The sequence below is a fragment of the Arachis hypogaea genome, chromosome 19 (genome assembly GCF_003086295.3).
Source record: "Arachis hypogaea cultivar Tifrunner chromosome 19, arahy.Tifrunner.gnm2.J5K5, whole genome shotgun sequence".
Taxonomy (NCBI): domain Eukaryota; kingdom Viridiplantae; phylum Streptophyta; class Magnoliopsida; order Fabales; family Fabaceae; genus Arachis; species Arachis hypogaea.
Window position 1 is genome coordinate 131,503,477 of NC_092054.1, and position 72,089 is coordinate 131,575,565.

Sequence of the window (72,089 nt, forward strand, 5' to 3'; positions counted from 1 at the left end):
AACAAATAATTAAGTCTTAATTTAGTTAAATGCCTTGGGTTTCCCAAGCCCATGGGTTATTACTTATTAAGGGGACAAGAATCTTGCATGTAGCAGCCTAGAAAACCCCTTTTATATATTTTTGACACTCCCTTTGCGAGTGGACAATGGAGTTCCACGTATCCAATCCTTAAAAGGCTGCTATAACAAACAGGTGAATTCTAGCCTACGCCTCTTTAGATGAGGTGATTGGCAACGCCCCTTACCTGCTGACACAGGTTTCTTGGTTTTTGTTGCTTCGTGGTTTGACCTATGTAGATTACATTCATTTTATTTTGGCCACTGTAGTTATTAATAATTATAGAAATTTCTCGAGTAAGATCAAGTTTTTGGATTTCTTGGATTGGTCTTGTCTACTAAAGGGCGGCCAGTTAATAAATTTAGAAACCTATTTTTAATCTCATAAATATTCATCCATTAAAAATGGAGTTTTTGTATAAAGAAAAGATTCATATATAGTTGTTTTTTACTCGTTTTTCTTATTAACTTCGATAAATAATGTCAAAATCAGCTTATATTTCATTCGAAGAACAGAAACAATAATTTCTCTTTTAAAAAAGTGAGTTCGACAAAATTTATTTAATCAATGCTTTTATTGGATTGATAGATTGCAAAACTTCAATCAACGTACTTAAAACAAACAAACTTAAAAATAATATGAACGTAAGAAATAGCTGAAATCGACAATAGAATTAGAAGTAATAAAAAGTAAAAAATAAAAAATAAAAAAATGTAAATAATAAAGAAATTGTAATAAAATAACGACAAAGGAAATAAGAACAGCTAAAAAGAAATGAAGAAAATAATAGAAAAGTGATGACATTCAACACTTATATGTCACATGCACAAGCATTCTATTTTTCTGTGTGTCAGTGTGACTGAAAATTTTTTGCAGAATTTTGGTGTGGCTTAAAACGGGTTAGAATGCATCTTTGTGTTAATTTCAACCTTTTTATTTATAGAGAAAATTCTCGACAGTTATCCCTTTTTTCTCCCACATTCTTCCTTTAACTTGTTCCCCAAAGTTTGCACCATGTTCTCCACTTAGTCTGAGAACCAAGTAAAAATCTTGGTGCGCTAGTCAAAGTAATTGCTAGTCAACCTTTTTTCTAACATTGTCTATCTCTGACTTCGACTCTCCTTGATCTTCACGCCCTATACGATCAACCTAGTTCACAATCTCGACTTATTCCAGTCGAGGAACCCATTTTTACTACTAATAAATTGCCTCTTAAAATTTTTTTATTTTGTTGAAAAATACAAATTTTATATGTTTGGGGTTATGTGCTTGGCACATGTCATTTTAAATTTTAAAAAGATATTTTAGTTATACCATGCTAGAGTTATGCTTTTTTTCGAGATACGTAACGTTCCCTTAGATTTTCAATGAGTCATTTTGAATATAAATGCCTTTACAATTATTCCTTCTCTAATTTCAAAAAATTCTATCTCTCTTCTCCAAGCGACGATGCACCCATGGCTTCTCAACCCGTTCTTTATTAGAGTACTACACCAGCCATGACTGGTGCTTCTTCTTCCTCAACGACTATGGCTACTATCTCTGCCGTAGTGGTTGCCTCGATGGCTCCTACTTTTGCAACAGTGACTGTTGCACCTCCAATGGCGTCTGCAACTGCCGCTTCGTCATCTTCTCTTCCACCAGTCACTGTTACTACTGCTGCTCCTTCTCATTCTCTCGAAGAAGATGACGATGTAGCAATTATTCTTCCTCCCTAATTAATAACGGAAGTGGCTGAGTTTTACAATGATGATGGGACTTTGAGGGCCACAAATTTAAATGTTGAGACCTCTGATCTTTGGCGCAGTTAAGTATTCCTTTCATTCTCAATAAATGGGGTATTGCATTCTTTCCTAGGTCCGATAGCTACTCCAGAACTAATCAAGTCTATTTTTCCATTCCTTCCATCACCCTCAGAGCATTTATCACTGATTTTCTGTAAAAATGTTAATACCTCATATTTTGCTGGTCGCGTTTTCAGAACTGCTCCCCTTAGATATTTGAGTTTTTACTATTCGGACTGGATGTCTCGACTTGCACCAGTGTATAAAACCTGCTTTGAAATTAGTCACTTTTGACCTTTCCTATACAACTCCTTTACTAGGGATCACTCTATACTTTTGGTATCTTGCTACCAAAAATTTTCATTTTTCATGCGGAATGATGGGGTCCCACTTTAATAGAAATTTTGACTTTGGCCGGCTTGCCGACTGATGGCGAGTTTGTTTCATGGTCGACCGACTATCCAAAAGATAACTTTGATATCAACTTCGAGTCTAATTTCATCTCAAGTTTTATTCAAAACAATATGGATTCTGAAGGGAACCCTGCTTCCGATAGTGAACATGTAGCCTTTCTCCTCCTTTGACTCAATTCTTTTGTGTTTTTGTTCGAAGTCGGTCTAAATTCAGAAAAGCATCTACTTGTCCCTGACCATTATGCTTCACCATTAGAAACTCATTGATCTCCCTACCATGATTCTGAGTCAATTATATGAAGCCATTTCTTTGATTGTCGATGAAATTCGTCAAGGAGACTCCTCGATCAATCCATTTGATCCTCTTTGGATTGTCAATCTGTGGTTAAAAGCTATTCTTAAACCTCAATTCACAGTTTCTTCAACTGAGCTTCCTAGCACTCCTATTAATGGTATTCGTCTTTCTCAACTTTACTGGACAAAATAAAAAACTATGTCTTCTATAGGTATTTTTCAACACTTCCTCTCTGTTCTTTTTGATATCAAAGAAGACCACAATGTCTCATACTTTTCTAATCCTTTTTTCCTTTTGACCTAGTGCCGTTCTACACCTAAATTTCTTCACTTCTCCTTAGCCAACAAACTAAGTAATAGTCGATGATTTGTGGGTTAGGATGTTAACTCCTCAAATTTTTTCTGTCAGACTGATGACAAGTCATCTTAGCCTAGTTTCACTAGTCTTTTTTCTTTGTTTTCATTTAGTTTTATGCACTTTCTTAAGCCACAAGTAAGCCAATTGGGTGGAATTTCATGTTTCCTTAGATTCAATCAACTATGGATGAATTGATGCATTTTCATGAGTTTTATACCATAATTGCTTATATGACAAGAAAAAGAATAACTCTCATGATTAGAGCATAGCTTTGATGCAATTGTTGGTTGATGATAGGTAGAAGAAAGCTTGGAAGAAGGTTAAGGAAAAGGGTGATAGCAAGAGGCAAGAGGAAGGACTCACGTTTGAGCCAAAGTTTGCCTCAAACTTGGGCTCAAACGTGAGGAAGAGTGCAACCACACCCTGGAGAAGAGCCAACGTTGGCTGAAGAAGGAGCAAGGGAGGGCAACGTTTGCGCCAACGTTTGCCTCAAACGTGAGGTCAAACGTTGGCGCCAAAGAGAAGAGAAAGAGCACTCCTGGGCATGGCAACGTTTGAGCCAACGTTTGCCTCAAACGTGAGGTCAAACGTTGGCCACATATTAGCAAGGAGAAGCACCCCTGGAGCAAACCAACGTTTGCGCCAACGTTTGCCTCAAACGTAAGGTCAAACATTGGCGCCATAAAAGCAAGGAAGAGCACCTCTGTTTGATGCATTGAGTGAGCCACGTTTGCGCCAACGTTTGCCTCAAACGTTGGGCCAAACGTTGGCCAAAGGAGTAGCATGGGGGAACCACGTTTGAGCTCACGTTTGACCTCAAACGTTGGCTCAAACGTGGAAGACAGCAACTTGGCCGAGCTGCATAATGTCACACAAGGGACGTTTGAGTCAACGTTTGCCTCAAACGTTGACTCAAACGTGAATGGTTCATGGCCCGGTTCACTAATGGATTTCTTCCCAACACCAAGAGCAATCAACGGAGGCTACTATCAACCCAATTCCATCAAGGCTAAAGGCCCAATTCAAGGCTTAATGATCATTTGAAGAAAGTGTATAAATAGCTTAGGATTTGAAGTTTTAGAGAGCTTTTTTTCTTTTAGAGTTTTCTTTAAGAGTTTTCATAGTATTCACAGTAGAGAACTTTTGGATTTTGAGCTATTTGGAGATTTAGAGTCTTGGGTGTTGAAGAATTGAGGAAATTCTGTCTCAATCTCACCTTGAGATCTCTTTTTGTTTCTTTCACTGCACCATTGGAGAATTGAGATTTGAATCCAAGTTTTCTTCTGTTTTGATTTTAATCTCTTGCAATTGAATTCTAAATTTGGATCTAAGAAGGCAGTGAGATCTAGACTTGGTTATCTAGTCTCTTGAGTCCTGAGATCTACATCTTTCAATTTCAATTTCCTTGTTACATTGCTACACCAAGTTTATTTTCATTTGCATTTAAGATCCGGTTCGATTAGATCCATCTTCTACGTTTCTGTTTGTTGAGATTTACTGTTCTCTTGTTTAATTTTTGCAATCCCACATCCCTAATCCATTTACAATTCAAGCCATTTACATTTCTTGCATTCTAAGATTCTGCAATTTACATTTCTTGCATTCTAAGATTCTGTAATTTACATTTCTTGCGTTCTAAGTTTCTGCCATTTAATTTCTTGTTCTTTAAGATTCAGCACTTTTATTTTCTGTTCTCTTTAATTTCCTGCAATTTACCCCTCTCCCTTTACTTTTCATGCAATTTAATTTCTGTTAATCACAAATCACTCAACCAACTCTTGATTTGCTTGACTAAATCAACCACGAAACTAAAATTGCTCAATCCTTCAATCCCTGTGGGATCGACCTCACTCATGTGAGTTATTATTACTTGATGCGACCCGGTACACTTGCCGGTGAGTTTTGTGTCGGATCGTTTTCCGCACATCAAGTTTTTGGCGCCGTTACCGGGGATTGATTAGATTGACAATGATTAAGTGAAGTGGAGATCTAGATCTAGCATTTTTATTTTCTGTTTCTCTAACTTTGGACTAACTCACTAACTGTTTGAATTTTTGCTTAAGCTAACTAAAACTTCATTCTGGCAATAGATTGAAGTTATCCTGGTTTCTCTGGCTTTGTGTGATTCTTATGCTTTTGCTTGTTGAATATAAAAGAGAAGCAATTTTCTTTTATTAATCTCTCAAGCCTATCAATTGTTTGATACATTGTGTCAGCTAATTTTCTGATCACATTTTGGGCATGAATATATTCAATCTTCATTTGGACAGTTTGTGATTGTGCAGATCATGGAGGGGAACTCAACGAATTCTAGTAAGCAGGGGAGTAATATCCCCACCTTAGATGACAAGCAACCACTCATCACCATGAACGATATTGCTCAGTGGTTTGAAGCTTTCCCACAAGGAAACATTATAGGATGGGAAGAACTAATGAGTGAACTCCTAGCCAAGCTGAAACCACCTCAGGGAATTGTTAAACCAGAAACAGGAGTGCAACCATTCGCACAAGAGAAGGAAATTGAAGGTATTCGCGCAATCATGGCCCAAAGCGAGCAGATACATCAACAGCTTAAGCAACAATTGGAGCTGGTTAACAGAAAAATAGAGGAACTACAACATGCTGTGGTAAATGCACAGAACTCACCTCAAAATCCCCATTGTTAGAATCAACTTGAAAAAGGTTCTAGAGTAATTAACTTTGAGCAACAAAGTTATGAGCGATCACACTCTCCAGACAGCTCCTCAAGCATGTTCCAACGTAGGACTCAGAATGATGTGTACAACCCACCCTGGAGAACTCAATCCAACTGGAGGGGGTTTAAAAACCTAAATCAAAAACCAAGGGACTTCAACTGCAACAACTCCAACTTCAAAAACCAACATAAAAACCACCCCCACAACAACAATCATCACACACCATCCCAATACACACACTTCCAACCCCGTCCTACCTCACCACTCGCCCAAAATGACTCTCATCAACCATCACAGTTGACACAACTACAACCAATTCCAAACTCTCAAAGACTCTATGTTCTAGAAATGATGATGGAGAGGTTCATGAAAGTTCAAGAAATGATAACAATAGAACAGGAAGAAATAAGGAAAAATCAAGAGATGATAAGCAGGAACCAAGAGGCTACACTCAGAAGAGTTGAAAGGCAAATGGAACAACTGGTTCAAAACCTTGCTGAATTGGGCGAGAGAGAGGCAAATATATCCCTAAGGGCCACTGAAGATGACCCAAAGAACAGTGAAAAAGCTGCTGGGTTGAAAGGGAAAGCAGTTAGGGAAGAAGGTGAGAAGGCTATGGAAAAGGAAATAATCATCAAAGAAAGATACCACAGGGGAATTCCACAAAAAGAAACAGAGGAAAGGAAGCCCATAGTGAGAGGAGGAAACCAAAGGCAACAGAAACCTCAACTTCCATGATCCGAGGATGAAAGATGTCAAGCTAGTGACAATAAAAGAGCGCTTGTTGGGAGGCAACCCAACCGGAGGTAACTTTCTTTTCATAACTATTTCAATAAAAAGGTTAATTAGTTTTATCTATATTGAGAGAAGCTAAGTTTGGTGTTTCACACCAAAACAATCTAAGGGAGAATGAAGGATTCTAAGTTTGGTGTTCCACCAAAATCCCATCATAAAACACATTCTCATTTTCTGCATCATGCTAGCTTCAAGCATTTGGATAAACTAGTTAACTATTTTGCTGTTTCCTAGTTTTCAGTTTTACTACTTTTAGCAAAGAAAAAGAGTTTCACATCTGGTTAGTTTGATGAACAAGAACCATTGGCAAGGTACTAAGTTTGGTGTTCCCACACCAAAGTAAGTACAAAGGCCCACAAATAAATCGTGCATGCTAACCATTGTTTCTAAGTGCTTGGGGAACAAGCAACTTTCAATATCACTGCAGAATATCATACAAACTCTTGGGAAGATTTAGCATCATCAATCAAAGAGATGAAAGAGGAATGTGAAGACCAGCAATGATGATGAGGAAGAGGACAGCAAGTAAACTCCAAAAGGTTGTATTATTCATTATTAGATATTGCTGTGATTGAAAGTTATATTATACCCCTATCTGCCCTTCTGTCTAGTATAGTTTTTCTGCAAATCAATAATCAAGATGCTTGATCATTTACAACACTATACTCTCCAAAACTTGTTTGCACTCAATATTTCAAAAAAAAAATGCATTACATGAAAGTTCTTTGAAAAGAAGGATTGAGGAATTAAACCATTTTGAGGCAAGCAAAAGATTAGGAGAAGTGGTGGTTCTAGTTGTACGATTATGCATTGAGGTTGCATGCTTATGAAAACTTGCATGGGAGCTCATAGGCAGGACATAGAGTTCAAAGAAGTATTGTGGAGATTCTCAAACATTTATTGATCCAAGAAGCAGTGACCAAAAGAAAATAAAGAAGACATCAAAACAAAAAGAACATAGCCCAAGGCTCTGAGCATCAATTACTAGGCAAAAAAGAAGAAAGAAACAAGAACTCAAAGAGTTGTTATCCTAGTAAATGCTTGTGGTCGAACTGTGTCAAAGAGAGAGGCTTGAGCAAGTAAATCCTAAAGGGTGCTTCAACACCTAATACCTTAAAACCAATTGGTTTAGGAGTATTGATTGAAAGCTTATCTAAAGAGCCGCTTTGAGACATGACACTTAGAGTCAAGGCCAAAGCACAGAAACGATAAGCTGCTTCAAGGTGATTACCTATAGAGAGATCTCTATGATATTATTTGGATGAAAGTTCTAAGACCTAAGACTCCCAAGATGTAGGGACTAGTAAGCATTGAAGCCCTTGCATGAGCACATAATTTAGAGTTCACCCCACTGTCACTTAATCACTTCACTCACAGGATAGTACATGTAATTCTTCAAATCCATTCTAATTGAAAGGACCTTTTAGCATAATTCTTTTCTTGCTTGGGGACAAGCAAGTTTTAAGTTTGGTGTTGTGATGACAAGTCATCTTAGCCTAGTTTCACTAGTCTTTTTCCTTTGTTTTCATTTAGTTTTATGCACTTTCTTAAGCCACAAGTAAGCCAATTGGGTGGAATTTCATGTTTCCTTAGATTCAATCAACTATGGATGAATTGATGCATTTTCATGAGTTTTATACCATAATTGCTTATATGACAAGAAAAAGAATAACTCTCATGATTAGAGCATAGCTTTGATGCAATTGTTGGTTGATGATAGGTAGAAGAAAGCTTGGAAGAAGGTTGAGGAAAAGGGTGATAGCAAGAGGCAAGAGGAAGGACTCACGTTTGAGCCAAAGTTTGCCTCAAACTTGGGCTCAAACGTGAGGAAGAGTGCAACCACACCCTGGAGAAGAGCCAACGTAGGCTGAAGAAGGAGCAAGGGAGGGCAACGTTTGCGCCAACATTTGCCTCAAACGTGAGGTCAAACGTTGGCGCCAAAGAGAAGAGAAAGAGAACTCCTGGGCATGGCAACGTTTGAGCCAACGTTTGCCTCAAACGTGAGGTCAAACGTTGGCCACATATTAGCAAGGAGAAGCACCCCTGGAGCAAACCAACGTTTGCGCCAACGTTTGCCTCAAACGTGAGGTCAAACGTTGGCGCCATAAAAGCAAGGAAAAGCACCTCTGTTTGATGCATTGAGTGAGCCACGTTTGCGCCAACGTTTGCCTCAAACGTTGGGCCAAACGTTGGCCAAAGGAGTAGCATGGGGGAACCACGTTTGAGCTCACGTTTGACCTCAAACGTTGGCTCAAACGTGGAAGACAGCAACTTGGCCGAGCTGCATAATGTCACACAAGGGACATTTGAGTCAACGTTTGCCTCAAACGTTGACTCAAACGTGAATGGTTCATGGCCCGGTTCACTAATGAATTTCTTCCCAACACCAAGAGCAATCAACGGAGGCTACTATCAACCCAATTCCATCAAGGCTAAAGGCCCAATTCAAGGCTTAATGATCATTTGAAGAAAGTGTATAAATAGCTTAGGATTTGAAGTTTTAGAGAGCTTTTTTTCTTTTAGAGTTTTCTTTAAGAGTTTTCATAGTATTCACAGTAGAGAACTTTTGGGTTTTGAGCTATTTGGAGATTTAGAGTCTTGGGTGTTGAAGAATTGAGGAAATTCTGTCTCAATCTCACCTTGAGATCTCTTTTTGTTTCTTTCACTGCACCATTGGAGAATTGAGATTTGAATCCAAGTTTTCTTCTGTTTTGATTTTAATCTCTTGCAATTGAATTCTAAATTTGGATCTAAGAAGGCAGTGAGATCTAGACTTGGTTATCTAGTCTCTTGAGTCCTGAGATCTACATCTTTCAATTTCAATTTCCTTGTTACATTGCTACACCAAGTTTATTTTCATTTGCATTTAAGATCCGGTTCGATTAGATCCATCTTCTACGTTTCTGTTTGTTGAGATTTACTGTTCTCTTGTTTAATTTTTGCAATCCCACATCCCTGATCCATTTACAATTCAAGCCATTTATATTTCTTGCATTCTAAGATTCTGCAATTTACATTTCTTGCATTCTAAGATTCTGCAATTTACATTTCTTGCGTTCTAAGTTTCTTCCATTTAATTTCTTGTTCTTTAAGATTCAGCACTTTTATTTTCTGTTCTCTTTAATTTCCTGCAATTTACCCCTCTCCCTTTACTTTTCATGCAATTTAATTTCTGTTAATCACAAATCACTCAACCAACTCTTGATTTGCTTGACTAAATCAACCACTAAACTAAAATTGCTCAATCCTTCAATCCCTGTGGGATCGACCTCACTCATGTGAGTTATTATTACTTGATGCGACCCGGTACACTTGCCGGTGAGTTTTGTGTCGGATCGTTTTCCGCACATCACAGACTATCTCAAGAATCGACATAGACCCTTAAAAAAATTCACTATTACATATATGTATATATGTCAGCAGGTGAATATACTAACAAAATCATGTAATAATAGAAGCAATATAGAAAAATAATGGACAGTTTGAGAGTCAAGCTATTCTCCCAATGCGGCTACTAAATCTTCGTCAAACTCAATTTTATATACATAAAGTCAAGGAATAAAATCCGTTTGTTATACTCAAGAATTTTTTTTAAACAAAAAAATATAGGCAATAACAGCTAATACACCCAACAAATTTAGAAACTAGAAAGACGTGAATTTATTCTAAAGTTAATAAAACGGGCTAATCACAATGTATTTAGTCAAAGTTAATGAGGTACAAATATACCATTCTTAAAATTCTCTCGTAACAGCGGAAGAAACCACTTCCAATTGTCTTTCGTTTTTGCAGTAACAATTGCATAGACTATCAGATAGATGTGGTTGTTAGCATCTTATCCGATAGCCATCAACAGCTTCTCCCCGTAGTACCCTTTAAGAAACATCTCATTTAAGCATATAAAGGGTTGACATCCATCCAAAAAATCCTTCTTGCAAGTATCAAGACAGATATATATTCTCTTAAACAGATTATCCAAATCAGACATCAGTGTTTTTTCAATAATCACATTTGATCTAGGGATACATCTTAAAACCTTAAATCCATAGTCTCGAAACAATGAAGATTGTGCCTTTTCCGATCCCTCAATCCTCTTCCTTGTTTTGACTATATACTGGTAGATCTTTCTTTCATTCTAATATCTTATTTTATATCATTTTAAAAATTATCACGATTTTTTTTTATATTTTTGAAAATGTTATATATAGTATTTTGTTTTATTATTCATGAGCGTAAGTTTTAAAGTCAAGTATGATGACGTGACACGTTTTGATGCTAGTCTACATATTGATGCTATTTTTGGAAAATGTTATGTATTAAATTATTAGATTTGTTAATATTTAATGATTAATTATGGTAAAATTTATCAATAATTATAATATTTTATATTATATCTTTTTAATAATGATCTTGATTCTTTTTTATATCTCTATAAATATTATATATATCTTATAAATAATTTTTTATTTTTATATAATATTTTGAGTGTAGTATATTTTTTATTTTTGTCTATTAAATTTATCTAAATTGTTAGAATATTATTTTTTAATAATATATTTTTATTTTCTACTACTCAAATTAATATTTTTTATTATTATTATTATTATTATTATTATTATTATTATTTTGACAACATTTAATGAATACATATAAGATCCACTTTAAAATATTTTAATTCATTTTTTATAGACATTGAGTTATTTGTTTTGCATAGGCCAATTTTTTTATTAAATATAATTACTTTGTTAATTTTTTATTTTATAGATTATTTGGTATGAGTACAAATAACAAAAGAATATATGAAGCTATTTTAGACAATATAAATATATTCATGAATAAATTATATTAAAAATGTATTTCAGACATAAATATAAAAAATAAATATTTTTTTGTACATGTATAAATATATACACAGTAAATTTTAATACAACAAAGAGAATATATTTGTTTCTCGCTTCTAACTTTAAAGTAGGATCAATATTAAGTGTGTTTAGTTTAGCGTTTAAAGCATTAAACATACATTTAATTTTTTTTTAAAGTTTCACTTTTTTTTTATTATTTTTTTCTTTTTCTAAACGCAAACATAAATTCTACCCTCTAATCCATGTTTACCTAAAAGTAAAAATTTTAGTTTTTGTGTTCACTTTTTCTATGTTAGATTAAAATTTATTTTTTATCTAATAATTTTATCCTTATAAATTTTATTATTTTTTTATAATATTTTTTCTAATGTTCTCTTATATATTATTATTATTATTATTATTTTTATAAAATTCTTATTATTTTTTGTTTATATAAATTTTTTTTATCATTATTGTTATTTTTTTTTGTATAGAATATTTTTTTGCTTTATATTATGATTCTATTAATTCTATTAGAGTACTAAAGAATATTACTAAGAGTATTAGAAAAAAGAATATTACAAATTATTTAAATATTTAAAATAAAATATAAAATAATATAAAATAATTATTTAAATTTATATATTTTTAATAATTTTTTATCTAAAAATAATTTTAAATAATATAATCTAAATAATATTTAATTTATTACGATCCATTTTGATATAAAAATTATCAAACATAAATTATATTAATATCAATTTATTTTTTATTAAAATTAATTTTATAAAATTAATTTTATACAAATTTTTATTTACAATTTTTTATCCAAACACACACTAATAATGAATTGGTACCCAGGGTAAAAGGTAAATACCCAAAGCTGATTAAGAACAACCCACAACCACAAAACCCAAGATTTTTTTTATTATCAAAAGTCTCTCACCTTCTCTCTCTCTCTCTCTCTCAAACAACACTAAAATAGACCCTCTTATAATTAAATTTTCACAATTCAAAAATAACAAAACCCCCTTTTTTTTTAATTTTGTAAAACACAGACCGGTTGAATAAAAATTTAATTCATTTCATAAAAAAAAATATCAAAGTTTAAATTCTCTTATAAATTATTTTTTATCCGCAATTCATCATATAAATGTATAGCATTGAATTTCTTTTAACAGCTTATAGTGGGATTAAAGAAAATAATTGAACATCAGCGAATCCAATTAAATAGGCCACGTGAACAAAAATATATATATTTTTTGGTGTCTAAACATAAAATAAAAATATATTTATACATTTGTCATATATAATATAAATTTAATTTTAATATATTATTTAAATAAAATAATTTTATACATATATTCAATTATATAATATTACATTAATTAAAATAATTATTTGTTATATTAACTACGTAAATAATTATCTAAAAAAAAATATAATTATACGATTGTATAAAATATTTTACATTATCAATATATCAAAATTAAACTCATATTATATATTATATATAAAAAAATGTTAGTAACTATTAAAATTTATTATTTTTTATTATTATTTAACTATTAATTTAATTTTTTTAATTTAGTAATTCAATAATATATTTTATTTCATATTTTTAAATATCAATAACTAATTAATGATAAAAAATAATAAATTTTGATAATTATCTAAATTTTTTCTTATATATAATCCCACAAAAGTCACGCACAAAATTACAATATTCATAACACCTTATAAAGCTGTTTGCCGGTCAAAATATCCACCAATGCCACTCCCTTAATACTGAGCACACACCACGTGTTTTAAGATTGGATTGACAACAATGCAAAAAGTACAAGGCGTTCCAACTGCCTCATTTGGTCAGGTGTAGGCTAGAACTCACCTCACAAATAGGGATAGTGTGTGCGCCTACATATATAAATTTCACTGCGAGCAATTTATATTTTATACAACTGAATAGTAGTATTAAGGGGAAAAGAAAAAAGAAAAAAGAAAAAAGAAAAGATGAGAGTGGCAGTGGTGGGTGGTGGAATAAGTGGATTGGTTTCAGCGTATGTATTGGCCAAAGAGGGAGCGAAAGTGGCACTTTACGAGAAAGAAGATTATTTGGGAGGCCATGCCAAAACTGTGAATGTTGATGGTATTCATTTGGACCTTGGATTCATGGTCTTCAACCGGGTAATAATTACTTGACTCAATTTTTTCATTGCATTGTTTTTCTTTTTAATTCTCACATTGTTTGGTATATTTCGATTTGCATATTATGAATGCTGAAAGGCTGAAACATTCTTGTAGGAATACTTTGAATGATTTGGTTTGTTGTTAACTACTCCTATTTCGTTGCCTTCAATTTTGGTTTTAATTGTTGCCACTCCTCTTCTGCTATTGGTTGGTTCGTTGGTTGCTTTCTACTACTTATTTGGAGAGATTGAATACTGCAAAAATTGTTCTTGGTTTCAAAATCTTGGCCGCATTATCCAAAACAGTACTAACAAGGGAGATAGGCAACTAGCTTTAAACTAGAAGGATTTTTCTTTTTTGTAAAAGAAGGAAAATTAAAAGAAACAATTGGATATTTTCTTTTTCTTGTTATATTAAAAAAATGCTAAGAGACTAATATTTTTAGTGTAAAAAACAAAGTATAGTATTAATTACCCAATTTTTTTTCAACTATATTAAAATATATATTAAAATATAAAATACATACTAAAAAATTAAATTATAATATATTTATTTATATTTATATATAAATATATTAATAATTAATTTTAGTATGTAAATAATATTTTTAAATTTTTCAATATAAAATATTACCTAGTACACACTGATGATGAGCATGGTAAGTCGTTATCATTATTCTTAATCTTACGCTATTCATTTCGCTGACTAAATGACAAAGTGATCAGGATGGAAAAAATGCATTAATGCTATTGATAGCAAATAAAAATTCTATTTATATATTAAAATTAGTTATTAATAATTAATTTTAATTGTTGATTTTGGTATATAATGAATCAGATTGATAACAAACTCAACATCCATGTAATTACATTAGTTTCGTAGATAATATATGTGTTTCTACTTTCTCCAATTAAATAATGATATTTTATCAATTTTCTTAAAAAGGTGAAAATTGATTTCTTTTGTTAGTTCAGTAATCAGTACCATAAATATATTGATGAGTGCATGTATCGACACGTAATAGACTAATAGTAGAACATCGGATCGGAATTGACTTGTCAAAATAGAAGAATTTTCCTTTGATGATGCTTTGATTGCGATAAGTGGAATAAAACCTAGTTAGCGTTTGTAGTGTTTAATTAGTTTGTGTTGGGTCATTTTTAGCCGCATATAAACATACACGTTACTAATGTCTATTTTTTGTCGGATGAATTATCAAAATTGTATAAAAAATTTATATTACTGATAAAAATTATAAATAATAAATAAATCTTAAAATATTTATGAACATGACATAAATAATTAAATATTAAATATATATTTAAAAAATACAAAATTATATTTGAATGTGATTTTTTTTAAATATTAATAAAAATTGAGACAATTTTGTTTCTAAATTTTATGATTTTATTTAAATTGAATATTATTTATTTATTTTTTTGAATGACGAAAATGTTTCTTATAAAAAAATCTATAAATTAAATTTTATTTGAATCTTTTTATACATCTTTCAAATAATTATCTAAATATTTACACACAAAAATTTAATTAACTGAAGAAGTCATTTATTATATATAATAATCGTTATTTTTAAATTATTTAAAAATTTATTTATCGTTCGTATCTCCTAATAAAAGTTATTTAATTTTTGTCGAATATGAACATTCAATACTGTTTTGGTAGTTTGAGCATTCTTTTTATAAATATTTTTAATTAATTTAATTCAGAAAAGCTAAAGAGGAAAAAATACAAAAAAATCTACAAAAATAACATGTGTTTCTGTTTTTGTTCACTGAATTGATAACTACTGAATTGATAACAATCTGTGGACCAAAGCATGGTGGGTGTCAGATGTGGTCCTGGTGATGTGGTGCAGTCCTCATTCCTCCTTTCCTTATTTGGGGGGCCGCCTCTCTTTTATTGGCACACCACTCATTCATTTTATTGACAAAATTACCCTTTTCAATCAATTTGGGATTTTGTGTTACTCAAATAGTTAATTCACTCATTCGCCAAAGTATAAAGGTTTAAATTTTACTTTGTACATGTAATAATTTAATGGCTAATAGTGACAAACCCTTAATGAAATTTAAATTTGCGACAGATCAATTTTTAATGGACAAAAAAAGATCTACTTTTTTTAAGAAATTTTAAAAAATAAATTATTATATTAATTATTATATATCTATGTATAAATATATTATTTAGTTTATTTTTAATATATATTTTATATTTTATTATGTATTCTATATCAATAATTAATTTAATATTTTACTTTTTATGTGCATATGACTGTAAATTAAAAGAAAAAAATTTCACTAATAAAGAGTTTTAAAAATATTAGTTAAAGTGTTTAATAAAAAATTTATGAAAAAATTAACTAATTAAAATTTTTAATATATTTATAATACGTAGAGATATAACTATTTATATTATTTTTTTGTTAATTTAAATTTTTTTAAAAAATAGTATCATAATATGTTATTTTTATTAAAAAATAATTTTAAAATTTTTATACATAATAACCTTGAATAATACTTGACGCATGTCAGTACAAATTTTAATTTTATTATAAAAGAAGTGTATTTAATGGGTAATTACTCAATTAAGCCAATCAGAGTTTAAAATTACACAATTCAGCCAGAAGAAAAAATGCTTCATGAATGGGTTAAGTACTGCCGTTCCTAAGGTCGGGGGCGAAAATCAAATTCGTCCCCGACCTTTTTTTGTTATTAAAATCATCCCTAACGTTACAAAACATTATAAAATCGTCCTTTTTTATCTCAATTTTATTTTTTGACCAAATTACCCTTAACTATTAATAAAAAATAAAAAATAAAAACAAAAACAAAAACAAAAAACTCCTCCCCCACCCCACCCCCACCTCCGATGTCTCTTCCCAGTGAGAAAACACAGCTTCTTCCTCTTCTTGTTCAACTTCAACATCGCCACCCTCCTTTGCCCTCCCTTCGCGCTCTCTCTCCTCTACTCCTCCGCCACCAGCAACTCCATTCTTGACCCCTTAACGCCTCTCACTTCTTCCACCCCTTCCTCCGCCACACTCACTGGCCTTGGATCTTGATATCCCCTTCCTTATGCTCTTTGCAAACTTCCCCTTCTTTTTTTCTTCTTCACCAGCAACAACAACAAATCCAGCAAATTGAACAATAACAAATTCAGCAGAATAAATCACTAACAAATTTAAATTTGACAACAGTTCAACAATCATCAATTGCACTTCAAATCCAAAATCAACAACCACAGAAATTAAAAAAAATTTTAAAAAATGATGTTCATGTTCTTAAATCTCAGCATGTCGAACACCGAAGCTGAGCACCGCGAAGAGGAGGAGGCTCCTACCGGCGAGGACGAGGACACCCAGAGCTCAGGTAGCTCCGATCGTCAGACTCAAAGAGGTCGCCGTCTCTGGTGGAGAATAGCATCTTCGTTTTCTTCTCCAGTGAAAAAAGTTCAAGCAGAAGCAGAAGGAGAAGCAGAGGCAGTCAATCACAGAAGAAGAAGCAGCGCCGGCTTCCTTTTCCTCCCCCAAGATCTGCCGCAAAACTGCCACTGTTATCGAGCCCGAAATGGAGAGGAGAGAGCGCGAGTGAGAGGAGGAGCTGTTCATTATTGCGTCTGTTGCTGCAAGGGATTCGTCGTCGTCATTGTTGGGCCATCGCCGAACTGCTGCCGCCATTGAGTGCGCTGTGGCCGTGGTGGTCGCTGGAGGAAGAGAGAGCCAGAGGAGAAAGAGAGCAAGCGAGATCTGAGGAGAGAGAGAGCGCTCGGGTGCAGAGGAGAGAGAGGAGAAACCCGTGCTCAGCCACCGCCGTGCCTCTGCCGCCGAGAAACGCCGTCGGGAGGGTGAGTGAGGGAGTGGGGTGAGGGAGTGAGGGAGGGGTGAGGGTTGAGGGGTGGGGGTGAGGGAGTGGGCTGAGGGGGTTACGGGAGGGTGAGTGAGGGAGGGGGTGAGGGAGTGAGGGAGTTACGAAGGGGTGAGGGGTGAGGGTTGAGGGTTGAGGGTGGGGGAGGGAGGGTGTTTTAATTTGTTAATATTATTTTTAATTATTTTTATTAATAATGAAAGGGTAATATGGTAAAAAAATAAAATTGAAGTAGAAAAGGACGATTTTATAACGTTTTGTAACGTTGAGGATGATTTTAATAACAAAAAAAGGTCGGGGACGATTTTGATTTTCACCCCAGACCTTAGGGACGATTTCAGTACTTAACCCTTCATGAATCAACCAGAGACACAAATCTATATAATTCGAATTAGGTTAATTCGAATTGCATCTCTATGTAATTCGAATCACACTAATTCGAATTACACACACACGCACACATTCACTAATTCGAATCAACCTGATTCGAATTACACACACGCTGCACTTAGTAATTCGAATTGGCCAGATTCGAATTACTCAATCAAGGCATAATTCGAATTATACTGTTTCGAATTATACAGGGCCAGAGGTGTATAAATATGGTGTGAACGTAAATTGATCCCATTAGAGTGAGAAAATAGCTAGTGAGGAGAGTTTTGTAGTATTGGTTCATCACAGAGGATCGATTAAGAGAAAATACGATCTGGTGTGAAGTTCACTGATAAGGGTCCTCTTAGTATTTTTATCAGGCCTACGACGAGCTATGATGAGTTTGTGAATTCTATACTACAGAAACTTGGTCTGCAAGGCGTGAAACGGGTTCAGAAGTTATTCTATCGCATTTTGATCTCAGTGCTGCAAGAAATCGTGAAGTATGATTGTTTCATGATAGGGAGTGATGAGGACTTGCAGGTCCTGTTTCATTATCGTCGGCAGTTTTTCGAGGTTAGGACATCTGAGCTGTTGGCGAAGCTGGTTGACGTGGTATCTAGCTCGGGAGGTTCGAACCGAAATACCCACACTATAGGCACGGTAGCCGGTTCTAGCTCCAGACCTGTTGGTGCATCTTCACCCGTCCGTATGAATGAACCTCCGGACGAACCTGTCGCCTCCCCGTCGTTCGCTGTTGATCTCAACTGTAGTGGAGGCGGAGAGGTTGGTATCGTGGATAGGGTGCCGACTTCTTTACAGTGTATGGCACCGGCTGGTCTGGGCGATGCATTGTTGGATGATGTTGACGATGATGATGTCGAGCCGGATCTCATTGCTGATGATAGTAGCGACGAGATTGTAGCGAGTAATCCAGGTGGGGCTGGAGGTGGTTCTAGCTCTGGGACACAGCAGTACCCTCCGCACTTTTCATCTTTGGACTTGGATGCCATGAGACAGGAGGGGGTTCCTGGGGAGCCTACTTGATTTGGTGCTAGAGATGCCCAAGGGTCTGGTGGTCTTACAGAGTTTCAGGTTGGTCAGCAGTTTCAGGATAAAGATGAGGCTGTGTTAAGTGTGAAGACGTATAGCATCCGACGCGGGGTACAGTACAAAGTGGTGGAGTATGACTATCGCCGGTATGTAGGGAAGTGTTCTGAGTTTGGGAATGGGTGCACATGGTTGATTAGGCTAAGTCTCCGGCAGCGCAAGGGTATTTGGGAGGTAAAACGCTACAACGGACCTCATACATGTCTCGCGACGTCCATCTCTAGCGACCACAGGAGTCTGGATTATCATGTGATCTCGACAGTCATCATGCCAATGGTTAGAGCTCTGTCCGGATTATCTCCCATGGGCTAAATATCCTACTCAACCCTTTGTTGGAGTTGTTTTAGGTCGTTTTCTCTGGGATTTGGTGGGGTAGGATAGTGGAAAAGTGGTTCGAATGAGGTTGGTTCGAACTCCTTTTATAGCTGAATCCTGAGTAATTCGAAACACCCTCATTCAAATTACTACTTGCAGCCAAATTGGAGTAATTCGAATCACCCCAATTTGAATTACTTTGGATTGCGTGCGTGTGACTAATTCAAATCAGCCTGATTCGAATTAGTGAGTGTGTACGTGTGTAATTCGAATTAGGTTGATTCGAATTACATTGAGAGTGAAATTTGAATTAGGGTAATTCAAACTATATAGAATTGTGTCTTGGTTGATTCATGAACCAATTTTGATTTTGGCTGATTGGTTTAATTTTTTACACTCATTGGCTTATCAAGATGAATTACCCATATTTAATAAAATTTTCATAATGTTACGAAGGAGATAATGTACAGAATAAGTGTTATAGAATCTGCACAATCTGTTTATTAACACAAAAATAATTTCAAAAGATTTTAAAAGGCAAAAAAAATTCAACATTAAATATATATTTTTAAAAAATATTTTAAACATTAAATTTTAATTCAGTTTTTTCACAAATATGATAAAAAAAAATATTTTTATTTTTAAGGTTTTGTGATTTTACTCTTAAAGTAGATTTTTTTTGCAATTTATTTATGTTAATGGCCAAATAAATGAAAAAAAAATTCTATAAATCAAAATTTTATGTGACTTTTTTATGTACTTTATAATAATTATCTAAATATTTCTATAAATTTTTGTGATCAAATACATAAGTGATTTACTAAATATAAAAATTATTTGCGACTTATAAAAACTGTAAAGAGTATTTTGCCACCCAAAAAATTCTGTTTTTGTCAAAATAAACCCCAACTTTTGTTTTTAACAGAATAAACCTCAAAAAATAGGCACGGTTTGACAAAATGGTTTCGATGTTAACTCCTCACTCTGGATATTAATAAAGATGTCTAGCTGGCAATTAAGTGCTTACCTAGAGGGTTAGATATGAAATTACAATATTATTCTGTTTTAGATGAGAGATTATTAAACTTGAAATCCCTATTTCACTCTTTCACATTGCAGTTGATCCCCATTGACTCACAGTAAAAATCTCATCTGATAAAGAATCGTCATTGTTGCATTTAGCACATGTTCAGGAAATACATATTCATTTTGGATACAAATTCAACATTCATCACACCTAAAAGTAGCATTCTCTATTACTAATTTTTACTATCATACAACAACAACACTCTCACTACCTAAATAAAGAGAACATGTTCATAAATATAACTATAGCTACCCCAATTACAAGCACCAACAACAAAGTCTCTATCCTCCTCATGTACTGTTCAAACACAAATGACCTCATAGCTGTTGCCTTGTAATTCTCTCATTGTCCAAACTTTTCATCGCTTTACTCCTTTCAACATTCAATTTAATTTTTTTTAATGTCTTCTTCCTCTTCATCAATCCAAACAAAATACTCACATGGCCACATCCCATTCTCAATTTCTATCAAAATAGAAAGAGAAAGGGAAAAGATTCAACAAATAAGAAGAATCACAAACTTTATTTCAATGGGTTTCATTCAAAATAACATACCTGTCAAAAAAATCAACATCAAGGGTTGACCCGAATTAAACCTCCTAACAGCATAAGCAGGTTTCATCAAATGGTTTTTCCCTTCTTCAGCCCTCATAGTTGTCTCGCAGATAAAAACGTTGTTCTCTGTCAACAAAGATTTCTTTTTCATTTTTGCTCCACCACCTACTCAATTTGGAACTTAGGGTTTTCTTCAGGTTAAAATGTGAATCAACCCCACGTAAATCACTCTAATCCTTTAGGTAAGCCCTTAACGTGCCACTTAGACATTTCCGTTAACGTCGAAGAGTTACGTTGAGGCTATTTTGTCAAATAGTACATATTTTTTTGGATTCATTTTATCAAAAATAAATTTTGGGGTCTATTTTAACAAAAACAGAATTTTTTAAGTGTCAGAATGACTATTGACTCTAAAAAATATTATTTTTAGTTATTTTTATTGTGTTTTATAATAGTTTAAAGATATTTTGTTCGTTATCAAAAGTGAAAAAGTATTTTTGTTTGTATTTTAAAAAATCAAGGGCGATTTTGACGGTTCACCTTTCATATTGGATATTGGTAAGAAATTTACAAAGTCATTTCTTATGAAAACCACAATAAATAATAAAACAGAAATAATAGTTGGTTTATCTTAAAAAAATTTCATCATTTTTCTTTTCACTTTTAGTTATAAGTATCTATCCTCGATCAAATTATTTTGCCATCCCACCAGAGATGCCAATATTTATACAACACACAAGATATATAATATGCAGTGACGGATCCAAAAAATTTTGATAGTGGGAGCAAAATATATATAATATGATAATAATTTTTATAATAAAAATATTAAGTTTACATAAAAAATTAGGTATCAAATTATCTACTATAGATTTATGTATAAATATATATATTATTTAACTTATTTTTAATATGTATTTTGTATTTTAAAATTTATATTTTAAGATTTATTTTATACAAGTAATTATTTTATGTATACGTAGTATAATTGTTGTTATAATTATATTTTGTTATCGTAAAATATGATTAGGTTTCAAAATATCTAATTACAAATTAAAATACTAAAATAGTAATTTAAATAATAACATAATTTAAAATTTAATTTTTTATATTTCATATTTTGAAACCTTGACAATATAATCAAAATGTTTTTTTTTTGTATATGTTGTTGAACAATCATTTAAAATTCAACTTTCATACAATTAGCTCTTGATGATATTCATTGTTGAAAAAGTTCATTCAATTAGTGTAGTTATAAAAAACTAAAGCTAATTTCAAAAGAAGAAACACAAATGGATAGATAATATTCTTTCGAGTCGATTTCTAAGAAAGAACAACAATCTTATTTAAATTTAAAAATTCATCATTATAATGGACATCTAATATGAAGTACTCAAATTGACTATTAAATGTCGAAAGTTTAATAAAAACTTATTGTGGAGTCAAATTTAATAATTTAGTGGGGGCAAATAAATATTATTATTATATACTACTCAATAAAATTTCAAATTGTAGTGGGGCGCTTGCCTCTACATCCGTAAGAGTAGCTCCGTCCCTGATAATATGCTATGATAAAAAGTTGTAAACTAGATGAGTATGAAAAGACTATGCCATTTGAGATATAACTCATTAGCAACTAGGAATACTATTGCAGGAGAGCAAGCAGTTGAAAAATATTCCTGATTTTGAAAATGTTAGTTTCTAAATGCAGTTTTGTACTTTTGTAACTTGACGCTGCTAGGAATTTTTAGGTGATTCGAGAATAAAGTTAGTTATTTATTTTGTTTCAATTGATTATCTGCTACATTAGTATAGTGAGTTTTTATATTATTTTAAATAAATAATTTTTTTTATAATTTAAAAGATAATTAACTATGGTAAATAATATAAATATCTACTATACTTATGTGACATATGCTAAGAACAGAGCAAATCACTAATTTTGCTATTAAAACACCAATTTTTTTAGAAAAAATGACAAATATATCTCGGATCATTAAATAAGTTATCGACTAATTGAAAATATAAAAAGTGTCCCTCAATTTTTAAACCGCGAGACATTTAAGTCCCTTCGAGGAACCTATTTGCCCTTATATGTTTTAGATGAGTAAATAGTCAAATTGGTTCCCGAAAGATAACCCGATCTTCAAACGAGTCCTCGTAAGAAAAATATAATAAAATTTGTCCCCGAAAAATTTAAAATTGGTAACGTTAGTCCTTCCGTCAGTTGGATGATGACGTGGAGGGCTAATGCCACGTGTCACAAGATGATTGATTGACATGTCAGATCGGTGACACGTGGCATGCCACGTGGCACTTGACATGTAAAAAAGTTATTTATAATCAAAATAGTCCTTGAAAGTTCAGATGTAAGTCATATTCATCCCTAAAATTTTAAAAATTAATCAAATTAGTCATTATATAATTTTTTTTATTTTTTCTTGATAATATTAAATTTAAAATATTTTTGATACTACTAATTTTAATAGAAATGTAATTGACAATAAAAAAATTAGTAATTGTATCTTTTCTTCTTAAAAATTTGTTCAATAAAATTATCTCTCTCCTCTAATTCTTGTCAAAATCTCTCTTATTCTTTTCTATTCTAAAACTTTTTTCTTACATTATTACATTTTGCTGGAATATATATATATATATACTCAAAATTGAAATGTATGTATTTGTTACCCTAAATAAAGTTATATGCTCAAAATAAAAATTTATGTATGTTAACCTAAACAAATTTAATAAAAATTTATACATTTTTTTTTTCATTACGTTATTACTTTCATTTAGATTAACATACATAAATTTTGATTTTGAGCATATAACTTTATTTAGGTTAACAAATATCTACATTTCAATTTTGAGTGTATATATATATATATTCCAACAAAATGTAATAATGTAAAAAAAAGATTTTAAAATAGAAAAAAATAAGAGAGATTTTGACAAGAATTAGAGGAGAGAGATAATTTTATTGAACAAATTTTTAAGAAGAAAAGATACAATTACTAATTTTTTTATTGTCAATTACATTTCTATTAAAATTAGTAGTATCAAAAATATTTTAAATTTAATATTATCAAGAAAAAATAAAAAAAATTATATAATGACTAATTTGATTAATTTTTAAAATTTTAGGGATGAATATGACTTACATCTGAACTTTCAAGGACTATTTTGATTATAAATAACTTTTTTACATGTCAAGTGCCACGTGGCATGCCACATGTCACTGACCCACGTGTCACCGATCTGACATGTCAACCAATCATCTTGTGACACGTGGCATTAGCCCTCCACGTCATCATATGCCACGTGACACTTAATGTGACACGTCATCATCCAACTGACGGAAGGACTAACGTTACCAATTTTAAATTTTTCGGGGACAAATTTTATTATTTTTTTCTTACGCGGACTCGTTTGAAGATCGTGCTATCTTTCGGACCAATTTGACTATTTACTCTGTTTTAGATGAAAGAACTTAAATGTCTCACAGTTTTAAAAAATGAGGATATTTTACATGTCTTCGAGTTAAAAAGTCAAAGAACTATTTATTTATTTTTTTTCTTTTTATGAAACTAATACATTGAATGTAACATGAATGATTGAACAGGTAACTTATCCTAACATGATGGAGTTCTTTGAGAGTCTTGGAGTTGACATGGAATTATCTGACATGTCATTTGCCGTCAGCCTTGATAGCGGCCGCGGCTGCGAATGGGGCAGCAGGAATGGTTTGCCCAGCTTGTTTGCACAGAAAAAGAATGTAATAAACCCTTATTTCTGGCAAATGGTTAGAGAAATTATCAAGTTCAAAGATGATGTTATAAGGCAAGTAGTTCTTTATCTATGCCTACACTTTTTATATGCTTAATGCTTGCTTCAAAATAGTACTATATGAACATAGTTAATGCATAGTTAATGCTAATGACTCCATTATTTGTTTGTGGTTGATTGTCAATGAAATGTGAGATATATATCCAAAAATTGAAAGGTTGTTTGTTACCTTATTTATTAAGTTTTCTCTGTCACCATCGAAGGATTCAGAAACTTTAAAGACTAACTTGTTAAATTATTGGGTTTCTAAAAATTAAATTGTCAATATATTAAATATATGTTTTTTAAATATAATAAGAAAAATATACTACATAGAGAGGGTGCACTCTGGAATTAAAGAAAATTGAGAAGCATAATGCTATTTGCCAGTTCATGAGTGATTATATCATGATAAATTGAGTTTATTGTCTCATTTTTGAATTAAATATGCAGCTATCTTGATATGCTTGACAACAATCTTGATATGGACCGGAATGAGACTTTGGAACAATTCATAAAGTCAAGGGGTTACTCTGAATTATTTGTGAAAGCATATCTTGTGAGTTTATTTGCATTTTATTAGACTCTTTTGATTTTTATAAATATTTCTTTGGTTAGTGATTTGTTATTATATTGAATGAATGAATGTAGATTCCAATATGTGGTTCTATATGGTCCTGCTCTTCTGAAGGAGTTATGAGTTTTTCTGCTTTCTCAGTTCTCTCTTTTTGTCGCAATCACTATCTACTTCAGGTATTAAGGAAATTAAATTGCTTCCATTTTTGTCACATTTTGCATAATGATGAAAATGATATACTTATTATATCCAATAATGCTTCTTGATTCACTTGGCCCTTCCTCCACAGCTCTTTGGAAGGCCACAATGGCTAACTGTTAGATGGCGCTCGCAAAGCTATGTTAAGAAGGTGCCATTTATGACTGAGTTTGTAGTACTTTTAAAATTTTGAACCTATGTTATTCAGCTTAAGTTATGAAAAAAATGTTTGACATTGATTACATGTTATGAAAATTAGGTCCAAGAAGAGATTGTGAGTAAAGGTGGTCAAATAATTACCAACTGTGAGGTGGAATTGGTTTCAACAACAGACGGAGGTGAGTGATTAGACCATTCCTTTGTTACTCTAATTTTTGGCATGCACTTTTTTTTTAAATCAAATAATTGATGTTGTTCAAGTAAGAAGCCTAGAAATTTTATTGCAGAATGTGTTCTGCAATACAAAGATGGTTCTAAAGAAACATACGACGGCTGCATAATGGCGACACATGCTCCAGATACACTGAGATTATTAGGAGACGCAGCGACATATGATGAGCGAAGAATTCTCGGTGCTTTTCAATATGTCTACAGGTAAAATTTCTTCTAACATGGAATATGAAAACACAGCTTGTCATAGTTACATTTTTAAATTGGAATTAATCAAATTCATCAAAGGAAGATGACTTTTTCCCTTGGGACTAGAAACTTTTTTGCTTAGGGATATGAAACTTCATGTGTCCATGAATAAACTAAGCAACTAAGAGCTAAAAAAATCAAAGATCTTTTATTTTCTATCTTCAAATAAGTCCAAATGCACAATTATTGTTTGATCTCTATTGGCAGTGACATTTTTCTTCATCGTGACAAAAATTTAATGCCTCGAAACCCAGTAGCATGGAGTGCATGGAATTTTCTTGGATGTAAGGATAACAGAGTTTGTGTGACATACTGGCTCAACATTCTTCAGGTTAGCAACAATTCCTATAATGCATTTGTATATAATTGAAATCTACTAGAAGAAAAGTGAACTATGAATAAAACTTGTTAGTTGATCTTGTATTTCTATTTGCAGAATCTTGGAGAAACAAGATTACCTTTTCTTGTAACTCTAAATCCAGATCATACACCGGAAAATACCTTGCTTAAGTGGTCAACTGGACATCCAGTTCCATCAGTTGCTGCATTCAGGGCTTCACAAGAACTTGAAAATATTCAAGGAAAAAGAAGAATTTGGTTTTGCGGCGCCTACCAAGGTTTGAGGCCCTAGCTTTCAGGCTCTAGTTTTCACCATTCAATTTGGTGTTAAACACTAATACTGTTTGAGATCTTTCAAAATGATGGGAATAACAAGTTTTGGTTTATAAGCTTTTATATGGAAAATCAACTTTTAATAAAGGTCTGATATATATATATATATATATATATATATATATATATATATATATATATATATATATATATATATATATATCAGAGAGGACTTGTTGAATTATCAAACATTATAGAATGTGAATACACAAATACTGCAGGAAAATTCTTGATTGATGACATAACTTATGCTTAGCTATCTAATCATTTTTTTTGTTTATATAATAACCTTTACTATGTCCGGGCACTTTGATATACTTCAAATATACATATGATGTATGCCTATATTTGTGGTTTTCAGGTTATGGATTTCATGAAGATGGATTGAAGGTAGTTAAAGCAAATTTTATTATGATGAAAATGAAAAATATAAAAGTAATATTTTCTTGTATTTGAGACATCTAAGGCTTAATGCTTCTTTCTATATATACTACAGTGATGGCTAACATAAATTGTAAATTTCTTTTGATGAACCTATTTTCTTTTCAAATGTTGAGTTGTAAGAAATGGTATATAAAACAAAAATTTTCAGGCTGGCATGACTGCTGCACATGGCATTCTTGGAAGATGTTGCTCCCTCCAAACCAACCCAAAACACATGGTGCCTTCTTGGAAGGAACTTGGAGCGCGCCTTTTTGTGACAAGATTCCTAAGCTCCTATGTTACTACCGGTTGTTTAATGTGAGTTCATTTCTATTAATGGGTAGACATTTATTTCATATAATCTGGGCCTTTTACACTCTCAAGTTAGTAGTATCATGTTCAATTAACATTATGCTCTCTAGATGATATTTGATTCAATTTTATTTCAATTCTTGGCAGTAACTAAATCCAAAATATTCCATCTATTCCATGTTCTATCTATTGAATTAGACATGTAAAAGCTTATTGAATAACTTATGTATTTTGTCTTGGGGAGTTTGTAGTTTATTGGAAGAAGGAGGAACAATGTTTACCTTCGAGGGAACTGATATAAAGTGCTCTCTGAAGTGTGTTATGAGAATCCATAGTCCTCAATTTTATTGGAAGGTATTTGCTTTTGATTTATGCATAAATTGAAGTTATTGATTTCATTCTAGTTGTTGGCGAGAAAATAAAATAATTAACACAGTTTTTTGTGGTTGTTAGGTTATGACCCAAGCTGATTTAGGCCTTGCAGATGCATATATTAATGGAGACTTTTCTTTTGTTGATAAAAATGAAGGTCTTTTGAATCTTTTTCTGGTAAGCATAATCATTAGAGCATCTCCAATGCTCGTTCTAATTTCATTTCATTTTGGGTCCTACAAGAACATTTTTGGGACCATGTCATAAATAGTAATTTGAAATTAAAAATGAAATTTACTTCTCCAATGCTTAGTATTAGTTAAATTAGAATTTTATATTATTTTAAATTATTTCATCAACATAATTATACGAGTAGTTAAATTTTATTGGTTCTCTATCAAGGTGATATCATATCTCTAAGGTGATACTGATTTCATTTCATAAATCAACTCCAATGCATATTTTAATTCTAAATTAATGCACTTCTTGAAAGTATCAAAAGTGATACTCTAAAAACACTCCATTGGAGATACTATTAGGATCTAATTACAACTGTCTAATTCAGACTTTAATTTTTAGTTCCATGTATCTTTTGTGTTCTCTACAGATTCTCATAGCAAGCAGGGATTCTAATGTTTCAAATTCAAAATTGAAGAAGAATAGGTAAGTTGGTTATGATTTGTTTGAAGTACTGATATTGTTGTAATTATGCTTTTTCAAACTTTTACTCATTTTTTATGTCTTCAGGGGTTGGTGGACACCAATTTTCCTTACAGCTAGTTTAGCATCTGCAAAGTTCTTCATTGAGCATTACTCAAGGCAAAATACTCTCACACAGGCGCGCCGCAACATTTCTAGACATTATGATCTGGTATAAGTTTTTCACTGAACAAATAATGCACACTTAGAAATCATAGATGTATATTTCGCTAAATGTATCCATCTCTAAAAATATTTTCATAAGAGTTGCTACATGCATGAACATCTAGGAGGTTATATCTTTCTATGTTTTAGATCTTTCTTTCAACTTTTTGTGACTAGAATAGAAAAGAAGTCAATGCGTAATAAGTTGCAGTTTATGTTAGATACAATCTTTTAGCTACAAATTACAATCAAGCTTGTTTTTGGATCTTCTATATCATTTACTTACAATCAATCATTGGTTTGTTTGTAGAGCAATGAACTCTTTGCATTATTCTTGGACGAAACAATGACATATTCAAGTGCAGTGTTCAAGGCAAGCGTTACGACATTTTGATGCTCGATTCCAATTTACTTTTCAAAGATATTTCTTCCTCAATTTCTAGGGAAGCTATTGTTCACATTTTCCCTCTCTTATTAAAATATTTGATAGAATGAAGATGAAGACTTGAAAGATGCACAAATGAGAAAAATCTCTCTTCTCATTGAAAAAGTAAGTACCTTTGAATGCTATTTTATCAATATTTTAGTTGCTAGCTTGTGAAAGGCCTAATGTATTCAATTTTCTTTAAATAAATGAAGGCTAGAATAGGTAGGAAACATGAAATTCTTGAGATTGGGTGCGGATGGGGAAGTTTAGCTATTGAAGTCGTCAGACGAACCGGTTGCAAATACACTGGTATCACTTTATCTAAGGAGCAATTGAAACTTGCAAAAGAAAGAGTTAGGGATGCTGGACTTCAGGTATATGACAAGCTAGTGTGATTTCATCAATTTTCTTAACATAAAATATGATGCAAAAACATGGTAAACTTAATATATGGGCCAACTGAAACATGTTCATGATAGATATTAAATCACTTCATTTTAGTAATTGAGAGTATTTTAAGAGTATCATGCTAATTGTGATGAATTCATGATTTTCAGGACCATATCAAATTTCTTCTGTGTGATTATCGCCAACTACCAAAGACATTCAAATATGATAGGATTATATCTTGGTAAGCTATTTTTCATTTTAATTATGCAGAAGTAGAACTACCTACAATAGCAGTATTTCCAACATGTAGCATAACTTGCAGAAGGATATTTCAGTGAAATGATAGAAGCAGTTGGTCATGAATACATGGAAGAGTTCTTCGGCTGTTGCGAATCAGTACTAGCAGACGATGGACTTCTAGTTCTTCAGGTATATCTTTCATGAAAAGATGTAAATACATGCTACTACTGCTACAAAAATTTGGAGTTTACATTGGTGCTAACTATTGAAGATGGTTATCTTATTTATCAGTTCATATCAATCCCAGACGAGCGTTACGACGAGTATCGACGCAGTTCTGATTTCATAAAGGAATATATTTTTCCAGGGGGATGCCTACCCTGCCTAAGCAGGATAACATCAGCCATGGCGGCTGCATCAAGACTATGGTACAATTCATATGCATGTTACTGCTGAGTTAAATGACCATGAGAGAATCCATTCATTCTTCTCTTTCTTAACCATGAAATGAAAATTCTTGAATGCAGTGTGGAGCACACTGAGAACATTGGAATTCATTACCACCAAACGTTAAGGCGGTGGAGAAGAAACTTCATGAAAAAGCAGAAGTATGTCATTAATTTCATTGTAACATATTTACTGTGTTTCAAATTGAACTTACTACTTGCATTACTAGTTTAACTCTTGAAATTTCTTTTGTTACTACTTACACTAACAATATTTGAAAATTCTATTTGTCTTATTAGTGAAATCTTGGACCTCAAATTTGATGAAAAGTTCATCAGGACATGGGAGTACTATTTTGATTATTGTAGTGCAGGTTTTAAGTCGCGGACACTAGAGAATTATCAGGTACTTGAACAATTCTATGATACACCAATTAAGATAAACTTAATGCATTGTATATTAAGATAATAATCTAATAATATGTTCTTCGAGTTGAGTCAAGTTAAATTAATCGGTTTTCGTTTATGTAATGGAACCATGCATGTAGATGGTTTTCTCGCGGCCTGGCAACACCACTGCACTTAAGGATCCATATAGAAGCTGGCCCTCGGCATGTTGAGAATAAACCATGACACATTATTTGCACGTCGGTGCCATGTTTGTCTTCTTTATTCACAATCCCAAAATTCTTATTTATTCCTTAATTGTACATTGTTTAGTACTTTAGCGAGAAGATTGGTGATTTTTTTTTTAGGAATAAGGAATATGTTTTGTTTTGCATTTCAAATTAGTTACCACCAAAAACTAAGCATGTGATGATTTTATATGGTCTTCATTGTATTTAAATCACATAAATATCAAAATAAAATATTATTGCAGTACTTTTTATACCTTGGAAATAGCAGTAGCATTGCCACTTTCTAAGTTTCTATACTCAATATTTGTCTTTTTGAAAAATTACTAAAATGTAAAAGCATCTTAATTTTACCCGCTCAAACTGTCGATCAGATAGTGATCCAAAATTTTCCAATTTGATTGGAAGTCACGTCTATTGGATAATATCTGATAAAATTTAGACAAGAATAAAATTGGATAGCAAATTTAGAGAAATATCTCTGTATTGAATCTAATCCAATAGACACTGCCAGTAAACAAAGAGTCTCTCTAATATGTGATTGTGGTGTGTGGACTTGGAGTATTCATTGTTGGAGGTCATTAAGGGTGTGGGAGGAAGAAAGCTATATAGAGCTATTAAAAATCCTAGAGAAGGTTGGATTGCGAAGAGGAGAAGAGGATAATTTGATAAATCTGGAATGGTTTCTATAAAAGCTTTGAAGAGAAGGAGCTGAAACTTAAAGAGCTCTAGTAGGAGATTGTTTCACTTGATTTTTGGTAACCTTAACAGGGTGTCGAATCAAGTTTGTATTAAGATCTCATTTCGGGGAGTAGATATGATTCTTCTGCAAAAAAATGGACTCGACTTGAAAATTAATTAGTATTTGTGTTGAAAAGTATATAAAATGCTCAATAATATTAAACTGTGACAAATAATGTAAAGAATTGCAATAAAAGAAAGTATGTACAATAAATGAAAGCTTTAAATAGATAAAATAGTGAAATTGAAATAAGAAAGAAAAATACTTGAAGAAAGAAAAAGAAATGCTCAAATAAAAATGAAGATAAAATGAATTAATAGGAAAAGAAAGGACAAAGGAAATAAAAGCAAAGAAAATGAAAGAGATAAATAAAAGCTGGACTCTAGACACTTACATACACTTGTACTCTATGATTTTCCTTGGCGTCAGTGTGACTTGGATTTTTGTAGAGTTTGTATGATAGTGAAGTGTTCAGATTGAAGTCCCTTATTCCTTCTGAACTTCTCCTATTTATAGACCATGAGGATAGATTTGCAAAGTTTTTTTCTCTTCCCATGATCTAGTTCCTTTTTTTTCCTCAGGCCACGACCTTGCCTTGACCATGAAGAATCTTGACATCCAAGTTTGCCATCCCTTAGTCTCCAAGTCCCACGTTCTCTCTTCTTCAGCTTGCTCTCTGAAATCGCATCCATGTTCTCAACTCAGTTTGAAGGTCAAACAAAAGTCTTAACGTTCAAGAAAAAACAGTAACTGCTTTTTGACCTATTTTCCATGTGTTAAAAATCTTCGACTTTGACACTCTTGCACCATCTGTTATTAGTTTCAACTAATTCTTTAGATCGATACAATCTGTAGTTGAAACGCATCCTCATCGAGGAATCCATCTTTGGCACCAACAAAATCCCACGTTCTGTATCATGCTGTCCGTTTGGAATTGCTCTAGCTTCGACTCCAATCATTCTCGACTCGACTAATAATTATTGGTCTGCTTTTACCATAAACAAATTTCATCACCAGTCAAATTCTTGTGTTAACAAATTGCCCCTTAAACTTGTCTTTTTAGAAAACGAAATGACAATCTTTTATTTGATCACGTGCCGGACCTATGCCAATTTTAAAATTTTAGAATTTGAAAAGACAGTTACGCCATTTCTGAAATGATTTGCGCATTTTCTTGAAAATACGTAATGTTCTCATGAGCTTTAATGAGCCATTTCATTTTTAAATCTCTTCATATTCCCTTAGGAGTACTTTGTTCATTCCCATTCACTATCATTATCTTCACCATTCCTCATTGTCTTCGAAAATTCTTTTCTTCTCTAAAATCGCTCTTTACTATTTCATGGATTCTCAATCAGCTTAGCACCAAACTACTTCTCCATCCATTACAGCTGCTTCTTCTGCTTCAGTTACAGTTGTAACATCCAAAATTTTAATTATTATCAATTTATTTTAAGTTATGATTTATATATTAAATTGAACTCATTATTTTTAGATATTATTTTATTAAAAATAATTAAATTAATTTTATAACTATTGAGTTCAATTAAATTTGAATTTATATATATATTTTTGTTATGATAATATATTTTACATAATTAAAATTATGATTTTAATAATTTATAAGTAATAAAAATTATATATATATATATATATATATATATATATATATATATTAATTTGAGTAAATGATATTTTTTATTTAAAATAGAGTTTAGTTAATGATATTATTATCGAGCTCGATATCTGCCGATATGAGTAAATATCGGTACTCTTTTATGAATTTGGCTTTGCTAATACTTAATCGTATATCTTTTATCATTATGTTACTAATGTCATTTATATTAGTAACTCATACATATTTATCCCTGTATATATTATTACTTGTATTTTAATATATCCAGTTTTCATAGTTATCCATTTAAAATATTTATAATTTAAATCGCTGACTCAGCAGTTTAAGAATGTGACACGTGCCCCCTCCCTTGCCACCACACCACCATAATTAATTAACTAATCCTATTTTCTCTCATAAACCACCGAAACCATAAGGAAAACAAGAGAGAAAGACTGTGAGAGAGAAAATGAATACCTCCATGAAACCGTGACCTTCAAGCTTCGATTTCTTACGATCTGTAACTCCAATAAAAAAAATGGGTTAAGTACTGAAATCGTCCCCAAGGTTTGGGGTGAAAATCAAAATCGTCCCCGACCTTTTTTTGTTATTAAAATCATCCTCAACGTTACAAAACGTTATAAAATCATCCTTTTCCACTTCAATTTTATTTCTTTTTACCATATTACCCTTCATTATTAATAAAAATAATTAAAAATAATATTAAAAAAATTAAACAAACTCCCCCCACCCCTCTCAACCCTCACCCCTCCCCCCTCCGGTAATTCCCTCACCCCTCACCCCCCATCCCTCACCCCCTCACCCACTCACTCACCCCTCACTCCCTCACCCCACTCCCGTAACCCCACTCCCCCTCACCCCACGTGTGCCCAACACCAGAGCCCGCAACACCGCCGCCAATGCTGCCTCCGTCCGCCACCACGCCTGGGAAAGCCCAACCGCCTCTCCCCATCCCCATCCCAAATCCAACATCTTCGAGGCCAGGCCCAAGACCAAGCCCGAACCCACCCAGAGCCAGAAACCCACCAGGACCCTGCTGTGTGTTGCTCAGCAACGAAGTGAAGCTCCCACCGAACTGCACGGGTGCTCCGGGGTGGTTGTTCCCGGCCACGGGAACCATGGTGAGCGGGGTCACAGAAGAAACCGAGGTGACGGCCGCACCCGCGGAGGAGGAGGTTGTGGCGGTGGAGGCTGAAGGAACGGTGCGAGAGCACTTGGCGTTTTTACGGCTTCCACTGCCGACGGGGATGTCACGGAGAGTGCCGCCGTGGGTCCAGTAGCGGCGGCAGGACTTGCAGAAGTGGCGAGGCTGGGAGAAGTTGTAGTTGTTGTAGTAGCAGAACTTGGTATTAGTAGAGTCGCAGGGAGGGCATGGCAGGTGCTCTTGCTCGGCCGGCGGTGGGGCTAGGGAAGTGTTGTGAGGCTTGGCTGATCGACGGCTTTCGCCGGAGTCGGAGGAGGGCATGACATTGTGAAATGGGGTGAAGGTAGAAATAGTATATAGTTGAAATTTTATGGGTGAGGGGGTGAGGGAGTGAGTGAGGGGGTGAGGGGTGAGGGGTGGGGGGTGAGGAGAGTTACAGGAAGGGGGAGGGTTGAGAGGGGTGGGGGGAGGGGGAGGTTTATTTTAATTTTTTAATATTATTTTTAATTATTTTTATTAATAATGAAGGGTAATATGGTAAAAAAATAAAATTGAAGTGGAAAAGGACGATTTTATAACGTTTTGTAACGTTGAGGATGATTTTAATAAAAAAAAGGTCGGGGACGATTTTGATTTTCACCCCAGACCTTAGGGACGATTTCAGTACTTAACCCTAAAAAAATCTAATCCAAAATGTTCGTATCTTCCTCTTCTTCACGTTGACGTCACTTTTATTCGGGAGAAATTGATGGTGGAGCTGCTATCCTTCCATGTAAAGTTCGGCCGAGAGAGCCCCGGAAGTGGAGTAGTCGATTTTGACATTTTTATCTTCAATTTTTCATTCAGAAACCTTCTTTGAAGCTTCGATTATTGTGATTTTTATACGGAGGTAGGGTTGTTGAGATCATATATACAATCAAGTATATGTTTTCTTGTGCACTCCTTTTTCTCAGCCATATAGGCTAAGAGTTGAGCCCAATTGCCCAATATATCCATCAAATGGATTGTGTGGCCAAACTTTCCTTGGCCTTAAAGACCAACTTCATACTATGGGCCTCGACATAACAACTTTTGATAAGAGATGGGTCAAAGATGCTCATATCAATATCTAGTGGTTGAACACTAGTATGATATTCTTTAAAGTTGACATTCATCTGCTCGACATAGTAAGTAGGGCTATCATCAGCTTCAATTTCTTCAATTCTTCCATCCTTGTCCTAGAGCACCAAATTTTGATGCAGTGTCAAGAAAATTGTCCCTACTCCATAGATCCAATCTCTCCCCAACAACATATTGAAAGTTGCCTTGGTAGGCACTACTATAATGATTGTTGGTCTTTCGACACTTCCTACCTTGACCCTAAGTGAGATCATTCCCAAGACTGTTGTTAACTTACTATTGAATCCAATAACAGCCAAGTTTGTCTTAACCAAATCTTTGACTGTCTTTTGGAACAAAGGTAGCATACTTTCAAGTAGTAAATTAATCGTTGCTCCTCCATCAACCAGAATGTGATTAATCACCAATCTTTCGACCTTAGCTTTAATATGCAGAGGTCGAAGATGATCTTTGGTTATCTCATTAGGCCTTTCAAACAACCCTTCTTTAATCAACTAACTTTCGATAAACCTACATTAGTCCCTGGGATGATATCATCGTAATCCCTTTTGAGACAATTCCAAGGGCTTACAGAGTCACCCTGAAAATCAAAAGGGAGTACTAACACTGTGGCTACATAACCAAAACCAGTCTCACCAAACATGACATTTAAGTCATCTTCAAATTCGGAGTCGAAGGTCTTAGTTAATGCCTCCTCCTCTTCCTTACCCTTGGATGATTTTTTGACAGCCGATGTTTTCTTTGACAAATCCATTGGTTCTTGGTCGAGGATGCTTTATTCTCCTCTTGTTCCTGTTTATTTGGTGACTTGCTCTATTTACTCAACTTGGGATATGGGTCTTCTATGCTGAAATAAGCCTCTTGTGCTTGAGCCACAGCTCTTGGAATGAAGGGAGCTTTGTCCTGAAAGTTTCATCCAGATCTAGCTCGACTGCCACCTCTTTTGCTTACCCCTCGTCGAGAAGCACCTCTTTTCTGGCTTCTATCCCGATTTTCAAAACCTCCTCCAGGAACATTAAAGCTATAGTTCATTGAGTAGTTTGGATCATTGTTCTGTACCCACTTATTGTTCGACACATTAGCAAGCGGGACTCTAGTTCGATTTGACACTCCATAGAGTTTCTGATCGATAGTAACCACCGTACGCATCTGTTGCTTAACAGGGCCACTTGAAGAGTCTTGACTCTTATTTCCCTGCTTTAGTCAAGCTTGCCTCAATTCTTCTTGATGCACATGTTCTCGACTCTTTTTGTATGAATCGAAAGCCTTAGCCGTTGAAGCATCGAACAAAGCACTACATCGAGGATAGATAGCAACATTTTCTTCTTCTTCTCTTTGCCTTAAAAAAATGTCCAACAAATCCTCTCCTGTTTTTGGGTAAATTGGCCTTTCCGCTTCGAACATATCCAGTTTAAATTGATCATCCTTCCCCATAGGCTCGACAGAAGCCATGTTGACTGAGAAAAGCATTTCTTCGATTTTAGCAAAGTTTGACGTGACCTGAAAAGGACCAGAATCTACTTTCATCTCAGGTTTCTTTGCAAACTTTAGTTGACCATCTTCAATTGCCTTCTGTATCACGTCCCTGAAACATACACAAGTATTAGTATAATGACCGAGAGCTTGATGAAAAATTTACAAAATTTGTTATTTCTAATTTCAGAAATAGATGGCATCCATTTTCCTTCAAGAAGCACGAGTTGTTTGTCTTTTAAAAGCATGTTGAATATTTGTTCTGTTTTTATCAAGTCGAAAGAATATGTCATGACCCAAACCAAGTCATGACTGGCGCTCAAGGGACAAGTCCCTCCGCAAGCCAAACGACCTACTTTTCTAGAAAAACGGATAGAATCTCCTCGTTTCTAGGACCTTACCAACATAAATATTATCTTCCTGTATCAATAATAAACATCCATTTTCAGAGGCAACAACAACAACATATTCCAAACATGTCCAAAATATGCATCATATATATTAAGTTGATAACTAGAGTATATAGTTAAATCTATACGTCTTACATAACCAAATTATAATTACTATCTAAAAAGTTCGAGATTTAAAATATCATAACCCACACAAGGATCCTGCTTGTGGCATATGGAGCATTGACATAATCTAGATTTTTAGCAAATGTTCCATTACATAATTACTTAACCCTTGGAAAGAAGAAGGGCTCATCGAAATGACTAAGATATACTAAGGGGCAGGTGGAATGGAACTTGGAATGACTCCTATATCTAAAAGACATGGGAATATAATAGGGTGACTTTTGCAACTCAATGAGCAAACATTACATCTACAACCCACACGAGACAATACAAGTTTTATCATAAAAAATATATTTCTTTCCAAAGATGAGAAATTCATATTAATTAATTATGCAAATAAATAGATAAATAATTAAGCGGAATGAACTGAAATGAGAGTTCTCATTCCAAAAGTCAAATCAAATCGAATATTACACACTTAGGGCAGCTCCACCTCTAAGGGTAGCCCTTTCCTTTAGTGTGCCCGTACGGTATAACAGATCCAACATGTGGCCTACACATTAGGCTAGCAACACTCCTGCTAGCTGAGGTCTGAGCCAGATGCATCTAGGTTAACGTCATAACCGCCGTTAACTATGGTTTTCTAATCAGAGCCTCCCAAACCAATCTAAACCAAATCACATATAACCATTTCTAGTACTTGTAACATATTAATAATTTCATAAAAAATAGAGTATATATAAGAATGCATATTAAAAATTTAATTAAAGTTTAACAAATACAAATAAGAAAAACAAGTATGCTTTAGAAAATACATAAATATCGTCTCGTGTGTATCTTTATAAAATTATGAGATTTTCAGAAATCGATATCCGTTCCAATTATTCAAAAATCACAACAATCAAATATTTTCAAATGCTAAAAATAATTATTCAATTTAAATATTGATAATAGTATACTTAAAAATAATTATAGACATAATATCCACTCACAACTTGGTTCTAATGAACTGGAAGCAACTCTGAACGCGCTACCGAGCTACCAATTGATGTCCAATAACTTTACAACTCTAGAAATATGACAATAATAATATTTGTAAGCTAACAATATTGTCAATTAATAAAATCTTACTCAATTTGACAGAAGCCCCAAATTTCCTAACCCTAATAACCCTAATTCAGATTTATGCATACCCATAAATATAGGAATGATAAAAATTGGGGATATGGCTAATTTTTTAGTCAAAGAGTTCCCTTGAAACCTCAATAATAATCAAAACTCAAAGTTGAATACTTCCTGCACTCATTAAATTGAAATTCCATGATTTGGGAGTTTTAAGAAAATGAGATTTTGAATAAATAGAGATAGAGTAAAGAAGAAAAAGGAAGTAAGATGATGAAGGCAAGTTTGATGATATTGGGTAGTTGGTTGCAAAAAGAAGAGATGAGAAAATGTAGTTGGGAAGAAAAGGGAAGTGAAGGTTTTAAGTTTTTTATTTTTGGGAAGAAATGAAAAGAAAAGAAAGACAGAAGGGGGGAGGGGATCATCGAAGGAGGGGGCAAGAGAGAAAGAAAATTTAAGTGGGGCATGTGCCCCTCACGTGCTCTCCCTTTTTTTTCCTCTCTCTCTCGATTACTACATTCTCCCCCCTTAAGAAATTCGGTCCCCGAATTTCAAACTTATATGATAATTACCTCCAATCTCAAAACAAATATGGATACTTGTCGCGCATGGCATCCTCAACCTCCCAAGTTGCTTCTTCTTCTGAATGATTTTTCCAAACAACTTTCACCGATGCTATCTCTTTAAAATGTAGTTTCTTTACTTGGCGATCAACTATAGCCACGGTTCCTCTTCAAATGATAAATCCTCCTTTAGCTCTATGGCTTGTGGTGCAAGCACATGAGATGGGTTAGAAAGGTATTTGCACAACATTGATACATGAAAGACTGGATGAATCACAGACAACTCAAGTGGCAATACCAAGCGGTAAGCAACTGCACCTATTCTGTCTAATATCTCAAATGGACCAATGTAGCAAGGACTAAGCTTGCCTCTTTTTCCAAACCTCATCACTCCTTTCATAGGCGACACTCTAAGAGATACCTGATCACCTACTGAAAACTCTAAGTTACGCCTTCTGTTATCAACATAAGCCTTCTGCTTACTTTGAGCTGCTAATAAACGTTCTCTTATTATGTGAACCTTCTCAACTGTATCTTGTACCAAATTTGGCCCCAAAAGCTTAACCTCACCAACCTCAAACCACCGAATAGGTAACCTGCATCTTCTCCCATAAAGAGCCTCAAATGGTGCCATTTGAATTCTGGCTTGATAACTATTATTATAAGAGAACTCGATCAAAGGTAGATAATTGTCCCAATTCCCACCAAAATCTAGAACACAACACCTTAACATGTCTTCCAATATTTGGATCGTCCTCTCTGACTGTCCATCAGTTTAAGGGTGAAAAGCTGTGCTAAGATCCAGATGAGTTCCTGGTGCGGAAATTATAACCACAAACTAACCGGCAAGTGCACCGGGTCGTACCAAGTAATACCTCAGGTGAGTGAGGGTCGATCCCACGAGGATTGAGGGACTAAGCAACAATGTTTGATTAATTTACTTAGTTAGACAAATAGAAAAGAGTGTTTTGGTATTCAAAAGTATTAAACAGTAATTTAGAATATCAGAAGACAGGCAAGTAAATAAGTTGGGAATAAAATATGGAGAAGGCAGTTAAGGTTTTAGAGATATCTATTTTTCGGATTGACTTTTCTTATTAATTTATTTTAATCATGCAAGATTTAATTCATGGCAACTATATGTGACTAGACCCTAATTCCTTAGACCTTTCTAGTCTCCTCTAACTCTCATCAATCGCCAATTCCTTGGTCAATTAATTCCAATTAGGGGGTGAAGTTTAATTCTAGTTATTATGCCACAAAAATCCTAATTACCCAAATATAAGAGGATTATATGTCACGTATCCCGTTAAGTCCAGAAAATTAGAATTTAGGAGAAATTATTTTCAAGCTGTTGTTCAAGTAAAGAGCTTTTCCAAGTTATACAAGAATTCAATTAGAAAAGAGGGTCATACTTCCGTTCCACCCAAATTCATAAAATAAAGAACGAAAATAATTCTTGAAATAGAAATCAATACATGAATTAAAATAGAAAAATAATAGTATCAATCTATACAATAGATAGAGCTGCTAACCTTAACAGTGGAGGTTTAGTTGCTCATGGAAAAGAGTGAAAACTAGGATTCTGGTCAACTGTAAATTGGGCTGAAGTGGAATGAAAAGTGGAATAATGTTCCCCCCCAGAAGAGAAGTTTCTTTCCTCTTTTATATCTAATCCTAATTAATTTAAAATATATTTTCTAAAACTAAAATAATATCTTTTCCTATTTTAAAATAAAAATAAAGTTTAAATCAGAATTAATTAAATAATCAGTGTTTTTTGTGTTTTCTGCACGTGGCGCATGTCACGCGTACGCGTCAGTCATGCGTACGCGTCGATGGTCTTCTTTGCGTGTCATGCATACGCGTCAGGTACGCGCACGCGTCACTGAGCAAATCTCCAAATCACGCGCAAGCGTCAGGTACGCGCACGCATCGCTCCTCGCTGTCATCTCCTTTAATTCTTGTGCTGATTCCATTTGTGCAAGCTTCCTCTCCATCCTTTAAGCCATTCCTGCCCTATATAGCCTTCTTCTCTTTTTCTGTGAAAGCTCCATCAAATTCAACCAAATACTACCTAAAATAAACAGAATTGCACACAACTCAAAGTAGCATCCATAGTGGCTAAGAGATAATTAATTCTTGATTAAACTCAACAAATTAAATGCAAATTCACTAGGAAAAGATAGGAAAGATGCTCACGCATCAGTTCATAACACTTTCTGAACAGATTTTCAAAAATGAGAGGTGAACTGAAGTCCGCAATCTAAAATAATGGACATTGGAATTCCATGCAGTTTAACTATCTCATCAACATAAAGTTGAGCATACCGAGCTGTACTAAAAGTTGTGTTCACCGGAAGAAAGTGGGCTGACTTCGTCATTCTATCCACAATTACCCAAATTGAATCAAAACCTTTAAAACTACGAGGAAAACCTATTGCAAAATCCATCGTAATCTTTTTCCACTTCCATTCAGGTATCTCAATTTGTTGCAATAACCCAGCAGGTCTTTGATGTTCAGCTTTAACCTGTTGGCAAGTTAAGCAATGAGAAACAAAAACTCCTATGTCTTTCTTCATGCCTTCCCACCAAAACAATTGTTTCAAATCTTGATACATCTTATTGGAGCCTGGATGAACTGTGTACTTAGAATTGTGAGCCTCCTCAAAAATAGCTTTCTTCAAGTCGTGGTTATCTAGCACACATAAGCGTTGACCACAACGCAAAATATCTTGATCAAGAGAAAAGTCTGAGTTACTCCCATTGCAAACATCTTCCATAAGATTTTTTAGTTTCGGGTCATCACTTTGTGCAACCTTGATCTGTTCTATCAGGGAAAATTGGGCTCGAACAAGTGCTAAAAAAACTTCTGATTCTCCAAGGTCAAATTGAATTCCATAGGCCTCTAATTGATGGACTTCTTCAACAATTGGTCTTCTTGCAAGAGTGATATGGGCCAAGCTACCCATAGATTTCCTACTGAAGGCATCTGCTAAATATTTCTTTCCAAGATGATACAAAATGGTACAATCGTAATCTTTTAGCAACTCCGTCCATCTCTATTGCCTCAAATTTAAATCCTTCTGTTGAAATATATACTTCAAACTCTTGTGATCCATATAGATCTCACAGGTCTCATCATAAAGGTAGTGTCTCCAAATCTTCAAAGCAAAAATGACCGCTACCATTTCCAGGTCATGAGTTGGATAATTCTACTCATGCTTCTTGAGTTGTCGTGAGGCATAGGCAATAACGCAGCCGTGTTGCATCAATACACAACCAAGTTCTATCCGAGATGCATCACAGAAGACTGAGAATCCCCCAGACCCAGAAGGTAAAACAAGAACATGTGCTGAGGTTAGACAAGCCTTAAGCGTCTAAAAGCTTTCCTCACAAGCTTCTGCCATTGAAACTTTACATTCTTCTGAATTAACTTGGTTAATGGTGCAGAAATTCTCAAGAAGTCCTTGATGAATCGCCGATAGTAGCCATCCAACCCTAGAAAGCTACAAATTTCCATCACTGTAGTAGGCATTGGCCACTTCTGAGCAGCTTCAACCTTCTTTGGATCCACCATGACTCCATCTTTTGATACCATGTGCCCCAAAAATGTCACTTGATCAAGCCAAAACTCACATTTAGAAAACTTAGCATAAAGCTTGTGATCCCTTAAGGTTTGTAACACAATCATCAAATGATACTCATGCTCTGTAGCACTTTTCGAATATACCAAGATGTCATCGATGAAGACGACAACAAAATGATCTAAGAAAGGTTTGAATACTCAGTTCACCAGATCCATGAAGGCTGCTGGCGCATTTGTCAAACCAAAGGACATTACTAAGAACTTATAGTGTCCATAACGAGTACGAAAGGTAGTTTTTGGAATGTCTCTCTCTTTTATCTTCAATTGATGGTACCTTGAACGTAGGTCAATTTTAGGGAAACAGGTAGCTCCCTGAAGTTGATCAAACAAATCATCAATCCTCGGCAATGGATACTTGTTACGGACAGTTATCTTATTGAGCTGATGATAATCCACACATAGTCGCATCGTTCCATCCTTCTTTACGAATAGAACAGGAGGTCCCCATGGAGAAGTTCTAGGATGAATGAATCCTTTCTCCAGCATGTCCTCGAGTTGAACCTTTAATTCTCGTAACTCAGTTAGAGCCATACGATAGGGAAGAATAGACATAGGCTGGACTCCCGGGACTAATTCTATGGAAAATTCAACTTCGTGGTCAGGTGGCATCTTTGGTAGCTCATCAAGGAACACGTAAGGAAATTCCCTAACAATAGGGACCTGATCAAGACTAGGCACTTCAGCATTAACATCTCTAACTACTGCCAAAAATTCTTGGTTTTCCTTATCCATAAATTCCATAGCACTCATAGATGAGATGATGCTAGCTAAAGTGGGACAATCGTCACCTTTAAAAATAAAAGGTGAGACACCCGAAATGTCAAACTTCATAGTTTTGGAGTAACAACCCATATCAGCATGACAAGCTGCTAACCAATCCATACCTAGGATAACATCAATATCTTCCATTGGTTCTAGAAGAATTAAGTCAGCTAAGGTATCAACCATATTAATTCTAACAACACAAGATCGATACACGACCCCAACCACCATGGAGACTCCAAGTGGAGTGCCAACATGAAATGGGTGAGATAACAGTTCAGGTTGTTTATCGAAATGAGATGCAAGATATGGAGATACATATGAATAATGAGAACTCGTATCAAATAACACTCGAGCATATAAAGAACAAACTTGTAAAGTACCTGCCACCACAACATTAGAAGCTTGAGCATCCTGACATGTCAAAGTGTACAGACATGCCTGACCTCTCCCTCTTTGACTCCCTCCTCTGTTATAAGTCTGACCTGTAACACCCTACTACTCAGAGCTTTACGCTTATGTCGTAGAACAGAGGTAGTGTGGTGTTACGGACCTCTAATCAGTAAATACATATGTATAATAGTGGAAAAATATAATATATTAGGAGCCTTGAAAAACGGGTAAGAAAAATTGCAAAATAAAAAGCGCAACACTTAGAGAACGGAATTACTTGCGTGCTAAGAAACCTAAAGGTTATAGATATGAATAAGCAAAAGAGTGAATAGAGAGGCAAGAATACAGCATAACTAGCTCCTGACTCAGCCTGCGAAGCCAAGGCTGGCCAGAGAATATTTACATACATATACAAGTATCCTAAAACACCCAAAATATAGAAACAAGGCCTTAACTCTCCTGTAACCTCTATGAGGGAAAAAATAATCAAGTTTCTTGGAGAGAAAGCTAAGTACATATATACATAAAATGATAACCAGAAGAACCCAGGGACTACTCCGCTGTAGGAATCCAGATGCCTAGTTGATGAGCGGATAATTTATACGCTTTTTGGCATAGTTTTTAGTATATTTTTAGTAGAATTTAGTTACTTTTAGGGATGTTTTCATTAGTTTCTATGTTAAATTCATATTTCTGGACTTTACTACGAGTTTGTGTATTTTTCTATGATTTTAGGTATTTTCTGGCTGAAATTGAGGGACTTAAGCAAAAATCAGATTCAGAGGTTGAAGAAGGACTGCTGATGCTGTTGGATTCTGACCTCCCTGCACTCAAAGTGGATTTTCTGGAGCTACAGAACTCAAAATGGCGCGCTTCCAATTGCGTTGGAAAGTAGACATCCAGGGCTTTCCAGCAATATATGATAGTCCATACTTTGGCCGAGTTTAGACGACGTAAAAGGGCGTTGAACGCCAGTTCTACGCTGCTGTCTGGAGTTAAACGCCAGAAACACGTCACAAGCCAGAGTTGAACGCCAGAAATACGTTACAAACTGGCGTTCAACTCCAAGATTGACCTCTACATGTGTAACATTCAAGCTCAGCCCAAGCACACACCAAGTGGGCCCCAGAAGTGGATTTATGCATCAATTACTTACTTCAGTAAACCCTAGTAACTATTTTATTATAAATAGGACTTTTTACTATTGTATTAGAGATCTTTGATCAGTTTTATGCTATCTTAGACTTTCATGGGGGCTGGCCATTCGGCCATGCCTGAATCATTATCACTTATGTATTTTCATACGGTAGAGTTTCTGCACTCCATAGATTAAGGTGTGGAGCTCTGCTGTTCCTCAAAGATTAATGCAAAGTACTACTGTTTTTCTATTAAATTCAACTTATTCCGCTTCTAAGATATTCATTCGCACTTCAACCTGAATGTGATGAACGTGACAATCATCATCATTCTCCCACGAACGCGTGCCTGACAACCACTTTCGTTCCACCTTAGATTGAATGAGTATCTCTTGGATCTCTTAATCAGAATCTTCGTGGTATAAGCTAGATTGATGGTGGCATTCATGAGAGTCCAGAAAGTCTAAACCTTGTCTGTGGTATTCCGAGTAGGACTCTGGGATTGAATGACTGTGACGAACTTCAAACTCGCGAGTGCTGGGCGTAGTGACAGACGCAAAAGGAGGGTGAATCCTATTCCAGTATGATCGAGAACCTCAGATGATTAGCCGTGCTGTGACAGAGCATTTGGACCATTTTCACAAGAGGATGGGATGCAGCCATTGACAAGGGTGATGCCTCCAGACGATTAGCCATGCAGTGACAGCGCATCAGACCATTTTCCAGAGAGGATAAAAAGTAGCCATTGACAACGGTGATGTCCTTACATAAAGCCAGCCATGGAAAGGAGTAAGATTGATTGGATGAAGACAGCAGGAAAGCAGAGGTTCAGAGGAACGAATGCATCTCTATACGCTTATCTGAAATTCTAACCAATGAATTACATAAGTATTTCTATCCTTATTTTCTATCTATTTATTATTTATGTTCGAAAACTCCATAACTATTTTGATATCCGCCTGACTGAGATTTACAAGGTGACCATAGCTTGCTTCATACCAACAATCTCCGTGGGATCGACCTTACTCACGTAAGGTTTATTACTTGGACGACCCAGTGCACTTGCTGGTTAGTTGTATCGAAGTTGTGAATGAAAAACGATTTATTAAGATGTGCGTATAGAGTTTTTGGCACCGTTGCCTGAGATCACAATTTCGTGCACCAAGTTTTTGGCACCGTTGCCGGGGATTGTTCGAGTTTGAACAACTGACGGTTCATCTTGTTGCTCGGATTAGGTAATTTTCTTTTTGTTTTATTTTCAAAAATTTTTCAAAAACCTTTCAAAAATTTCTCATCTGTTTTCGAAAAAAAAAAATTAAATCTTTTCAAAAATATATTTTTCTTCAGAATTTTTAAGAATGAATTCTAGAGTTTCATGAAGCATGTTGAAGCCTGGCTGGCTGTAAAGCCATGTCTAATTCTTTTGGATAGGGGGTTCCAACCATCAGCATAGAGGCAAGTTAATTGGAATGTCAGCCGTGGCATGTCTGAGTTACATACTAAAGCTTGGCTGGCTATTAAGCCATGCCTAACCCTTGGATTGGAGCTTTAGACTAAGAATACAAGATTCCTGGAATTCATATTAAAAAATTTTGAAATCCTTATTTTCTTTTTCCTATATGTTTTTTCGAAAAAAATATACAAAAATCCAAAAAAATAAAAAAATCATAAAAATAAAAAATATTTCATGTTTCTTGTTTGAGTCTTGAGTCAAGTTGAAAGTTTGGTGTCAATTGCATATTCATCTTGCATTTTTCGAAAAATTCATGCATTCATAGTGTTCTTCATGATCTTCAAGTTGTTCTTGGTAAGTCTTCTTGTTTGATCTTGATGTTTTCATGTTTTGTGTCTTTTCTTGTTTTTCATATGCATTCTTGCATTCGTAGTGTCTATACATGAAAAATTTTTAAGTTTGGTATCTTGCATGTTTTTTTTGCATTAAAAATTTTTTAAAAATAAGTTCTTGATGTTCATCTTGACATTCAAAGTGTTCTTGGTGTTTATCTTGACATTCATAGCATTCTTGCATGCATTCATTGTTTTGATCCAAAATTTTCATGCATTGAGTCTTTTTCATGTTTTTCCCTCTCATCATTAAAAATTAAAAAATAACAAAAAATATCTTTCCCTTTTTCACTCATAAATTTCAAAAATTTGAGTTGACTTTTTCAAAACTTTTTAAAATATAGTTGTTTTTATGAGTCAAATCAAATTTTCAATTTAAAAATCTTATCTTTTTCAAAAATCTTTTTCAAAAATCAAATCTTTTTCATTTTTTCTTATTTATTTTCGAAAATTTTAAAAATATTTTTCAAAAATCTTTTTCTTATCTTTATCTCCTAATTTTCGAAAATAACATCATCAATTAATGTTTTTGATTCAAAAATTTCAAGTTTGTTACTTGCTTGTTAAGAAAGATTCAAACTTTGAGTTCTAGAATCATATCTTGTGATTTCTTGTGAATCAAGTCATTAATTGTGATTTTAAAAATCAAATCTTTTTCAAAAATAATTTCAATCATATCTTTTCAAAAATATCTCCTTATCTTATCTTTTTTCAAAAATTTGATTTTAAAATATCTTTTCTAACTTCTTATCTTCTTATCTTTTCAAAAATTGATTTTCAAAATTTGTTTCAACTAACTAACTAACTTTTGTTTGTTTCTTATCTTTTTCAAAACTACCTAACTAACTCTCTCTCTCTCTCTCTCTCTCTCTCTCTCTCTCTAATTTTCGAAAATATCTTCCCTCTTTTTCAAAATTTCTTTTTAATTAACTAATTATTTTAATTTTTGATTTTAATTTTCGAAAATCACTAACTCTTTTTCAAAAATTATTTTCGAAAATTCTCTCTCTCTCTTATCTCCTTCTATTTATTTATTCATCTACTAACACTTCATCTCACCCAAATTCGAACCCCCTCTTCCATTTGTGTTCGAATTTTTTCTTCTTCTTTTCTTCTACTCACACAGGGGAACCTCTATACCTGTGGTAAAAAGGATCCCTATTATTATTTTTCTGTCTCCTTCTCCTTCATATGAGCAGGAGCAAGGACAAGAATATTCTTGTTGAAGCAGATCCAGAACCTGAAAGGACTCTGAAGAGGAAACTAAGAGAAGCTAAATTACAACAATCCAGCAAGCACCTTTCAGAAATTCTCGAACAGGAAGAGGAGATGGCAGCCAAAAATAATAATAATGTAAGGAGGATGCTTGGTGACTTTACTGCACCTAATTCCAATTTACATGGAAGAAGCATCTCCATTCCTGCCATTGGAGCAAACAATTTTGAGCTGAAACCTCAATTAGTTTCTCTGATGCAGCAGAACTGCAAGTTTCATGGACTTCCATATGAAGATCCTTTTCAGTTCTTAACTGAATTCTTGCAGATCTGTGATACTGTTAAGACTAATGGAGTAGATCTTGAAGTCTACAGGCTCATGATTTTCCCTTTTGCTGTGAGAGACAGAGCTAGAATATGGTTGGACTCTCAACCTAAGGATAGCCTGAACTCTTGGGATAAGCTGGTCAAGGCTTTCTTAGCCAAGTTCTTTCCTCCTCAAAAGCTGAGTAAGCTTAGAGTGGATGTTCAGACCTTCAGACAGAAAGAAGGTGAATCCCTCTATGAAGCTTGGGAGAGATACAAAGAACTGACCAAAAAGTGTCCTTCTGACATGCTTTTAGAATGGACTATCCTGGACATATTCTATAATGGTCTGTCTGAATTAGCTAAAATGTCATTGGATACCTCTGCAGGTGGATCCATTCACTTAAAGAAAACACCTGCAGAAGCTCAAGAACTCATTGACATGGTTGCTAATAACCAGTTCATGTACACTTCTGAGAGGAATCCTGTGAGTAATGGGACGCCTATGAAGAAGGGAGTTCTTGAAATTGATACTCTGAATGCCATATTGGCTCAGAATAAAATATTGACTCAGCAAGTCAATATGATTTCTCAGAGTCTGAATGGAATGCAAGCTGCATCCAACAGTACTCAAGAGGCATCTTCTGAAGAAAAAGCTTATGATCTTGAAAACCCTGCAATAGCAGAGGTGAATTACATGGGTGAACCTTATGGAAACACCTATAATCCCTCATGGAGAAATCACCCAAATCTCTCATGGAAGGATCAACAAAAGCCTTAACAAGGCTTTAATAATGGTGGAAGAAATAGGTTTAACAATAGTAAACCTTTTCCATCATCCACTCAGCAACAGACAGAGAACTCTGAACAAAATATCTCTAATTTAGCAAACTTAGTCTCTGATCTATCTAAGGCCACTGTAAGTTTCATGAATGAAACAATGTCCTCCATTAGAAATTTGGAGGCACAAGTGGGCCAGCTGAGTAAAAGGATCACTGAAATCCCTCTTAGTACTCTCCCAAGCAATACAGAAGAAAATCCAAAAGGAGAGTGCAAGGCCATTGACATAGTCAACACGGCCGAACCTGGAGAGGAAGGGGAGGACGTAAATCCCAGTGAGGAAGACCTCCTGGGACGTCCAGTGATCAATAAGGAGTTTCCTTTTGAGGAACCAAAGGAATCTGAGACTCATCTAGAGACCATAGAGATTCCATTGAACCTCCTTATGCCCTTCATGAGCTCTGACGAGTATTCATCTTCTGAAGAGAATGAGGATGTTACTGAAGAGCAAGTTACCAAGTACCTTGGTGCAATCATGAAGCTGAATGCCAAATTATTTGGTATTGAGACTTGGGAAGATGAACCTCCCTTGTTCACCAATGAACTAAGTGATCTGGATCAACTGACATTTCCTCAGAAGAAACAGGATCCTGGAAAGTTTGTAATACCTTGTACCATAGGCAACATGATCTTTGAAAAGGCTTTGTGTGACCTTGGTTCAGGGATAAACCTCATGCCCCTCTCTGTAATAGAGAAACTGGGAATCTTTGGGGTGCAAGCTACTAAAATCTCATTAGAGATGGCAGACAATTCAAGAAAATAGGCTTATGGACAAGTAGAGGACGTGTTAGTAAAGGTTGAAGGCCTTTACATCCCTGCTGATTTCATAATCCTTGATACTGGGAAGGATGAGGATGAATCCATCATCCTTGGAAGACCCTTCCTAGCCACAGCAAGAGCTGTGATTGATGTTGACAGAGGTGAATTAGTCCTTCAATTGAATGAGGACTCCCTTGTGTTTACAACTCAAGGTTACCCTTCTGTAAACATGAAAAAGAGGCACAGTAAGCTTCTCTCAAAACAGAGTCAACCAGAGCCCCCACAGTCAAACTCTAAGTTTGGTGTTGGGAGGCCACAACCAAACTCTAAGTTTGGTGTTGAACTCCCATATCCAAACTCTAAGTTTGGTGTTGGGAAGTCTCAACAATGCTCTGAACATCTGTGAGGCTCCATGAGAGCCCACTGTCAAGCTATTGACATTAAAGAAGCGCTTGTTGGGAGGCAACCCAATTTTTATTTATCTAATTTTATTTTTCTTGTTCTTTCATGTTTTATTAGGTTCATGATCATGTGGAGTCATAAAATAAATATAAAAATTGAAAACGGAATAAAAAACAGCAGAAGAAAAATCACACCCTAGAGGAAGACCTTACTGGTGTTTAAAGGCCAGTAAGAAGCATCTGGCTGGCGTTCAACGCCAGAACAGAGCATAGTTCTGGCGCTGAATGCCCAAAATGGGCAGCATCTGGGCGTTTGAACGCCATAATTGCACCCTGGAGAAGAGCTGGCGCTGAACGCCCAGAACAAGCATGGTTCTGGCGTTCAACGCCAGAAATGGGCAACAAATGGGCGTTCAACGCCCAGAACAAGCACCAATCTGGCGCTGAATGCCCAGAGTTGTGTGCAAGGGCATTTTGCATGCCTAATTTGGTGCAAGGTTGTAAATCCTTGAACACCTTAGGATCTGTGGACCCCACAGGATCACCTCAGGATCTGTGGACCCCACAGGATCCCCACCTACCTCCACTCACTTCTTCTCACCCCTCTTTCACACAATCCCATAAACACTCTTCCCCAAAACTCTTCACTAATCACCTCAATCTCTCTTCCCTATAACCACTTCACCACTCACATCCATCCACTCTTCCCCATAAACCTACCTCATAAACCCCACCTACCTTCAAAATTCAAAATCAATTTCCCACCCAAAACCCACCCTTATGGCCGAACCTTACCCCCTCCCTTCCCTATATAAATCCCTCCATTCTTCTTCATTTTCACACAACACAACCCTCTCTTCCCCTTCTTGGCCGAATACACCCCTCCCCCCTCTCCTCCATATTTTCTTCTTCTTCTTCATCTATTCTTTCTTCTCTTGCTCGAGGGCGAGCAATATTCTAAGTTTGGTGTGGTAAAAACATAAGCTTTTTGTTTTTCCATTACCATTGATGGCACCCAAGACCGGAGAATCCTCTAGAAAAGGGAAAGGGAAGACAAAAGCTTCCACCTCCGAGTCATGGGAGATGGAAAGATTCATCTCCAAAGCTCATCAAGACCACTTCTATGATGTTGTGGTCAAGAAGAAGGTGATCCCCGAGGTCCCTTTCAAGCTCAAGAAGAATGAGTATCCGGAGATCCGACATGAAATCCAAAGAAGAGGTTGGGAAGTTCTAACAAACCCCATCCAACAAGTCGGCATCCTAATGGTTCAAGAGTTCTATGCGAATGCATGGATCACTAGGAACCATGATCAAAGTAAGAACCCAAGCCCAAAGAATTATATTACAATGGTTCGGGGGAAATACTTAGATTTTAGTCTGGAAAATGTGAGGTTGGCGTTTAACTTGCCTATGATGCAAGGAGATGCACGCCCCTACACTAGAAGGGTCAACTTTAATCAAAGGTTGGACCAAGTCCTCATGGACATATGTGTGGAAGGAGCTCAATGGAAGATTGACTCCAAAGGCAAGCCGGTTCAATTAAGAAGACTGGACCTCAAGCCTGTGGCTAGAGGATGGTTGGAGTTCATCCAATGCTCCATCATCCCCACTAGCAACCGATCTGAAGTTACTGTGGATCGGGCCATCATGATTCATAGCATCATGATTGGAGAGGAAGTAGAAGTTCATGAAGTCATCTCCCTTGAATTCTACAAAATAGCCGAAAAGCCCTCTCCTGGGGCAAGGCTAGCTTTTCCTCATCTTATTTGCCATCTATGTTACTCAGCTGGAGCTTTCATAGAAGGAGACATTCCCATTGAGGAAGAGAAGCCCATCACTAAGAAAAGGACGGAGCAAGCAAGAGAGCCCATTCATGGATCTCAAGAGACGCATGAAGCTCATCACCATGAGATCCCAGAGATGCCTCAAATGCATTTTCCTCCACAAAACTATTGGGAGCAAATCAACACCTCCCTAGGAGAATTAAGTTCCAACATGGGACAATTAAGGGTGGAACATCAAGAGCACTCTATCATCCTTCATGAAATAAGAGAAGATCAAAAAGCAATGAGGGAGGAGCAACAAAGACAAGGAAGAGACATAGAAGAGCTCAAGGACATCATTGGTTCCTCAAGAAGGAAACGCCACCATCACTAAGGTGGACTCATTCCTTGTTCTTATTTTCTGTTTTTCGTTTTCTCTATGTTAAGTGCTTATCCATGTTTGTGTCTTCATTACATGATCATTAGTATTTAGTAACTTTGTCTTAAAGTTATGAATGTCCTATGAATCCATCACCTCTCTTAAATGAAAACTGTTTTAATTCAAAAGAACAAGAAGTACATGAGTTTCGAATTTATCCTTGAACTTAGTTTAATTATATTGATGTGGTGACAATACTTTTTGTTTTCTGAATGAATGCTTGAACAGTGCATATGTCTTTTGAAGTTGTTGTTTAAGAATGTTAAATATGTTGGCTCTTGAAAGAATGATGATAAGGAGACATGTTATTTGATAATCTGAAAAATCATAAAAATGACTCTTGAAGTAAGAAAAAGCAGCAAAGAACAAAGCCTGCAGAAAAAAAAAATATAGGCAAAAAAAAAATGAAAAGAAAAAGCAAGCAGAAAAAGCCAAAAGCTCTTAAAACCAAGAGGCAAGAGCAAAAAGCCAATAACCCTTAAAACCAAAAGGCAAGGGTAAATAAAAAAGATCCCAAGGCTTTGAGCATCAGTGGATAGGAGGGCCTAAAGGAATAAAATCCTGGCCTAAGCGGCTAAACCAAGCTGTCCCTAACCATGTGCTTGTGGCGTGAAGGTGTCAAGTGAAAACTTGAGACTGAGCGGTTAAAGTCAAGGTCCAAAGCAAAAGAAGAGTGTACTTAAGAACCCTAGACACCTCTAATTGGGGACTTTAGCAAAGCTGAGTCACAATCTGAAAAGGTTCACCCAATTATGTGTCTGTGGCATTTATGTATCCGGTGGTAATACTGGAAAACAAAGTGCTTAGGGCCACGGCCAAGACTCATAAAATAGCTGTGTTCAAGAGTCATCATACTGAACTAGGAGAATCAATAACACTATCTGAACTCTGAGTTCCTATAGATGCCAATCATTCTAAACCTCAATGGATAAAGTGAGATGCCAAAACTATTCAAGAGGCAAAAAGCTACAAGTCCCGCTCATCTGATTGGAGCTATGTTTCATTGATAGTTTGGAATTTATAGTATATTCTCTTCTTTTTATCCTATTTGATTTTCGGTTGCTTGGGGACAAGCAACAATTTAAGTTTGGTGTTGTGATGAGCGGATAATTTATACGCTTTTTGGCATAGTTTTTAGTATGTTTTTAGTAGAATCTAGTTACTTTTAGGGATATTTTCATTAGTTTCTATGTTAAATTCACATTTCTGGACTTTACTATGAGTTTGTGTGTTTTTCTGTGATTTCAGGTATTTTCTGGCTGAAATTGAGGGACTTGAGCAAAAATCAGATTCAGAGGTTGAAGAAGGACTGCTGATGCTGTTGGATTTTGACCTCCCTGCACTCAAAGTGGATTTTCTGGAGCTACAGAACTCAAAATGGCGCGCTTCCAATTACGTTGGAAAGTGGACATACAGGGCTTTCCAGAAATATATAATAGTCCATACTTTGGATGAGTTTAGACGACGTAAAAGGGCGTTGAACGCTAGTTCTATGCTGCTGTCTAGAGTTAAACGCCAGAAACACGTCACAAGCCAGAGTTGAACGCCAGAAATACGTTACAAACTAGCGTTCAACTCCAAGATTGACCTCTACACGTGTAACATTCAAGCTCAGCCCAAGCACACACCAAGTGGGCCCCGGAAGTGGATTTATGCATCAATTACTTACTTCTGTAAACCCTAGTAACTAGTTTATTATAAATAGGACTTTTTGCTATTGTATTAGAGATCTTTGATCAGTTTTATGCTATCTTAGACTTTCATGGGGGCTGGCCATTCGGCCATGCCTGAATCATTATCACTTATGTATTTTCATACGGTAGAGTTTCTGCACTCCATAGATTAAGGTGTGGAGCTCTGCTGTTCCTCAAAGATTAATGCAAAGTACTACTGTTTTTTTTATTAAATTCAACTTATTCCGCTTCTAAGATATTCATTCGCACTTCAACCTGAATGTGATGAGCATGACAATCATCATCATTCTCCCACGAACGCGTGCCTGACAACCACTTCCGTTCCACCTTAGATTGAATGAGTATCTCTTGGATCTCTTAATCAGAATCTTCGTGGTATAAGCTAGATTGATGGCGGCATTCATGAGAGTCCAGAAAGTCTAAACCTTGTCTGTGGTATTCTGAGTAGGACTCTGGGATTGAATGACTGTGACGAACTTCAAACTCGCGAGTGCTGGGCGTAGTGACAGATGCAAAAGGAGGGTGAATCCTATTCCAGTATGATCGAGAACCACAGATGATTAGCCGTGCTGTGACAGAGCATTTGGACCATTTTCACAAGAGGATGGGATGTAGCCATTGACAAGGGTGATGCCTCCAGACGATTAGCCATGCAGTGACAGCGCATCAGACCATTTTCCAGAGAGGATAAAAAGTAGCCATTGACAACGGTGATGTCCTTACATAAAGCCAGCCATGGAAAGGAGTAAGATTGATTGGATGAAGACAGCAGGAAAGCAGAGGTTCAGAGGAACGAATGCATCTCTATACGCTTATCTGAAATTCTAACCAATGAATTACATAAGTATTTCTATCCTTATTTTCTATCTATTTATTATTTATGTTCGAAAACTCCATAACTATTTTGATATCCGCCTGACTGAGATTTACAAGGTGACCATAGCTTGTTTCATACCAACAATCTCCGTGGGATCGACCCTTACTCACGTAAGGTTTATTACTTGGACGACCCAGTGCACTTGCTGGTTAGTTGTATCGAAGTTGTGAATGAAAAATGATTTATTAAGACGTGCGTATAGAGTTTTTGGCGCCGTTGCCTGAGATCACAATGTCGTGCACCACTAGTGAGGAGCCTCTCGACCTGCATCTAAAAACAACAACACAGTATGGGGGTGAGAACCGAAGGTTCTCAGCATGGTAAAGGTGCCAGGCATATAATATATAAGGTCCTGAAAATGCCAGAGGCAATCCTAGAACGCCAACATATAGTTATAAAACTTAAACCTCTAAGTAGAAGCCATAAAAGGGGTAGTGACCCTAAGAATTCTAACCTTACTTATTTTAAACCTAACATTACACCAAACCGATCACCATTGATTCAGCAGAGACAAACAACCAAACAATTTCACGCATAAGTAGGAAACAGATAGTGCAAGTAGCAAATATAACAGTTAGCATAATATATATTCAATTAGGCAATCCCAAGTAATGCATAGCAGACAAAACAAACAAAATGCACATGATGTATGCCTGTCCTATGGCTGATGAGGCTCATCTGTCGGTTATCCAGCCAACCTGACAAGTCCAAAAATCTTAGACTGTCCCTCGCCGTGCATCCCCATGAGTCTATGCATAGATTTCTCATTTATTCATCATTTATACAATCATTCATTCATTTATATCTCACTCAATGGGGGATATCTATTCCCGAGAATTTATACGTGCCCGGTCACCCTTACAACGTAAGGTCAACAGAGTATCGAGTATCGACTTGGAACACGTGATGGCAAGCCACGGTACTTTACTCAGGGAAACTCGTATCTCAGATCAAATGAGTATATAAAGCCACAATAATATTCATAACCATTATAAACTTGCAAAAGCATATCATACATGCCATAATATCATACATACTCCAATAACACCCATTTTTTTTACTTGATTCATCAATTTCCTATTTTACTTCACTGCCAAGTTATCCCAATTTTCTATCTCCATCCTAATACTAGACCTCATACTATGATTTGAAACTAAAAGAATGAAAATAGAGGTTTAGAAGTTTAGAATTCGGTTTAAAAATTCAAAATCTGGTTTTGCAGAAAACAGGTCCACGTGTACGCGTGGGAGTATAAAAAGGCAGCTCGCACGTGCATTCCTTTACCATGTGCACACGTAGGTGAGAACATCATGTCATGTGTACGTATGGTCATGCATGCTGGTCCATTACGCGTACGCATGGGCTTCTTGCGCACGCACAGTTTAAAATTCCATGCCACACGTATGCGTGGGCCACGCGTACGCGTGGACGTACGTTTTTCAAAAAAAAAAAACATCAGATCACCCAGAAAGCTGCACAACCATGAAATAGTCACCTGCATAATACATATTTTACACCAAAACTTCCGACGTGCATAACTTGATCGTTTTAAATCGTTTTTCTTTCGTTCTTCGAACGACATAAACTTTACGAACCCAATGTTCATTTAAAACAAGTTGGAAACAAATTGAGGGTCCAGAAGCCAAGTTATAGTTCATCAAAGTTCGGCCAAAAATAACTTTTTTGTAAACTTTCAAAACCTCATTTTTAACCAAAACAAATCCTATGCCATTAATCACCAAACCTGCACTTTCCAACACAATATGTCCTTCTTCTTTAACATAACAATCACCATAACAATTATGCCTCATACCAACAATAAAACTCATACATTTCCCCAAAATCTATCATTCAAAACTATAAGTCACAACCTTTAAATTTATTTACTTATATCCTCAAATCATTCAACAACAATCCATCAATCATCAGCAACCAACCAACAAGTATCAAACCACAATAATCTATCATATCACCAATTATCCAACAACTACCAAACCAAACATGTTCATCAACAAGATACTAAACATTAAATATACACCTGCATTTCAACTTATCCTATAGTCATCTAGCCTAAGTTTTCACAGGACATTATATATTAAATACGCAAAACCTAAACCATACCTTAGCCGATTCCCGCGTTTAGTCCAAGGTAGCCACTTAAGCCACACACACACACAGCCTTCTAAGTTTCAAAAAATCACCAAAACCTTAGCACCAATCCTCCGCTAAGCTTCCAAATGCCCCCAATCAATTCCAATATATATATATATATATACCTAGTTCGCACCTATTACACATATATACTTCAAAATTCAGAATTCACATAATAAAATCAAGAATTGGCTAAGGTTAGTGATCCTTACCGTACCCACGAGCAAAATAACCCAAGCCCGATAAACTCCGCAAGTTAAATCGAACCTAGAATACCAAATTCGACAAAATCTCATTACAAGGGCACAATTTCGAAAATCAAAAGGGGGTAGAGAATTTGAGATGGGATTGTGGCTTACCCGTGAAATTGATCCGATAGAAACGTAGAGCTCAACGCGCTGGACACGTGGCCGCAAATGGTGCGGCGATCGGAGCTCGAACGAAGGAGTTATGGTGGTTTAAAGTGGAGGTGAGGGTTAGGAAGCTCTCCTCTCCCCCAAGGCTGTTCAGCGTGTTTCTTTGCTGAATGGGGAAGGAGATGGCTTCTGTCCATTTAAGTGATTGGGTCTGGTTGGGCCCACGAGCCCGGTTCAATCGGTTCGATCCAATCTTAGGCCAAATTTTTCGAAATTAGTGTCAAAATTTTTGTTTTGAAGAGCTCTACCCTATTTTAATATTAGATTTACATTTTTAATTTTCCTAATTAAAATTCGATTTATTGACTAATTATTTACTAATTTTAGCGGGGTTTACATGACCCCTACCACTAGCTCCTCTCCCACTAAGACCAGAAGAATTCCTAATAGACATAGCTGAAGATGATGACATTGGTGTTGTCGGACGTGCAATACCTGGAGCAAAGCCTCCTCTAAAATTAGGATAATCTCTCCTGAGATGACCAAATTGGCCACAATTAAAACATGCTCTAGTGGCCTTGAAACATATACCAGAATGGTAACTCCCACACTGATGGTAGTAGGGCTAAGCTGGCCTTGTCTGATTCGAACCCTGTGCACTAGATTGAGAAGTGCCCTTAACAAAAGGTCTGGGACTCGAAACACTCATCGGAGCAAATCCAGAAGAAGCAACCCCACCAAAAGATGTTTGAGGACGAGCTTGATAACCCGAATAACCTTGCTGATTAGTCTGACCATGAAGAGACTGAAATCCTCCTGAACTAGATCCACCAGAAAATTGTCCCTTCGTCTTGGGCTTCTTACTAACATCCTTATAAGCATTTATCTCCGCTATCCCAGCTTTAATTCCATAAGCAGATTTTAGGATATCTTTAAAAGACATGCGTCCGACTTTAGGCATAAGAGTAGTGAACATAGGTTCTGCCAACCCACAAATGAACCGACGAACTTTCATCTCTTCTGAATTCACCAAGTACGGATGATGAATCCATATTTGACGATAAATTTTGGATTGATTTGAGTGGAATTTATTATATAAACCCACATTTAATCATCTAAATAGCATACTTTTGTGTTTTCTCTCTAAATTATGTCCAATTGTGAAAACATGCTATTTTGTGCTTATTTTAATCAATTTTATTCCACTTTCATTCCATTCGATGCTTTGATGATTTTGATGAGTGATTTCAGGTATAATAGGTTGGAATGGCTTGATGAGAGTGGAAGATAAGCATGCAATTGTGAGAAAACATGAAGAAAACAAAGGAGAAGCACACAGCCATGTGTGCGTATGCACAACATCCTGTGTGTACGCACAAGAGGAAATCAGCATGTGTGCGTACGCACAAGTTCCTGCGCGTGACTTCATTAAAAAGTCACGTGGCTCGCAAATTTGGGGCTTTCTAGGCCCATTTCTGAAGTGCTGAAGCATATAAGGGAGAGATTAGCAACAACCATTGATACCATACATTACACAATACACTTAGATAGTTTTTAGGGTAGTTCAGCTTAGGTTTTCTCTCAATTTTTCTTAGGATGTAATTAGGGTTTATACTACAATTTTGCATTTCTCCAATTTTGATTTTGGATATTTGCTTATTTCCATTGTAAGTATTTCTTAATTTTTTCTTTTATTACATTACTTGTTCTACACCTTCTTATATTTCAATTTCCTTTATCAATATATATACTTTTGCAATTTTGAGTTCTAGTTCATGAATTTGATGTTTGATGGTTATTTTATGTTTGTTGAGTTGCCTTTATTGATTTTGATAATTGGTTGTTCATAATTTCAAGTAATTTTATAATTTTGCCATGTTTTGTGAATATGCCTACCATGTGTTTGATGAAATGTCAATTTTGATTATGGGGTAGATTTCCACCCCTTGGCTTGGGGAAGTGAATTTATGGAATACTAGAGTCATAATGTCCGACATTTAGTGATAATTCTTGGGTTGTTAGTTATTGTTTCCACTAACGCTAGCTTTTTACCAAAGGTAATTAATAAGTTAGCTAGGATTTGTGGATTAATAATAATTATTCTCACTTGACTTACTCTTCAATGTTAAGGGTTGACTAGGTGAGATTAATCCATCATAATTATCATAGTTGTGGTTATGGCAAGGAAGGAATTCCATAACTCATCCCAAGTCAAGGTTCCATTTATGTTTTGAACCACATTTCTCTCACTTTAAAGCTTTACTTATTTATATTATATACATAATTCTTTTATTCCTTTATTAGTTTATTAATTGCAATTTTGAGTGTTCTTTAATTCCTTTAATTGTTTGCTTTTTTTTTATTGAAAATACCCCTTGATTTTCACAACCAAAATTGTGCACTTATTGTCACTAGTTCCTAGGGAAGACGACCCGAGGTTTAATTACTCTTGGTTATTTTAATTTAAAAAATTAAACTTTGATGGTGGGAGTTAGTCGTTAATTTGGGCTATACTTACAACGAAGAGATTCTATTTTGTGAAATTCTAGATCAACACTAATTCTCGCATCAACGGAGCACTCTTAGAAACTCTAGTAAACTCCTTGGCATACTCAGTCACTGTCATATTCTCTTGCCTTAATCTTTCAAAGGCAATTGCATCTTCTGCTTCTTCTTTTTTTGGACATGGGCCACTTTCCATCTTTATCTTAGTTTTTTGTTTTAATTGTGGGTTGTTGGTGATTTGGTTTGTAATGAGATGTGTTATATCTTGTTTTATCTTGATTTGTGTGTCTATTTTCTAGTCTGGAGGATTGGTATAATGGAGAAGGGCTCTGTAGTCTCTTTGGTATGTTTGTTGGGATCTAAATTTTGGGTTGTAAGCTTGTAGGAATCAGGTTGGGTTGGTCTAGTGGTTGGCTCACTAGTCCGCTCAAGCAAGTGTTAGAGGTTTGGATCCCATCTTGTGCATGCATCGACTTATTGGACAACAGCAAACCCTTAAATGTAACTCCGATTTGTGATGGATTAGTCCTTGACCTGTCAGGTTATGGGTTACCATGAGAAACTAGAAAATAAAGTGGGTTGTGTGAACTAAGTTGGGTTGGTCTAGTGGTTAACCGCCAGTTCTCTGGTTAGTTTTTTGCCAGACAGTTTTTATAGTCAACCGAATCGACCATATTGATGGTTTCCGTTAATTCGGTTGAACCGACCAGTCCAATTCGATTTTTAAAACTATGGTTGGAGAAGCTATGCTTGAAGTTGCGGCCATGGCTGTGGAGGAAGAAGAGGCTGAAGGCGTGGTTGAGATGGTGCTTGAATGAATAGCAGAATGAGAAGCTATAATGCTTTCTTGGTTGATGGACGGATGAAATCTTCAGAAAACAGAGATGAGAAAGAAAAACCTTCAAAGGGTTAAGGATGATTGAAATGATTTGATGGAGAAAGAAAGTGAATTGCATGGATTGTTTTTTCGAAAACGGCCTATTAAACCCACGGAACGTTATGTATTCACAAAAAAGCGTGCGCCATTTTAAATGCTACGTAACTATCTTTTCAAATTCTGAGAACTTGAAAAGGTTGCACGTGCCAGGCATGAGGAGTATTAAAACTTGTATTTTTGAACAAAATAACAAGTTTTAAAGGGGCAATTTGTTGGTATTAAAAATGGATTTCCTCGACGGGAAGGCGTTTCGACTACCGATTGTGTGTTGATCTAAAGAATTAGTTAAAGCTCGTAATAAAAGCAGAAACAAGCAAGCTGAAGTCGAAGATGGTGCGAGAGCGTCGAAGTCGGAAAGCAATTATTGTCTTTCATTGAACATCAAGACTTGTTACTCGACCTTCAAGCTGAGTTGAGAACATGGGTGCGAAATTTGAGGAGCAAGTTGAACAGAACGTAAGACTTGAAGACCAAGGTAAGAGAAGATGTGGGATGTCAAAACTTGGGAGTCAAGATTTTTCATAGTCAAGGCAGGGTCATGGCCTGAGAAAAAGGAGAAAACTAGATCGTGGTCAAGATTCTTCATGGTTAAGTATATTCTCATGGTCTATAAATAGGAGAAGTTCAGAAGAAATCGGGATTTTAATCAGAAACACTTCACCATCACACCAAACTCTGCAAAAATTCCTAGTCTCAGCGACGCAACGGAAGATCATGGAGTGCAAATGCATGTGACTGTCAGAGTTACATTTTTATTTTATTTTCCTTTGTTTTCTTTTTTCGTTTTAATTCATTTCTTTTCATTTCTTTGCTTTTAATATTTTATTGTTATTTTGTTTTCTTTCAATTTCAATTTTACTCCGTCATTTATTTAAAATTTTTATTTATTTTACGTATTTTCCTTTATTTGCTACAATTTGTCATCAATATTTTGACGTAATTTGTTTTAACATAAATACTAAGTAATTTTCAGGTCGAACCCACTTTTTTTCAAAAAAGTCATACCTGATTTCTGAACTATCTTAATACAAGTTTGATTTAACGTCTTGTCGAAGTTACCAAAAATAAAGTTGATCCGTCACCTTATAACTCGGCGTTAATTATCATTTATTCTTTACTTGTAACCGACACCTTCATTACCGACTTAATGACCGTCATTTCAATCTTAATGACCAAACCATTATAACATGAATATCATTCATCAATTCTATGCCTATAAAAGGAACCTTCTATATCTAATCTCACGAGGCAACATGATAAGTTCTATAAGTTCTATATCATGTCTTACATTCTATATTCATAGAATTATTATACACAACACATGATAACTTCTATTTCATATCTTACATTCTATATTCGTAGAATTATTCTTATACCTCTTAAACACTTATTGACTTGAGCGTCGGAGTGTCTTTTGCAGGTACCCACCCCCTTGTTCTCTCCTTACTGACGTATAACTCATCCCGACGAGAAGCTTGAAGACATTTATCGACGGACGAGCTATACACCGGTCAACCTTTGCAAGAACAATTGGCGCCGTTTGTGGGGACGAGTAAAATAATTCCTACTCCCCTTAGGTTCATAAAATTTGATTTACATTCAAATTTTTGAACCAATCTCAACAATCTTCTTGAAGATTTTATTTAATACCTCTTATCAAATTTTAATCTATCGTAACTTTTTATAAAATATGTACTTTATACATTTGATTGCTTTACTTTTACGTATCATAATCTTTCACATATCATAATCGATCAATGAACGAATCCGAGAATAAACTCGGCTTTCAATCAATCCGAGAACAAACTCGGTTTTCAATCAATCCGAGCACAAACTCACTTATCAATTTTGCTTACTTTTTCAAAATTTTCTATTTACACAAGTAAAATTATATATTTAATTCAACATACTTTTGCATTTATATTTTGTGTAACTAATATTTATTGATTTATTAGTTATATTCAAACCTCAATATATGTTCTTTACAATAATGACATATAACAACTATGTCAATTGCATTTTTATTTCATTATGTATTATATTCTTATTGATTAATGATTTCGTTTATACAATATTAATGACAGTAATGATGAGTTTAAATCTTAAAATTGGATTCTATCAAAAATTAATTATATATCAATTGTATATAACTGTTACACTATTCACTTTATGCTATTAAATTTTATGTTACTATTTGTTTAACGTAGAAAATTAAACAAGCAATTTACTATTATTGCACGAAAAATATCCCTCGTCATACTGTAACTGCAAGAAACATTATACTAAATGTATAATTCAATAACTGTTATTGATGAGCGGATATTTTATACGCTTTTTGGGGTTAATTTCATATAGTTTTGAATATGTTTTAGTTAGTTTCTAGTTTATTTCCAGTAGTTTTTAGGAAAAATTCATATTTCTGGACTTTACTATGAGTTGTGTATTTTTCTGTAATTTCAGGTATTTTTCTGGCTGAAATTGAAGGAGCTGAGCAAAAATCTGATTCAGGCTGAAAAAGGACTGCTGATGCTGTTGGATTCTGACCTCCCTGCACTCAAAGTGGATTTTCTGGAGCTACAGAACTCGAAATGGCGTGCTTCCAATTGCGTTGGAAAGTAGACATCCAGGGCTTTCCAGAAATATATAATAGTCCATACTTTGCACAAGAATAGACGACGTAAACTGGCGTTCAACGCCAGTCCTCTGCCCAATTCTGGCGTCCAACGCCAGAAAAGGATCAAAAACTGGAGTTGAATGCCCAAACTGGCACAAAAACTGGCGTTCAACTCCACAAATAGCCTCTGCACGTGAATTGCTTAAGTCTCAGCCCCAGCACACACCAAGTGGGCCCCAGCACACCAAGTGGGCCCCAGAAGTGGATCTCTGCATCATCCATCATAGTCCACTCATATTTTGTAACCCTAGGCTACTAGTTTAGTATTTAAACGACTTTTAGAGACTTATTTTGTATCTCATGACATTTCAGATCTAAACTTTGTATTCTCTGACGGCATGAGTCTCTAAACCCCATTGTTGGGGGTGAGGAGCTCTGCTGTGTCTCGATGAATTAATGCAAGTATTTCTGTTTTCCATTCAAACACGCTTGTTCCTATCTAAGATGTTCATTCGCGCTTAACTGTGATGAAGGTGATGATCTGTGACATTCATCACCTTCCTCAAACCATGAACGTGTGCCTGACAACCACCTCCGTTCTATATCCGACTGAATGAGTATCTCTTAGATTCCTTAATTAGAATCTCCGTGGTATAAGCTAGAACTGATGGCAGCATTCATGAAAATCCGGAAAGTCTAAACCTTGTCTGTGGTATTCCGAGTAGGATTCAAGGATTGAATGACTGTGACGAGCTTCAAACTCCTGAAGGCTGGGCGTTAGTGACAGACGCAAAAGGACAGTAAATCCTATTCCAACCGGATCGAGAACCAACCGGTGATTAGCCGTGCTGTGACAGAGCGCGTGAGCGTAGTTTTCACTGGAAGGATGGAAGGTAGCCATTGACAACGGTGATCCACCAACACACAGCTTGCCATAGGAGGACGTGCGTGCATGAACAAGAAGACAGAGGAAAGCAGAGATTCAGAAGACAAAGCATCTCCAAAACTCCAACATATTCTCCATTGCTGCATAACAAGTAACCTTCAATCCATGCTCTATTGTTTAATTACAATTCAACTGATAAACATAATTGACTTCCTGACTAAGATTTACAAGATAACCATAGATTGCTTCAAACCAACAATCTCCGTGGGATTCGACCCTTACTCACGTGAGGTATTACTTGGACGACCCAGTGCACTTGCTGGTTAGTGGTACGCGTTGTGAAAAGTGTGATTCACAATTCGTGCACCAAGTTTTTGGTGCCGTTGCCGGGGATTGTTCGTGTTTGAACAACTGACGGATTATTTTGTTGCTTAGATTAGGAAAAATCTTTCTTTTTTTTTGGTTTAGAGTCTTTTATTATTTATCCCTTGTTAAAACACTTTAAATTTATAACTCAGTTAGTTAGAATGTGGTGTTTATGTTCATGGTAAATTGGCTATCACATTTTTAAAACCTTTTTCAAAAATAATTTTCCTATTAGATCCTGTGCAAAACTTTAAGTTTGGTGTTTTCTTGAGTGATTTTCCTTAAAATTTTCGAAAATTTTGGTTTAGTTTTCTAAAAAAATTTTAAGTTTGATGTTCTTTCTTCGTGTTCTTGAGTTTTCCTTGTGACTTGATCTTAAAATTTTTAAGTTTGGTGTTCCTTGGTGTTTTCCCTCCAAAATTTTCGAAAATAAGGAGCATTAGATCCAAAAATTTTAAATCTTGTGCTATCTTATTGTTTTTCTCTTCCCTCTTAAAAATTCAAAAATATCTTTTCTCTCTATTTTAAAAACAAATTTTCGAAAATTATATAAAAAAAAAATAAAAAAAAAAATTTAACTTCAAAATTCAAATTCTTTTTAGTTATTTTATTTTATTTAAGTATTTACTTCTTATAAAATAAAATAAATAAAAAGGTAAATCAGTCCAAGTTATATCCATATATCCATCATGGACATAAGTGGAGATGGACAGTCCAGGAGGACTTTGGGGTCATATTCTAACCCCTCTACTGCTTCATATGGGAGTAGCATCTGCATACCCTCCATTGGAGTTAGTAGCTTTGAGTTGAATCCTCAACTCATTATCATGGTGCAGCAAAGTTGTCAGTATTCCGGTCTTCCACAGGAAGAACCTACAAAGTTTCTGGCACAATTTCTACAAATTGCTGACACAGTACATGATAAGGAAATAGATCAGGATGTCTACAGACTATTACTGTTTCCATTTGCTGTAAAAGATCAAGCTAAGAGGTGGTTAAATAACCAACCTAAGGCCAGCATAAGAACATGGAAACAGCTGACAGAAAAATTCCTGAATCAGTATTTTCCCCCAAAAAGGATGACACAGCTAAGGCTGGACATCCAAGGCTTTAAACAAGGAGATAATGAATCTCTTTATGATGCCTGGGAGAGATACAGAGAGATGCTACGAAAATGCCCCTCTGAAATGTTTTCAGAGTGGGTTCAGTTAGACATCTTCTACTATGGGCTTGCAGAAGGAGCCCAGATGTCTCTAGATTACTCAGCTGGTGGATCTATCCATATGAGAAAGACAATTGAAGAGGCTCAAGAGCTCATTGATACAGTTGCCAGGAATCAGCATCTGTATCTAAGCAGCAACCCTTCCATGAATGAAGAGGTTAAAACAGTAACTGCTGAATTCAGTACTGTAAAACAAGCTGCTGAATTCAATCAGCAATTGGATTTTCTAACAAAGCAGCTAGCTGAATTCAAAGACAGGCTACAGGAGACAAGGATAGCTAATATACATATGGACGAACAGTTTAAGCAAACAAAGCAGCAGCTATCAAGGCAAATAGCAGAAGAATGCCAAGCAGTTCAATTAAGAAGTGGGAAAACATTAAATACCCCACCTCAAGGCATCAAAAATTCAAGAAATGAGCGACCCACCAAAGATTCACCTGAGGACAGTAAGAGCCCAGGGAAAAATAATTCTGGCACTAAAACGCCAGAAAATAGGTGGAAGGCTGGCGCTGAACGCCCAGACCATGCCCAAAACTGGCGTTCAGCGCCAGAAACAAGGCAGGATTGGCGTTCAACGCCAGAAATGGGCAAGAATCTGGCGTTGAACGCCCAAATGGGGCAGAATCCAGCATTGAACGCCCAAAATGGGCACATTTCTGGCGTTCAGGCGCCAGGAACAGACAGTGAGCTGGCGTCTAACGTCACTCCAGCTTCTGGCTCTGGCACTCAATTGCCAGTAAGGGATCAGACACACACAAGTGCTGATAACAACCCCTCTAAAAAGGCTTCTTTAACCACTAAGGTTGAGGAATATAAAGCCAAGATACCTTATCCTCAAAAACTCCGGAAAGAGGAGCAGGATAAGCAATTTGCTCGCTTTGCAGATTATCTAAGGACTCTTGAAATAAAGATTCCATTTGCAGAGGCACTTGAGCAAATACCTTCTTATGCCAAGTTCATGAAAGAGATCTTGAGTCATAAAAAGGAGTGGAGAGAAACAGAAAGAGTTCTCCTCACTGAAGAATGCAGTGCAGTCATTCTGAAAAGCTTTCCTGAAAAGCTTAAAGACCCTGGGAGTTTTCTGATACCATGCATATTAGAAGGTGATTGCACCAAGACAGCTTTATGCGATCTTGGGGCAAGCATCAACCTGATACCTGCATCCACTATCAGGAAGCTTGGCTTAACTGAAGAAGTTAAACCAACCCGGATATGTCTCCAACTTGCCGATGGTTCCACTAAATACCCATCAGGCGTGATTGAGGACATGATTGTCAGAGTTGGGCCATTCGCCTTTCCCACTGACTTTGTTGTGCTGGAAATGGAGGAGCACAAGAGTGCTACTCTCATTCTAGGAAGACCCTTCCTAGCAACTGGACGATCCCTCATTGACGTTCAACAGGGGAAATAACCCTGAGAGTCAATGATGATGAGTTTAAGTTGAACGCTGTCAAAGCCATGCAGCATCCAGACACATCAACAGATTGCATGAAAGTTGATCTCATTGACTCTTTGGTAGAAGAGATCAACATGGCTGAGAGTCTCGAATCAGAGTTGGAAGACATCTTTAAAGATGTTCAGCCTGATATGGAGGATTCAGAGGACATAAAAGAGCCTCTGAACTTTCTTCTGAAAGAGGAAAAACCTCCTAAACCCGAGCTCAAGCCACTACCACCATCCTTGAAATATGCATTTCTGGGAGAAGGTGACACTTTTCCAGTGATCATAAGCTCTGCTTTAAATTCACAGGAAGAGGAAGCACTTATTCAAGTGCTAAGGACACACAAGACAGCTCTTGGGTGGTCCATAGGTGACCTTAAGGGCATAAGCCCAGCTAGATGCATGCACAAAATCCTATTGGAGGATAATGCCAAACCAGTGGTTCAACCACAGAGGCGGCTAAATCCAGCCATGAAGGAAGTGGTGCAGAAAGAGGTCACCAAATTACTAGAGGCTGGGATTATTTATCCCATTTCTGATAGCCCCTGGGTGAGCCCTGTTCAAGTCGTCCCAAAAAAGGGAGGCATGACAGTGATTCATAATGAAAAAAATGAACTGGTTCCTACAAGAACAGTTACAGGGTGGCGCATGTGTATTGACTACAGAAGGCTCAATACAGCCACCAGAAAGGATCATTTTCCTTTACCATTCATAGACCAGATGCTAGAAAGACTAGCAGGTCATGATTATTACTGCTTTTTGGATGGCTACTCAGGCTATAACCAGATTGCAGTAGATCCCCAGGATCAAGAGAAAACAACATTCACATGTCCATCCAGAGTGTTTGCTTATAGAAGGATGCCCTTTGGGCTATGCAATGTGCCTGCAACCTTCCAGAGATGCATGCTCTCTATTTTCTCTGATATGGTGGAAAAATTTCTGGAAGTCTTCATGGATGACTTCTCAGTATATGGAGACTCATTCAGCTCCTGTCTTGATCACCTGAAACTTGTTCTGAAAAGATGCCAAGAAACCAACCTAGTTTTAAACTGGGAAAAGTGTCACTTCATGGTGACTGAAGGAATTGTTCTTGGGCATAAAATCTCAAACAAAGGAATAGAGGTGGATCAAGCAAAAATAGAGGTAATTGAAAAATTACCACCACCTGCCAATGTTAAGGCAATCAGAAGCTTTCTGGGGCATGCAGGATTCTATAGGAGGTTTATAAAGGATTTTTCAAAAATCGCAAAACCTCTAAGCAATCTGCTAGCTGCTGACACGCCATTGGTGTTTGACACAGAGTGCCTGCAGGCGTTTGAAACGCTGAAAGCTAAGCTGGTCACAGCACCAGTCATTTCTGCACCAGACTGGACATTACCATTTGAGCTAATGTGTGATGCCAGTGATCATGCCATTGGTGCAGTATTGGGACAGAGGCATGACAAGCTTCTGCATGTCATTTATTATGCCAGTCGCGTTTTAAATGATGCCCAGAAAAATTACACAACCACAGAAAAGGAATTACTTGCAGTGGTTTACGCCATTGACAAGTTCAGATCCTACTTAGTAGGATCAAAGGTGATTGTGTACACTGACCATGCTGCTCTTAAGTATCTACTCACAAAGCAGGATTCAAAACCCAGGCTCATCAGATGGGTATTGCTTCTGCAAGAGTTTGATATAGAAATAAGAGACAGAAAAGGGACAGAGAACCAAGTAGCTGATCATCTGTCCCGGATAGAGCCAGTGGAAGGGACGTCCCTCCCCTTTCTTGAGATCTCTGAGACGTTCCCTGATGAGCATCTATTTGCCATTCAGGAAGCACCATGGTTTGCCGATATTGCAAACTATAAAGCTGCAAGGTTCATACCCAAGGAATACAATAGAATACAAAAGAAGAAATTAGTTACTGATGCAAAGTACTACTTGTGGGATGAGCCCTATCTCTTTAAGAGATGTGCAGACGGAATTATCCGTAGGTGTGTCCCCAGAGAGGAAGCACAGAGAATCCTATGGCATTGCCATGGATCTCAATATGGAGGCCATTTCGGAGGTGAGCGAACAGCCACCAAGGTCCTCCAATGTGGCTTCTATTGGCCCACACTCTATAAAGATTCCCGAGAGTTTGTACGTAATTGTGACAGTTGCCAAAGAACTGGTAATCTGCCTCATGGTTACGCCATGCCTCAACAAGGAATCTTGGAAATAGAGTTGTTTGATGTATGGGGAATTGACTTTATGGGACCTTTCCCACCATCATACTCAAACACTTATATTCTGGTGGCAGTTGACTATGTATCAAAATGGGTTGAGGCTATTGCCACACCCAACAATGATACTAAAATAGTGCTGAAGTTCCTCCAGAAACATATCTTTAGCAGGTTTGGTGTCCCTAGAGTACTAATCAGTGATGGGGGCACTCACTTCTGCAATAAACAGCTTTACTCTGCCATGGTTCGGTATGGAATTCGCCACAAGATAGCCACTCCATATCATCCACAAACCAATGGGCAAGCTGAAGTCTCTAACAGAGAATTAAAGAGAATCCTGGAACGGACAGTAAGTACCCGTAGAAAGGATTGGGCACGGAGCTTGGATGATGCTCTGTGGGCTTACAGAACAGCATTCAAGACCCCTATAGGGACCTCTCCATACCAACTTGTGTATGGTAAGGCATGTCACCTGCCCGTGGAACTGGAACATAAAGCCTATTGGGCAACCAGGTTCCTAAACTTTGATGCCAAATTAGCAGGAGAAAAACGATTGCTCCAGCTAAATGAGCTAGAGGAATTCAGATTCACAGCTTTCGAAAATGCCAAGCTTTATAAAGAAAAATAAAAAAAATGGCATGACAGAAAGCTGTCATCTAGAATCTTTGAACCAGGACAGAAGGTCCTGTTGTTTAACTCTAGACTCAGGCTATTCCCCGGGAAACTGAAATCCCGGTGGAGGGGACCATACGTGATTACAAGTGTGTCACCATATGGTTATGTGGAGCTTCAAGATATTGATTCTGATAAGAAGTTCATTGTCAATGGGCAGAGAATCAAGCATTATCTTGAAGGCAACATTGAGCAAGAATGCTCAAGGCTGAAGCTAGATTAAAAGCTCAGCAAGGTCCAGCTAAAGACAGTAAAGAAGCGCTTGCTGGGAGGCAACCCAGCCATGGGGCATCAATCCTCTAAGCATTTTTGCCCTATTTTTATTTTTATTTGTTTATATAAAGTTCACTGACACTAAGGTACAGAATCATTTGTATAAGTTTACAGGGTTACAGAAGGAATCTTCACACAAAACAGAGATAGGGAGCTCAATGGCAAGAAAACGCCAGTAAAGAGGCATTTTGGGCGTTCAGCGCCCAAAATGGGCATCCACTGGGCGCTGAACGCCAGTAAAGACAGCAATTGGGCGTTCAACGCCAGAAACAGGCACCCAATGGGCGTTGAACACCAGTAATGGCAGCAACTGGGCGCTGAACGCCCAGGAGATCAGCATTTGGGCGTTGAACGCCCAAAACAAGCAGTGTTTGGGCGTTCAAACGCCAGGAAGACAGGGAGGAGCCAAATCCAGTTATCCCACACGTATTTCCATTTTAATTTCAAATTTTATACTTCAATGCATGATTTTTACATGAACATATCAAGAACCCTGATTTCTAAAATCCTTAATTTCTAAAAATCCATCTTTCCAAATTCAATCCAACTCTTTTCAAAATCTTTTCTGAAAACAAATCTATCTTTTTCACTCAAAAATCTTTTCAACTAATCCATATCTTTTTTTAAATATCCATATTATCTTTTTCAAAATTCAGAGTTATCTTTTTCAAAAATCTATCATATCTTTTCAAAATTAAACTCTATCTTCTATCTTATCTTTTTCAACTCAATCTTTTTATCTTATCTCTTCCAATTTTTCGAAAACCCACCCCCCCACCCCTTTAAAATTGGGTTCGGCCTCCCCCCTCCTCCATCAACAAGTGCACCTCGTTCTCCTTCTATCCCTCTCCTTTCTTTTCTTTTGCTTGAGGACAAGCAAACTTCTAAGTTTGGTGTGTTTTTCCGAGATCACTAAGATCATGGCTCCCAAAGGAAAACAATCCAATCCAAGAGGCAAGAAAGAGAGCGTTCCAAAACCACTTTGGAATCAAGGGAAGTTCTTATCTAAAGAACATTCAGACCATTATCTTAAAGTAATGGGTCTGAGATCAGTGATCCCGGAAGTTAGATTCGATCTGAAAGAAGACGAATATCCGGAGATCCAGGAGCAAATTCGAATCAGGAACTGGGAAGTCCTAGCTAATCCTGAAACGAAAGTAGGAAGGAACATGGTCCAGGAGTTCTATGCTAATATGTGGCAGACTGACAAGCAAAGACTATCTGGAATAGCCTGCTACGAATTTCGGACCATGGTCAGGGGAAAGATTGTTCATACCACCCCTGACAAGATCAG

At 35.8% G+C, this 72,089-nt stretch overlaps 2 protein-coding genes, 1 long non-coding RNA gene and 1 other non-coding gene across 7 annotated transcripts; 1 reads left to right on the plus strand and 3 right to left on the minus strand.

The window, feature by feature from the left end:
• The first annotated feature begins 13,010 nt into the window (after positions 1–13,010).
• LOC112775715 (uncharacterized) lies at positions 13,011–31,033 on the plus strand. Of its 4 annotated transcripts, none has more exons than XR_011878016.1 (24): positions 13,011–13,423; positions 24,371–24,588; positions 25,027–25,132; positions 25,225–25,326; positions 25,440–25,499; positions 25,608–25,686; positions 25,795–25,942; positions 26,195–26,318; positions 26,424–26,604; positions 27,021–27,049; positions 27,252–27,400; positions 27,646–27,748; positions 27,848–27,943; positions 28,374–28,429; positions 28,514–28,637; positions 28,941–29,003; positions 29,121–29,180; positions 29,270–29,431; positions 29,615–29,688; positions 29,770–29,876; positions 29,979–30,115; positions 30,215–30,295; positions 30,434–30,539; positions 30,682–31,033. XR_011878016.1 is itself a non-coding variant. In XM_025819546.3 (24 exons), exons 1-24 carry the CDS (start codon positions 13,250–13,252, stop codon positions 30,751–30,753), a joined length of 2,598 nt encoding a protein of 865 aa, XP_025675331.1. In that variant the 5' UTR covers positions 13,011–13,249; the 3' UTR covers positions 30,754–31,033. The 4 variants fall into 4 exon arrangements, 3 of the variants coding, with proteins under 3 accessions (XP_025675331.1, XP_025675333.1, XP_072084848.1); XM_025819546.3 differs by having other exon boundaries at positions 29,783–29,876; XM_025819548.3 differs by having other exon boundaries at positions 13,056–13,423; positions 26,242–26,318; positions 29,783–29,876.
• LOC112775716 (uncharacterized) lies at positions 20,237–21,031 on the minus strand. Its single transcript, XR_003189654.3, has 2 exons — positions 20,749–21,031; positions 20,237–20,658 (listed from the first exon to the last, which is right to left on the minus strand). It is a non-coding gene; the product is annotated as an uncharacterized lncRNA (long non-coding RNA).
• A 2,930-nt stretch (positions 31,034–33,963) lies between the features above and the next one.
• On the minus strand, positions 33,964–34,611 carry LOC112778756 (dof zinc finger protein DOF5.8-like). The gene has a single exon (XM_025823045.3). The coding sequence runs from the start codon at positions 34,609–34,611 to the stop codon at positions 33,964–33,966; it is 648 nt and encodes a 215-aa protein (XP_025678830.1).
• Positions 34,612–48,592: 13,981 nt separating this feature from the next.
• Positions 48,593–48,700, minus strand: LOC112780177 (small nucleolar RNA R71). The gene has a single exon (XR_003191031.1). It is a non-coding gene; the product is annotated as a small nucleolar RNA R71 (small nucleolar RNA).
• Between the last annotated feature and the right edge of the window lie 23,389 nt (positions 48,701–72,089).

Excerpts from the sequence above, each read along its gene's own strand:
- LOC112775715 (XM_025819546.3), top strand. The coding sequence starts at position 13,250 with ATGAGAGTGGCAGTGGTGGGTGGTGGAATAAGTGGATTGGTTTCAGCG. Across the intron at positions 26,605-27,020 it reads GTTTTGCGGCGCCTACCAAG|GTTATGGATTTCATGAAGAT; the intron begins GTTTGAGGCCCT and ends TGTGGTTTTCAG. Across the intron at positions 29,181-29,269 it reads TCTCTCTTCTCATTGAAAAA|GCTAGAATAGGTAGGAAACA; the intron begins GTAAGTACCTTT and ends AAATAAATGAAG.
- LOC112778756 (XM_025823045.3), bottom strand. The coding sequence starts at position 34,611 with ATGCCCTCCTCCGACTCCGGCGAAAGCCGTCGATCAGCCAAGCCTCAC.